This window comes from Nicotiana tomentosiformis, chromosome 7, assembly GCF_000390325.3.
Source record: "Nicotiana tomentosiformis chromosome 7, ASM39032v3, whole genome shotgun sequence".
NCBI classification, from domain to species: domain Eukaryota; kingdom Viridiplantae; phylum Streptophyta; class Magnoliopsida; order Solanales; family Solanaceae; genus Nicotiana; species Nicotiana tomentosiformis.
Window position 1 is genome coordinate 110062221 of NC_090818.1, and position 72089 is coordinate 110134309.

The following is a 72089-nucleotide window of genomic DNA, read 5'->3' on the forward strand; positions in this document are numbered from 1 at the left end:
AGTATAACATGACTTATATACTTGTGTCAACCAAGGTGTATGTAGATCTATTCAAGTTTTTAATGAAGTTGATTGGAAAAATACGAATTTCTCTACAGAGAATTAGAATTTTGATATGCTAGTGGGTTGCCCGGGATTCGAACCCGGAATTAGTCGGATGGAGACATTTTTTTCTTCTCTTAACTCTTAAGTTAAGTAAAAATAATGAAATTGAACTACATATGGTAGAAAACCGTGTGAATCAAATATTTTATTGATGATTCACACGGTCCTCACGTTGGTTCATACAATGCGTCGCCCGCTCTTGTATTTGTAATAACTTGTCTTGAATTCAATTAAATATTGATGGAAAAGAACCATAATTATGTAACCCTATTCCTAATAGATTGACCCCAAAATAGCATATCCAAATTATAAGAAAGCTTATAGACGCTACAATTGCAAAATTTGCATTGAAAAAAAAAAGATAAATAGAACGAGATTTTTTTTACATGATCAAAAATCACCCGTCGATGATGAACCAGAAAAAATCAAAGTTGAATTTCTGAAAGAGTTTTTATAATGTTATACTTCAATTAAAGATCGAGTCAAAGGAGAATTTCGCTTTACAAAACTAAAATCGGAGTTGTAAACTTAAGACCTAAGGATATTTGTTTGACGGGTGATCGGATCTTAGAATCCTCAGGAAAGTATGGATAGTCAATTTAATAGAATGAAATCCGCTATTGTATGCATATTTCATTAACAGTATCATTACCGCTCATTTCTTGAAATCTCTCTTCTGATTCAAAATCATAGTGTAACGTGTATCCTCCCCTGTTCTGGTCATGGAATAGATGAAATAAATCAAAAAATATATTTTTGTTCAAAAATAAAATCTTATTGGAACTGTCCATATCCGGTTCATCCTTCGGAACCATATCACATCCCGGATCTGATGAAATGGGATAAATTGAGATGGTATTTTGTAAATACGTAATTATCTTGAATATATTAACCATTTCTTTATTTTCCGATCGCCTGGAAGGGGCAAAAGAAAGATCTTATTGTTTCTTCAACAATAAATAGTAGACACAGGTAATAAATAAGAGAATACTAAAAATCCGAGCCATAGAATTTCTCAATTCTAACACAAGGTACTTATTAGATCGAATGTATTTATTCGATCTAATAGAATGATTTTGTCGTATCCAGACTAATATCAATCCAAGACATTTCATGAATAAAATATGACCAATTAACCAACTAACAAAACCGATAAGAGAAAGGAAGAAGAATGCCATCATAGAGGGATCAGCGTGTAAACTTGAAAGGTTAGGGAACTCCTTTAGCTCAATAATGAAAGTTAGGATCGATAGAAGGAGGCCTTATCTCTTAGATGACCCAAGCAAGTCATTAAGCTATTGGATGGATCCTCCTAACTGTAGTTACTTAAGGTCGAGTAGTAGACGGATGAGGTCCACAGTTCTAATAGGTTTTCACTTGAGCTTTCCGCAACAAAGCAAGTCTACAAGCCACTGCAGTGAGGTTATATGTCTGATTTCTTTCTCAATATCTTGACGAATCGGTTCCTCAATTTCTCCTTGATTAGAGCTTCCGCATATTATTTTTGATTTGATCTCTAGCCGTGATTAGCTCTCTTTCCGTTCTTGCGCGCTTGAGGATCTTTGACAGGGCTGATTGATTGACTTTCATTCTTTGTTCTTTGATTAATTGATTCTTTTTCCATTTGATGCAAAGTTCAAAATACATAGTTGTTGAGTATGATCTTCTTTCCTTTCATCAACGTCGTTGCTCTCCAAATCTGCATATAATGAGATGTCATTAGTCAAGGCTTCTTTAGATTATTGAATATTAATAAAATTCTAAACTTAACAACTGGCAATGTAAAATTAAGGTAACAAATTAAGTGAGATTGGTCTTCGATCTTCTCCCACGATTTTCTCTTAGTTCCAACTGATTCCACTCTCCAATCATAAAGTAGCATCTCTACTCTTTAAAATGCTACAAACTAGTTATGTCAAAATGAGAATTGAGATAGGAATTAAGTAGCTAGTTAGTACTTAATACATAGGAGTAAAAATATCAATATTCTTAACGGGTTAATGATTTATTAGATAAGGAAATTGAGTAATCCGCTCCCGAATCGATAAACCATAAATATAAAATTTTAATCTGTTCACAAATCGTGAATCCGATAACTCGATAGCAATAAGCAATTTTGCGGTTCCATTAGTTATCGATTACGGTTTGTTTTTGAACAACCTTACTTAAAAAGCCAATTTGGCTACACGAAACTTTCTACAGTAAATACATATTGACAACTAAAAAATAAGGTAACTAATCTATTAAAATTGCAAGAATATAACGATATCAAAATTAAATTGCATTCTGGTTGAGTCAACCAGGAAGCCTTCAATTCCTTGTTTAATTTCAGTGCAACTGAATATTATGTAAGTTGGTAAGAAATTTATAAGCAGGATTTTTTTTTTTCTCTTTTACGCTATGTTATTTTTCTTTGGGAAGTGAAGAATTAGCTGAAAATAAGGGACAATATGGGGAGAAGCAGTTGGTTTAGTTTCAGTACAGTTACTTCAGCACATTCCTCATCAATACTGTAAAAGCGCATTGTGGACCCTTTACGTGTGTGTGCTTCATAAATACAAAACCTTATAACTGCAATAACTTAATATATAGCCCCACAAAATACAATGGTATATATAATATAATATATCAGAATAACAAAAAATCCCAAACCAGAAGTTTGGAAAAAACTAGATCTCTGCTTCTCTATCTATATAAAAACAATGCAAACACAATAAAATCACAAGGCAAACAGCGACTATCCTCGTGTGCTCACGCAATTGGTTACTGCAGTCAAAAACATCAAATATCTGATATAGCATTTACCTCTTTTCATGAGTCTCATCTCCTCATTTTTATTCCTCTTCATCTTACCAACTCCACCCCCCTCTCTATAGTCTATACCCTTCTTTGTTATCTCCATTTCTCCAGTAGGATTTAAGTTATATATACGTGACAGTTTAGTGTAGTTTTATCTGCTGTAATAGAATACTTACAACGTTTTGCACAGGTAAACATTTCATACTTGCTATAGAAAGTTATATATTACTTAATGGATTTTTAAGTGATCTAATAGCAGAGGCGGACCTACCCTTTTGGGTAGGGGGCGGTAACTTCGGAAAAAAAAAATGATATATGTGTATATATCTTAAATAACAAGTATATATATTTTGAGTGGCACTTTAAGATTCAAATCTTAAGCAGATGCATTGGTCGATTTGGATGGCACAACTTGACTTTTAGTACGCTGCCTGGGTTCAATTCCGACTCTAGCACCTGTCTAAAAGGGTACAAACATTTTACCGTGACACTATATAGAAATTAAATTCATTGTAGTATGATTTGCATAGCCAGCCTGTAGTACTGCATAGACTCTTTACTCCACACCAAGAACCTGTTCAAGAATTATAGTAGTATATATTAAAGCTTTCCTTAAGCTTTCTGTGCATGACACAAAACACTAAAAAGGACAAACTAATGAACCCCTTTATAGTTTTGCAGGCTATCATGTAGTGATCATTTGCCTTTGTCCTCGTTTTCAACCATTTCTGGTCTGACATTCAGATATAAGTCTAGTATTTCGCCATTGTTGTTACCATTCTTGGAAGTAAAGATTGTACGTTTTTTCAGTTCAAAAAATGGAGAGTTTGCTATGTGATGAAGTCTGGCTCATGAGTCCTGAAGATCATGACGTGCATGTAAATAATGAAGAAGAAGGAGATACTAGTTTTTTCTACTCAACCAAAGAAGATTGTGAACATGCTTTTGAGATATTATTAGAGAAGGAGATGAGTTACATGCCTAAACCAGATTATGTGAAGCGAATAAAAGAAAATTGTTTTATTGAGAATGCTAGGTTCAAAGCTATTTACTGGCTTATTAAGGTAAAATTAAATTTTATTTTTCTTGCATAACGTTTTTGTTTTAATTTTTATTTCTATCTTTGATTATATTAAAAATACTCTACAGTGTCAAAGGAGGTGGAATTTATCTAATGGAACTATATTTGGTGCTGCAAGTTACCTTGATCGTTTTATCTCTTTAAATAAGTGCCAGGTAAGAATACGTTAAATGAAAGTTTTTTTTTTTATAAAAAATATTCCAAAAAGAAACAAAACATTGAATTGAATTCAGTTGATTAAATTTTATGCTATACCAAATTAAATTTGTAGGGATGGAGATACTGGATGTTCGAGTTACTCTCAATTGCATGTTTGTCTGTTGCCTCCAAATTCCATGAAACAAACCCTCCTCAATTGCTTGAATTACAGGTGAGTAGTCCTCCATCATTTATTATTATTTATTTATTTTGTTTAATCCGGATACTTTCTTTTTTATTCTTTTTTCTAGACGGTTTGTGAAGGGGAACTTGGAGCAACAATAAAGTTGTCTTCATACATGTCACGGGTTTGATCCGTGGAAGCAGCCACTAATGTTTGCATTAGGGTAGGCTGTCTACATCACACCCCTTGGGATGCGGTTCTTTCCCGGACCCTGTGTAACGCGGCATACTTTATGTACCGGGCTGCCCTTCTAAACTGTTTGTATCTTTAGGTTAGATGTTATTTATGTTATCATATTGATAGATTAATTAACAGTTGGTAAGATGATGGCAGATGGAAGGTGTTGAACATGTGTATGAATCAAAAATGATCAAACGTATGGAGTTGACATTGTTGGAGGCTCTAGGGTGGAGATTAAGTTCTACAACACCATATTCGTACATTGAATTGCTTCAATGGAATATCAAGTCCCTCAAATTACCCATCTTTCAAGATTTTACTTCCCGTGTCAAGGAGCTACTTCTTGGAGTTCTTATAGGTATGCAAAAACACTTGGAACCCTTGCTCTCTTTTTTTCCCGATTTAACTTATATGTAATTGATATGAAATCAAACTTCTCTGTAACAACCATCCTTTATAACAGCATTTCAATATAACGACCAAATATTTTTTTGGAACTAATTTTTCATTTTATGTTATAATATATGTTCTCTAGAACAACACATTAATATAATAGCCACAAAATATGAGAACAAACGCGGCTATTATAGAGAGGTTTGAAGGTGCACAGAAGCTAAACTTTGACGAAGAACCAAATTTGATTTGAATATCTGAGTTTTCCTAGCATTAACCACTAAGCCTGTTGACAGATGCTAAATTCTTGGAGTTCAGACCTTGTGTCATTGCACAATCTGCTGTTAACTGCGCTTGTGAAGATTTCTCTCCATTAATAGGTGACTGTTTCAACAATTTTACTAGACTCTTCCCTCAAGATCAAAAGGTAATTAAGTTTAATCACACATAATCTTTTTATTTTTTTCTCAAATAACATAAGAACTTCACTATTCATTTCTCATTAGTTAACTAAAATGATGACTTTTGTTTTGTTTATTCTCATTAGGATGATCTAACCAAGTGTCAAAGAATGATGAATAAACAACTCTTGGTAGAGGAATTTCAAGAAATGGTGACATATGGAGATTTTTATTATGGCCCTTCAAGTCCAGTAACTGTATTGACAATGGAGCAGCATGACTTGTGTGATTGCCAACTTCTTCATCATTGCTATTGCTCTCTCTTCAACATTCCTCAAGGGGATATCAATTTCATATCTAATGTTAAAAAACGTAAAAGGGGTCAACAAGAAGATCCTGATGTCGTCTAAGGTTGTTAGCTACAAAAACTGTAGTAGTAATTTGTATTGTGTTGTACTAATTGATAACTCTTTAAACGCTACTAGCTACAAGTATAGGGAGATTGAGGATCAAGATTAGTATTCGTTCTACTGGCTATTGTGAATCGCATAAACGAGAGAAATCTCTCTGCTAATAGCGAAGCTTTTAGCAAAACTTTTAATATCTCTTACTCCCTCGGTTTCAATTCAGATGACACATTATCGAAAATCAAACTGTGTAAAGTTTGGCCAATATTTTAAAATACTTTTTATCATATTGACATGAAAATAATTAATTAATAACTTACTAGCACTTTTCATATACTTTTTGATTATTTAAATTTACATTTTAAAATACACTACTAGAAATTCAGAAAAAATCGTCCAAAACAAATCGACCAAAGTTGGTCGATAATGGCCAATAACCGTCCAAAACGCGACCATTAACGTGTGGTCGGTATTTTGAAGGTCGAAAGGGCATACCAACCAAAGTTGGTCGGAAATTACCGACCAACTTTGGTTGGTCAATTAAATTCAAAAAACAAAATGCTGAAAAACCCGACCAAAGTTAGTCGGTATTTTAATTATGTAATTAAAAAATGCACCAGCTGGGAATCGAACCGGGGTCTGTACTGTGGCAGGATACTATTCTACCACTAGACCATTGGTGCATTTTATTTTAAGACTGTCTTTTATTTTATTTATACTCTTTAATTGTATTTTCGCACGAAAATAACCGACCAAAGTTGGTCAGTTTTATTAAAAAAAATAAAATTACCAACTGAATTCGGTCGATTTTTTAAAATGACCGGCTGAATTAACCGACCGATTTTGTTCTTTTTTTAAATATTAATTTTAATTTATTTTAAATGAAAAACCGACCAAAGTTGGTCGGTTTCTTGAAAAATAAATTTTACGGGACTCAAAAATAGTTACCCGCATTTTTGTGCCAAAGAAAACCGACCAAAGTTGGTCGGTTTCGTAAAAATAAATTTAAAAAAATATTTTGAAAAACCGACCAACTTTGGTCGGTTTTTTGGCCGATTTTTTGACCGACCAAAATTGGTCGGTCGACCGTGGTCGGTTTTTGCCGAATTTCTAGTAGTGATACTGCATGCATTGAACTAATCCAATTTAGTTTTAAACTTTAGTCAAATTGACTCATATGTCATCTAGATTGGAACATTTGGAGTATTATTTACCAATAAAGAGTTCACTACTAGAAAACTAGCAAAACCCGTCCACAGAATACCGATCGAAATCGGTCGGAAGAAAAAATGACTGAAATCGGTCGAAAAATAGGTAAATTAGTCGCAAAAGTCAAAGAAAATATTTCTCACAAAGATACCGATCACCATCGGTCGGAAATAGTGGTTCCACAACAAAGATACCCGGTCAAGCAAGCCTTTACAATTCTTTCTACCCAAATCATCCATGAATAAAGAGAAGAATACATTTCATTAATAAGTCAGTAAGAAGTCAAGTGAATAACACCAGTCCTTTTTACATTAGTCATGTCATTAACAAGTCTTTGAAACAGAACATAGTACAATCGTAGTTAAAGTGGAACAGATGATACGATTACAACATTTTTAATTTAACCTTCCCAAAAATAGATACAACTCATACTATGTCTACGGAGCCTCTAACAGGAACAAAAGAGTGTGATAACAGTGCCGGCAACAAGGCCACGGCTATACCTCAAAATGCTATGTACAAAAGATAAAAGATACAGGACCCCGAAATGAAGTGGGGCTCACCAAATCAGTAGAGGAGAGGATGTGCTGCTATCACTGATCAATACCACCTGCTATGGAACCACCTGCATCCATTAAAGATGCAGCGCCCCCGGCAAAAGGGATGTTAGTACATATGGAATAGTACTAGTATGTAAAACTAAACACCCTCTCAATAGAACGAGCAACAGTAAACGGAGAATAAAATATGAAATCAATAAGAGACTCATACAGTATCAAGGTGTCAGTTAGGGGAAAGGTGAACTTCAAATAGGTTTCAGTAATTTAAGTTGGGAGATCTTTAGCACCGATACACCACCGTATTTTAGCACGGTGTCCGATCTCATCCCGACCGGCTAAGCTGCCTCACCCCGAGACGTACACTCACAATACCACTATGTGCGCGGCATGGCGTCCGATCTCAGCCCGATCGGCTAAGCCGTCTCACCACAATGCCGTATGGGTCGATATTACATCACATCTCGCTAGCAATAATCTCATACATTTAAGGGAAAACAGTCTCATCACATTAACACGGGGATTTACCCCTCAATCACTCCTACACCGGCACGTGTAGTTTCGGGGTTAGGTGGTTCCGACCTACCCTTTCTCGTTGGCTAAAAGATACTCCCAAGGCATTTATCATTAAAAGTATTTACCACTCAATTCATATTCTTTTACATGTCATTCATCTTATTGGCACCATTGGCCATACGCAATACCATTCTTGGCACGTTGGCCATACATCATAATTCATGCTCACTATTTCACTTTCAATCATCATCATGGATAATCAACAATAAGGCCTTTCAAATTAAGACTTTAAATACATACTTGAGCAGTTTAGGGTCTTAGGCACATGTGACTTCTTACACAATTGACATGATAGCTTTCATAAAAAAAATATGCTTTTAAATCATAACATAACAACACACAACCCATGCTTAAACCACATTCTCAAACATTAACTCAACATAACAAGAATCGTTGGAATACATATTGAACGCATAATTACTTTGACATGAGGCTTATTTGACAAAAAATCAATTCATAAAGAGCATCAAGAGACTTACAAGGACATTGTGGGGTTCAATTCTAAGAGAAGAGTTTAGCCAACATACCTCACCTCGAGCTTTTTAAATTACTACAATATTCCAGAATTCTTAGCCTCGCCGATCTATTTAGAAATATAGCAAAATTGAACACAAGTTAGGAAGGAGTTCATAGTTTCAGCTCACTTGAGCATTTTATCAAACAATATGTGTGCATTAAGGTTTCAAGGTCCTCCTATGGTGGATTCTTTTACCCCACTACCCAAAGTTCATCCAAAAGAGCTCAACAATCTACCCAATACCCTAGATGGTATATTCATGTAAAATAAACAACTCCCACACCCAAGAATTGCTTTACTAATTATCTATTTTTAGTTAAATTCCGAAATTAAGGGTTATGGTGTAGAATCTTACTTTTTGGTTGAAGACCTTGTGAGTTACCCTAGAGAAATATTTAAGGTTTGAATAAAGATTGATGAACAAATGACTTAGAACTTCTCTTCTCACTCTAGACCACATTCCTCTCTCTCTCAAATGTAAGTTTGAACCATATAAAATGACCCTTAATATTATTTTATAAAAATGGGGTCAGATTTATAAAACCAAAAAAATGAAGCTCCAAAACACAATCTGTGGTCGCAGAGTGACCGCAAAACAGATATGCGGTCTGCAAATCGGCCGCACAATTGGCCCTTCGGAACTGGGCAAAGCTGCCCGACTCTGCGACCAGTCTGCAGTCGCATAATGCACCGCAGAACTTCCCTCCGAACATTTTTATGCTGGGTCCGCGATCGATGTGCGGCCCGCGAAATGGTTGTGCGATCGCATAGTTGACCGCACAATAACAGCCAGACTTGCCCAATTTTTTGCTTCACTCTGCGGCCCACAGAGTGATTCTACGGCTGCATAGTGGGCCGCAGAAATGTCTTTTTCTGCCAAAAATTTTTCTTTACTCTCGAGCGCACTATTCAACCCAAAAAGTCTATACCGCGGCCAACACATAAGCTTACTTCGTCACCACGAAAACCCCGGATTTTATTCAAAATTTTACCGGGCCTTACATTATAGAACTATACACTTCATTTTTAAATATATTATAGTAAGTTTTAATCGAATATAATTAAATTTCCAATTGATCTACTGATGAAGTATCCGAGCAAAATACTAATAAAGTGATCGAGAATAAAACATTCAAGACTATGTTGATTGTACGCATCTTTGATCATCTAGTCACTCATTATACCGGAGCATGTAGTCACTTAAACTTCAAGATTTATTTTCCAAATATAATTGATCGAGTTTAATATAATATAATTGATCATCTAATCACTTATTAATATAATTGATCGGGTTTAATTGAAATAGTCGTTATATCCAACATGCTATGATACAGTTAGTGTCGTAGTAAATAGATAATAAAGTGTATTGTTGACAGATAATATATATATATATATATATATATATAGAGAGAGAGAGAGAGAGAGAGAGGGGATATATATAGTCCTCAATTAAAATTAATTTTGACTATTTCACTAAATACTGACCGACTTCGGTCGGTTATTTTAATAAAAAATAATTTAAAAAAATCAGATTTCCGACCGAATTTGACCGGTAAATTTATGGTCAAACGGTCAATTTTTCACTTAAATGTACGGACCGCCATTTCCGACCGAAGTCGGTCAGAAATCTGCAAATTAGAGCCCACTAACGGGCTTTCTTCCCCATTTTTCAATTTTCTATCTCTCATTCTCTCCTCCACCCTCTTCAACCCTAAGGCGATTTCGCCCAAATCCCATCCAAAATCTATTCCTACTTTCATTCTCCCCCAAAATCAAAGTCCAAAGTCATCCTCATTACCTTCTTTGCCCAAATCCCCAATCCCGCTGCCTCACCACCGCTGCCCTCATCCATCACTGCCTCGCCGTTGCTGCCGTCGCTGCTTCTTCCACCACCTTCCTCCCTTCTCACCACTGCTCAATCGCCGCTACTTCTACCACGTGAAGGTTAGTCACCTAGTTTTTTGAAGCTACTTTAATTCTTAAAATTTAAGGTTTAATTTATTGTTCTATTTTTGTTTATTGCTTTTAGAATTTTAGGGTTTATTAATTTAGGGGATAATATTATTTTATTAGTGTTCATTGTTTTTAGAAAATTAGGCTTAACTAATTATGCTATATTAATTGAATGAGTTAGTCTAATTTAATGTGTTAATAAATTATAATCTTCATGAGTTAGTCTAATTACGATTAATGCTAGTGTTTGCTATTTTGTAAGTCTTTCAATTATATTGCCCACTAATGGTCTAATTGAATTTGAAAAGAACTTATTTAGGGATATATGAGAACTTTAAAATTAATATGCACTCAAATTATTTAAATTAACTACTTTGTAACTAAAGTTTATTATGTAACTTAAACTATAAATTAATTTGAATACTCATTTAATATAACATGCAATTTATTTGTTCTTTGTGTAGATGAAATATCGTAGTCGAATGTATAATAGGAATTATCCTAATCATCGATTCTTTAGGGAGGAATTTATAGAAGGGGTTAATGAATTTATAAGGCATGCAATATCACTTGAACCATTTCAAATCGGAGGGATGATTAGGTGTCCTTGTGTGAAGTGCAAGTATTTGTATTTTTTTGGATCGGAGGATGTTAAGACTCATCTTTATAAAAAATAATTTATGGATAATTATTTTGTGTGGCCTATCCATGGAGAGGTTGATGGTAGTGATGGTGTATTTCATAACATAGTTGTTGGTGAAAGTAATAGGTCAGTGGGAAATAACGTTCAACATCCTTGATACCATGAAATGGTTGCGAATGCTTTTGGGATGCACTTCGAATTTGAACCCCATAAAAGTGTTGAACAAGCTCCTAACGAAGAGGAAAAATATTTTTATGAACAGTTAGAGGCCGCTAGTCATCCACTAAGTGAAGGGAGTATGCACTCTCAGTTGTCTGTTGCGGTTAGATTATTAAGTATCAAATCAGATACCAATATTTCTTTAGCGGGAATGGATTCTTTCATTGGCCTTATGAGTGAATTAGTTGACCCAACTTTCAACATACCTGAAGATTTATATAAGGCTAAAAGATATGTTTCTAAGTTAGGACTCTCGTCTATGAGAATCGATTGTTGTGAAGTTGGTTGCATGTTGTATTATAAGGGTGATGCAGATTTAGAAAGTTATAAATTTTGTGAAAAAATTCGTTTTAAGCGGGTTTCCAGCGGGAAGAAGTTTGTTGTAAAGTCGATGCATTATTTACCTCTTATTCCTAGATTAAAGAGGTTGTACGCATCAATGAGTTCTGCTCCTCATATGAGATGGCACTATGAAAATAGAGGTCTCCTAGTGTTATGTGTCATCCTTTAGATGGGGAAGCTTGGAAGCATTTTGATAGAACGTATCCGAATTATGCTAGTGAACCAAGGAATGTTCGGTTGGGTTTGTGTGTTGATGGTTTTACGCCATTTTATGTTTCTACAATACCATATTCATGTTGGCCAGTCTTTATTACGCCGTATAATATTCCGCCTGAAATGTGTATGACTAGTCCATATATTTTCTTAAATTGTGTTATTCCCGGTCCGCGTAATCCAAAGAGTTTGATTGATGTATATTTGCAATATTTGATTGATGAGCTAAAATAGTTGTGGTATGATGGAGTTGAGACATATGACATATCAACTAAGCTCAATTTCAACTTGTGTGCTAATTTAATGTGGATCATTAATGATTTTTCTGCATATGGAATATTGTCTGGGTGGATGACTGCTGGAAAGTTAGCATGTCCTTATAGCATAGAAAATGATAAAGCGTTCACTTTAAGACATGGCCGAAAGCGGTCATGGTTTGATTATCATCGCCAGTTCTTGCCAGTTGATCATGAGTTTAGAAGGATAAAGAATGCATTAAAAAAAAATACAGTTGAACATGATTTGCCACCTCCAATTTTGTCCGATGAGAAAATTTGGGAGAGGGTTCAGAACTTCACTAAAGTTACCGAGGCCCCACCTTCTAGATTTCTTGGATATGGTGTTACTCATAACTGGACAAAACTAAGCATATTTTGGGAGTTTCCATATTGTAAGGATAATATTCTCTGACACAATCTTGATGTCATGCATATTGAGAGAAGCTATTTTGACAATTTGTTCAACACGGTGATGGATGATAAGAATAAGACAAAAGATAATCTGAAGGCTAGACTGGACTTACAAGAATATTGCAGGCGGCCTGAATTACATTTGCAGTATACGAATAATGGTAAGGTGTTCAAGCCCAAGGCCAGCTACACACTCACTTTGGAACAAAGACGACAGATTTGTAAGTGGGTTACAAACCTAAAGATGCCAGAGGACTATGCTTTGAACCTGGGAAAATGTCCCAATATGGTTGAAGGAAAGTTGACTCATATGAAAAGTCATGACTGTCATATCTTCATAGAAACCTTAATCTCTATTGCATTTTGTGGTTTGCCTGAAAATATCTGGAAACCCATCATAGAGATAAGTTTGTTCTTCAAAGACTTATGTTCTACCATATTAAGGGAAGAAAACCTATTTCAAATGAATCAGAAAATTCTTGTAATCGATCATAAGCTAGAAAGGAATTTTCCATGTGGTTTCTTTGATATAATGGAACACCTTCCAATTCACCTTGTACATAAGGCGCTACTTGGAGGGCTGGTTCAATGCATGTGGATGTATCCATTCGAGAGGTAATGATCAAATCTTGATTCATTCTTGTAATTTTATTTAACGTTATCGTCTAATATGACAATGTGCAGGACTATCGGCAAGTGAAAATCATTTGTTAAATAGAGGAATAGGATTGAATGATCCATATATGAAGCCTATCTTGCAAAGGAAACTACCCATTTTTGTTCTTACTACTTCGACAATCATGTGCCATGTGCTAGAAATAGGCCCAATCGGCATAATGTCGTGATTGAGAATGATCCATTATATCCACCAATGTCCATATTCAATCAACCAGACTGAGGTTCTAAAGATCGATCAAAAAGGGGCCTAAGAAGTATGGAGTACAAATCGATTTCAAATTATGTGTTCTAAATTGTTCAGAAGTTCAACCCTTTCTTAAGTAAGTGTTGACGTAAGATTAATTTATATGGACTACTATTTAATTCGGTTGATGCAACTAACAAAATTTTCAATGTGTCGCTCAATGACATCGTGAGTTAATTTGGCCATGATGTTGTATATTCTACATTTGAGGCATGGTTTAAACAGTGTGTAAGTGCATCTTACATACTTTATCACATGTGAATATACATACTTGGTCACTTGTGAATATACTTGCTCACTTGTGATTTATTTAACACTACATGTAGGTCAATAATCTAAACAACAATGTTAATCAATTTTGAAAGATATATCTTGGGAACCTGCACCTACGGTTACAACTATGTCTAAGTATTTTGTGAATGGTTACAAAATTCACACCGAAGAATGCTCCAAGTATAAGAAAAGCAATAACATTGGGGTGTGTGTCAAAGGTGGTTAAGGCAACCAGGATGGGGAAAATGATTATTATGGTATGATCAAAGAGATTCTAGAATTATCATATTCAGGTTGGCCAAATAAGAAGATCATACTTTTCCTATGCAAGTGGCTTGACCCAACACCTAGAAGAGGTACAAATGTACACTCGCAGTACAACATAATTGAGGTTAATAAAAGGAGGGAGTATGATCGCTATGATCCTTTTATAATTGCAGAAAAAGTTAGGCAAGTGTATTATGCTCCATATCCATTGCAGAGGTATAAGGCTGATTGGTTGGTTGTAATTAAAACTAAGCATGTTGGTAGGGTGAAAGTTGATAATGGCTAGATATTGCTTACCAAAATGATACCTCAAGTGTTAACCAAATGGTGAATGATCAGTTAGAAAATGACTAGGAGCATCCTCAGTGCATATTAGAAGAAGTTGATATAGAGGAAATAACAATCATAGAAAATAAGGACGAAGAATCAGCTGATGAAAATGAAATAAGTGAAGAGAAAACAATTTCGGACGAGGAAGGATACTTCGAAGACGACTAGCATGTTAGTTTTTTCAAGCTCTCTCAACTTCTATAGATTTATATTCTCAATTCTGACATTTTCTTTAATTTATGTAGATGACCGGTAGGGGTCGAGGTAGGTCTATAAAGGATAAGAGGCCTATTGATCTGAGGATGGTGCTACACCCTCACTTCCTTCCACTCCACACTTGCATCCCTCTGTTGCTGATGGCCGCCAGAAATCTTCTAGGCACACATATTTTCCATCACATCCATCTACTCATCAGATTACCTACCATTCACCCTCCCAGCAGTATTCTTACCATTCTTCACCATAGGGCTACACCTCGCTTCCTCCACATGATCATGCATATAGTTACATGGGTCTATCGGGTCAGTAGTCACAGGGCCATGTGGTGACATACTCGTCATCTGCTCCATTTGCTTCACTACCAGTTAGATCGCATCCATCTAGATTTCAGCCACCCAAATTGCAGCAGTAGTCTGGATCGCAGCAGGGGTCTAGATCGCATCCATCTTCATCAGCGACCCTGTCTCCCTCTCCACCGAGTCTGTCTCCTAGCATTTCTAGACTTCGCCTTCGGGATGGTAGCGCTGAGCCAGATGCCTCCCCTTCTACGCACGCTTCAGATTCATGGGAGGATGATGATCCAGAGAAAATGCGGTATGATCGTTATCATAGGATGATCATCAGGCCTGAGGGCAATGGGTAAGATTTATTTATTACTTCTTTATTTTTGGTGAATTATAATTGCTAGTCTTGTTTATTTAATGTAATTGCTATGTTGCAGATTCATACCTAGTCATGAGACTACAAAGATAATCACTGAAACTCTTGGCCGGTTGTATGATGCACCCTATGCGATTTGGAGTGAATTTCCACCGGAGCTCGTAGAGCAAATTTTTAACTAATTTAAGGTTTTAATACAATTCTTATCTATTTAAGCATTATATTAATAATAATTTCATCTAACATTACACGCTTCATTTACAGACTAAGTGTGTCTGGGAGGACCGGCATAACAGTGTCATTCTTGCAAATTTTGAGTTCAAACACCGTAAGAGACTATCTGATTCCTTCTGTTCTGCTCGGAAGAAGAGCAAGAAGCCTTCATGGGTTCTACCGCACATGTGGGAGGATCTGCTGAGGCGGTGGACTACTAAGAAATTCGAGAAGAGGAGTGAACATGAAAAGAAGGCTCGAGCATCTGAGAAGGGTGGTTCCTTATACTGTGTGGATGCAAGGAGCATGGGGACTACGAGTAGATTATTGGTAATTTCTTAAAATATTTAATTCTATTTTTATCGAACTATATTTATATATTTTATTTTAGTTAACATGTTTTAATATTTTTGTAGGGAAAAAAATATGCGAGGAAGATAACTCATGATGAGTTCTTCATGGAGACTCACATCCGGAAGAAGAAGGCACCGACAGATCCAACTAGATGGGTCGAGGACTGGGCGGAGATTACATATGTAAGTTTCATAACTACTATAACTTGAAATTAATGTTTATAATATTATATAGTTAATAATTTTCTATCTTCTAAATAAAGGGTCGCTACAAGACTAATATGGAAGAGTACACTCAGAGCTTGCTACCGAATGAGCAAGGCGAGCAACCAACCTTTCAGACGAAAAAGCGTAGCAGATATGGTTGGATATTGTCGGTGGTCAAAATTTTGGCGCTACAGGGCTGGATTGCAAGGTATAGGGACTTCCGCCCAGGGCGAGGTAATTGATAGGTCTACTTTCTCGTCTATGGAGATGAAGATCGCAAAGCTGACAGCAGAGCTTGAAGAGATAAAGACTAGAGAACAAAAGAGAGATAAACAATTTGGTACCCTTCAAGTTCAGCTAGAAAAGAGGGACCAACAATTTAATGTCATTCAAGGTCAACTGGCCAATCTTCTTGCTAGTGGTGTTTTCCCCATTCCCCGGTCTCGTGAGCCTTCCCCAAATATGTCTCCTTCTCGTCGTGATCCTTCGAATCATGCCGACGATGAAGGTTCTAGTAGTGGAGATGGAGATGATGTAGTACAAAACACTCATTGAATGATGTTTGAACTTTTAACTTGTGAAACATTTTGTTGTTGGATATGATATTTTGTTAATATAGTTTAGTTGAGATGGAGATGATGTTTTGTTAATATAGTTTTGATAGTTGTTATTGTTGTTATTGTTCTTGTTATGGTTCTTGTTATTGTTATTGTTATTGGTTGAATGGTGGCAATGTAATACTTCCATTATAGGTGATTGGTTGTTGGCAGGTGGTGCAGCTATAAAACAGTTGTATTCTACCAAAACCTTACCCAGAAAACCGATCACCTGCCGACCGAAGTCGGTCGAAAATGTTCAATTGATTTCCAAGAAATTTAAATTTATCGACCGACTTCGGTCGGAATTTTTTATTTTAAATATTAAATATTTTAATAATATCGACCGACTTCGGTTGAAATTTTTATTTTAAATTTTAAATATTTTAATAATACGGACCGATTTCGGTCGGAATTGAACAATTTTTAAAAAAAATGAATAATTAAAATTCCGACCGAAGTCGGACGCTAATTTTAAAAATTATTTTCAAGAATACCGAACGAATTCGGACGCTAATTTTAAAAATTATTTTCAAGAATACCAACCGAATTATGTCGGTAAGTTTATTTTGTGTTAGAATATTTGGTCAAAGTACGTTGAAAATTACCGACCAACTTCATTCGGAAATATCGACCGTCTGCGGTCGATAGCTGTTAGCGAACATTGTTTTTTCGAAGAATTGAAAACTTTCGAAAATCGGTCGGTTTTTGTTCGATTCCGACCGATTTCGGTCGATTTTTCTGGACGCTTTTTGACAGTTTTTTAGCCGTGGTTCTTCAATTTCATAATGCGATCATTCTATTTAATTACACAGGCCGCATAGAAACTTATGTATTTTAAAAAGTTCTAGTGAAATATATGTTGGTGACATTTGTTTGAAAACCAAACCAAACAATCATCTAAATTTTTTCTACCAAAATTAGTATTTCTAACATATAATCTGAGCATTACCTCAACATTTGAACCCTTCATTTTCCAATATTTGACATTAAGAGCAAGAATTTGTCATCTTCCGTTTTGGTCATTATTTGTTATAATCAGAGCATAAAGGTTAATGACTTTAGATCGAGTCAACTGAAAAATGAACTCAAATGAAATAAAGATTTGTTTTTAGAAGAATAAACTCATATAGCCGCCCACCTAATTTCTTAAACTATAAATAGCCGGTGAATATGTAATATATATACAATTCATATATAATATACGTATAATTACATATAATCAATATATAAAATATATATATCGACAAGAAAAAATAAATATTAAGTCTGCCGGGCTATTTGTGTAACGTTCCCCTTTTTTTATATCTTAAAAAGATCACTCAAAGACATACATACAGGTATGCTAGAATTAGTTGCATGAGATAATGGCAACGTGAACTTTTATAGCAATTGCAGTTGTAGAAGTGGGCCAAATGGCTACGTGGCCCCCTGGAGTAGAGGTTACGTGGTTCATTCTTGTCTTCTTAAATTCAACCGTTGAAATTTTAATCTTTATTTGTTTTTCTTAATTTGCCAATGAAGAACAAAAATATCAAGAGGAAAACAGAAGAAAAGATGAGCAAATTTGTTTATTTTTCAAGGGTAATAAGGTTGAATTATGAACAAAATTTACTCTGCATAGTTAGATCTTTTCCTTTCTTGGTTAACTTATATTCCATCAGTCCACGTTTAAATGGTGACATTTTCTTGTTAGAAATTTCTCAAAATATTTGATATAATTATGTTTAATACTCCATATTTTATGTAATTCATACAAGTTTTTAAGGTTGTTGTTAGAACAATTCTGATGTAAATAAAGAGTCCACCAAATTGTATAAAGAATATGATTTCTCACAGAATACACACACAACAGTAAGTAAATGATACAACAGTATTTTACGTGGAAAACTTCCAACTCACGGGATTAAAAACCACGGCCTACACTCGTAGGATTTCAACTTCACTAACCGAGTAACTTTAGATTACAACTTATTGTAACCTAAAAATTAAACTATTAATCCCTCACCTACTTGCAATAACTCTATTGCAATCCTCTTTGTAATAACTTTATTACAAAGTTCACCACTTTGACTAACTCTAGCCAAACACAAATACACGGTTTATGATTTACAAAAGATATCTTATAAGGTGCTTCTAACTAAGCCGAGTAGGAATTACAAGTGAATAACATTAACAAAGATACAATAATACTAAGGACATACGATGAACTCAGTGTTGAGATCTAGTCCTTTGTTATGTTGCTACATTTGTTCTTCAAGCCTTGGAGTCAATGAAGGCGGCAACACACTTTAGAGACACTTAATGATTTAGGTTTTGCAAGAATGTGTTTTCCCTTGCCTCATGTTGCTAATATATAAATGAGGTCATTGAGATGATATAAGTAAATATCTGGTACACAGCATGCTCCATAAAGTGACTGTTGCACTGTTGCGGGTATAGTGTAATAATGTAGCAGCTCTAACAACTGTAAGAGGTTGACCTGTACTGTGACCGGAGGAACTGATAGCCATATGTTCTCTATGCCGGTTCTTTGACTTATATTATTGGAACTTGTGTAAGACATGTGACTTGTTGTTCTGAGCATTTTGAGGTTGTGTATCAGGTTCCCTATCTGGTTCTCATATGAAGTTTGTTAAATCATCAAAATATAAAGGCACATAACTTATCAAATACAATATTGGTCTATTTGGGGTTAATATTCTCAATGGTAAATCGATCATTCGATATCCTTTTCCTTATAGGATGGAATGGAAAAAAAATAATGAAACATGCGATGTGACTACTGAATAACCTCTTTTTACTTTCTCAATAATAAATCACCCCCTTTATGGCTGGACCTTCTTTTTAAAGGATCAAATCGCATCCCTCGCCTCATTCAAGAATTATTTTTTATCCAATTTTTAGGATTCAATAGAAAAGGCATAATACACCAGATTCGACTCGTATTAATACAGTGAGTAGATCTGTCATTTCTTAAAATCTAGCTTCTAGAAATTTAATTAAACTTAAATTATCATGTGATATTTTCTCATCCAAAACTATTACTCTTAGTCTTAGATAGTACTGTCTATAGTAAAAGAAAAGTCGCATATAATTGGACAGTTTCTTTTATTTTTCAAGTTATTATTGTGTTTCTAAAACAAAAAGAAGGGAGCCAATAATGTTTGAGAAAAGAATATGAGGTGCCAAGCGAGACACCTACGTGGGTGTAGGACCCAAACGGCAATTCCACTTATCAGAATTTGGAGACCACAAAATTGTTGATAAGGTAACAGAAAACAAGAACACAATGGTATGTACGTGCATTTTCTTGCAACTTTTCTGAAACAATGGCAGCTGCAACTTCGCCTGCACTCTCATCTTCCTTCCTCTCAACAGCAATCCCTGCAACTCATTCTCAGAATCAGCTATTCTTTCTCCCCCTTAATCCCAACTTGAAAATCACTAAAAGGGCCTCTTTCAAGATTCAGGCTGCAAAACTTCCTACCGGAGTATGTTCTTTACTATCTATATAGTTCCTTTCATTTTATATGATATTATTTTCTTAATTTGTACACAAAAAATGACACATTTTTATTATCCTAATTTTTTTCTTTTTCATTCTTACTCATAATGACATGAGCGTACGTATAACAATAGAAATATCATCGTTCGATTAAGACCACCAATTAAACATGTCCCTAGCTCTACTAACTACCAGAGGCGAATGCAGTTCAATCGAATTCAGCATTTTTGACAGGTAGTTATAGGTATATAAAGCTACTAAAATTTTAGCAAGTATATTAAATTCTTAACCCAGAATACTAAAGGTACAAAATATTTAGAAAATTTTAAGAAAATTGATGTTCTTGTTCTCTCTTTGGGTTCTAGTGTACAGAGGGAACCTTCAGAATTGTTTGTATATATAACTTGTAACTTGCATTATGTGGCGTAGGTGGAGTTGCCAAAGGAAGTACCAAAATTGAGCAGACCATTTCTGGGTTTTACAAGGACAGCCGAGATATGGAACTCTAGAGCTTGTATGATTGGTCTTATTGGAACATTCATTGTGGAACTGGTAAGTACATATCTTTATTAGTATGTGATTTTAGTTACTCTTCTAAGTACTGTATTATGATCTTTGTGGGTTTTTTTCCTTTTCCTGTTTTCAGATTTTCAACAAAGGAATTCTTCAAATGATTGGCGTAGATATTGGGAAAGGCCTTGATATTCCACTATAATCGTTTTATATGTTTACTTTCTTCATACACAGACTCCAATTCTATTGACTATGTATTCAGTAATGTACGAGTGTGATACATTCATAATTCAAGAAAATTTTGAAACCCCTTCTGAAATTGATGTGGAAAAGCAATTCAGATTCAACCTAGAGAACATTAAAATCATTCCATATCACAAAAAAATTCTGATGGACCCACAAAATTTTAGACGATTCGGAGTCAGTCGAACGTATTCAAAGGTGTACTACCTAGAAGCTTACATAATTATCAACTTTTAATATTGCAACTCATAAAGAGCATATTATATCGACAGAAGTATATAGATACATGTTAGTTGTGACCATAATACATCTCAACTTTCCGAAGAAAACATGTAAGAAAGGAAACTACAGGACCCGGCTGATTCGAGTATCTATGACAGCCACCTTGGGTGATGACTCGAATGGCTCTAGTGCCTCGGCAAGTGACAATCTGCGATTTGTCCAAGCCTTTTCAGCCCACTGCTTCATTTTTTCACCTTCTGCTTTTCTATTTTGTTGCACGATAAGCGTCTCTGCATACCCACCTGCACAACAACCAAGCAACTTGATCCCGGCACTAGTATGGAATTGCCATATAATTTATATACATGAACTAAATTTCACTTTCTGTATAGCCAGAGTACATCAACAAGTCATTCCATGATACTTATCAAAGTAGGCAGCAGTCTTGTATAAGAACAGCAGCATGCGGAAGGAAAGTGGATAAATGAAAGCTTTCAATCTTATCGACAGTCGACACCACAGATGTGCCTCTTTAAACAGAACCATTTTGAAGAAGAGGCTATCAAACTGTTAAACCTAAGATCAACCATTCAAGTACAAACAAAACTTCCACTGATCGCTGCAGCGGAATTCTTGATGCATCTGTTACTTTGCTCAAAGCACAACGTTCTGGGAACATGCTAACCCCTACAATCTATAGCTTGTCTCTTTCAATGAAGACTCGGAAACTAGGCTGCCAGAGGGAAGCAGGGGTTGAGGAAAGAGAGACACTTTACCGTAAACGGTAAAGACACAGTGTTTGCTACTACTATAAACTTTTTGTCCAGAAGAAAGTCTTGTAATTTGGTATAAAAGAAGACTTTCTTGAAGAGTCAAACAGCTCCACAAAAGATGCAGATAAAAAGTAAATAAGATCCACTATATTTCAGAAGCAATGACTACCTCTTGCAAGGGCAAGTATGTCCCTTCTGGACAGTTTTGTTTCAACACCTGTAAAAAGATATCAAATGGTCATTATCGACTTCCGCATGATGAAAAGGAAAATTTTAATTATTCCTCATACCTTCTATTTCCAAGGGTGGAGCTTTGAGCACTTCAATTGCTCTTCTATAGAGTCCCTGCATTCAAAGAAACCTTTTGAGAGAGATATTCTCACATTCAACTATTAGAATTCTAATACTTGGGTCATTCATTAAATCTTTGGATTCAGGTCACTTGAAGCAAACTGTTTCTTGGCGATATATTTTGAAAGAGCTCTTCAAAATCATTAAAAAAAATCCTAAACAAACACCGCCTTAATCATATAGGAAATAAACCCAAATTCTGTCCATTGAACCATGTGTCTTAAATATTTGGAAATTCATCCCAAAATCTTCTCCAACGTTCTGCGATTTGTCCAAGCCTGAAGTTGCATAGGTGTTGCAAAGGTAAAAGAGACGGTAAAGGTACATGGTGTATAGATATTTATAATGGATTTGAGCATAGACTCAGACCTCTTGAATCAAAAGAGAGCTTGACCGTTCCATGGCTGCTTTATGCCGATACATGAGAGCTATGCAGGTCAAAATAGCACCTACCTTTGGATGATAATTACCTGCATCACATAAATAAAATAAAAAATCAATAAGAATACAAATTATTTTGTCGCTCATGCAGAGAAATTGATGTATCAAACCAAAACGCTCTTCAGCTTTCTTCAGCGCTGCAGTCAGTATTTCCTCAGCATCATCAAAATTCCTACAACCAGAAAAATCAGTGCATGAGGGAAAATTAGAGAATTATATGCATTTAAGAGGGAAAGCTACATATTAAGAGATAGGCTCACCCCAAATGAGCCTCAAGCTGCCCTAAAGCACAAGTAGCTCCTAACAAAGTCTCCTCCAAATTCATGTTGCAAGCTGATAAGGATTGTGGGTTGGTAAAATCTTTACATTCTGATACATCCTGCATTGCCTTTTGATATAACTCCCTCGCCATTTGGAAATCCCGCTTACAATGAAGGAATTCACCATAAGATAGTGCAACGTTGCCTATACATCACGATATCAATAAATTGTGGAACTATGTCATCCGTGATGTCTCACAAGGCAAATCCTTACCAAAGCAACCTTTATCACCCTGAGCTCCTTCAAAGAATGACTGGGCTGAAATGAACCAGCTCAAATTTAAATACCTTAAAAATAAAGGATAACACAGAAAGCAGAGGAAAAAGCTCAACCACTATAGATATCTCACCTGATTCAACGTTACCACGGACCAACTCCACCAGCCCCTTTAATGCCTTTGCACGAGCTTCCAAAAACTCAGATCCGCCACCACCAATCTCTAGCCTTATGGTTTCCAGCAGTTGCAAGCATATCTCTGAAGTTGCTGATGAAGCATCATCCTAAAATGGGAGAAAATTTTGCTTATTTTCCTTAATATATAAAACTTTAAACCTAAGTCAGTTCATGCAGACATCAGAAGTTCAATAGCTCTTACTTGATGCGATTCTAGATAAAGCCCAGCAAGTGCTTCAGAGGCGGCAACTGCAATCATATGCCTAATCGTTACCATGGGAACTCCAAACTATGATTTTTATCAAAAGTTTCCACAAGTTTTTACCTTTAACAGCTAAAGATGACAAGCCTAAATCTTGAATTTTCTGGAGCTTCTCAACGGCTTCACCAAAATTTCCTCTAAAATTCCACCCAGAAAGGAGAATAAAAAAATTTAACTTCAACTTACAAGTCGGTCAAAACTGTAAGCAAATAACCATAGAATTAAGAGTATGAATAGAATTAAGAGTATGAAACCTTTCGGAAAATAAGGTTGACATGGCGAGCAAAACCAATCCTTTAGCACTCTCATCCAGCTGAGCTGAGTGGCACTGCTCAAGTACCAATTGAGCTTGCGCATATGATTCATCTACGAACCCCGCATGGAAGATCAAAGAAAACTCACAATTACAACAGAGAACCAAACTTAAGACGCAAACTTGATGAGTTGGAAAGTAAAGACACCTGATTTTATAGAAGGCCATTTGTGACCCACACGGGAACCAAAGCAGATTCTTATTTAAAACAGAGAATCAAACTCAAGACATGAACTTGATGACTTGGGAAAAGTGAAAGACCTGATTTTTGGAATGAACATCCACCACCATTTGGAAAATTAAAGCAAATTCACATTAACAATTATTATATATGGTCGACCGCCCCCAGAGCTTAGCTCAAGTGGAAAAGGTTGAGGGATTTATGACTTAGGTCACAGGTTCGAGCTCTGCATCATGTGAACTAAGCCTGGTATTTAAGTGGAGAATGGTAGAGTAGCGGGTCCATTATCCCCGAATTTCAAAAGCTGTGGTTCGTCATAAGGGTTGGCCGCAGACGGATTTCTCGGTCTCATATATGGTAGGTTACAAATTTCAAAACCGCTTCGTCTCTTTCCGAAAAGACACGTTCATTTATGAAAGGGTATCACTTGAAAAATTCTGACTGTTGTTTCCATTAGAAAGCAATTCTTCCTAAAGAAATGAATTGATGCCTTTATTAGTCTATACCTATAATAAGTAAGACTAACCAATTACTCGCGAAATGTGTTAATAAGTTGTTAGATTAGAGTGAATTTCCAAAACTTAAAAAAGAGAGAACTAGGAATTCATAAGACTTGGTTTTATCCTAGCAGAGTCTTTCCATTAAATAACTTTGTGCAGGAGAAAATAACTAATCTGAACAGAGCGTTTAGCATTAATCTTCATTTGCTTCTGTCACCTTTCTTTCAACAAACATTACAAAACACAGAATCAGACTCAAGAATTGAAAACAGGCAACTAAGACTAACATGTAAAATCAAAGGAAATTCACATTTACAACAACAAAACAAACTCAAGACACAAATTCATCAGATGGGTATAGTGAAAAAAGACCTGATTTTTGGGAACGGGCAAGGGAAAGAGCGTAATTGATCATCTGAAGAGCAACTGGGTTGGTCTTGAAACTAGTGTTAACATTATTGTTGATAGAGAAGAATCTCGGGGGTGGCAGTTGTGATGACCCGAAAACAGAGCCACCAATTCTTGCAGTTCTAAAGAGCTTAGCTCCGATTCTAAGCATAGTAGCTGCTTCTCCTAAACCCTAAGTTATTCGAAGGGTTTATCAGATGAAGAGAGACTATTTTTCAGTCTGAATTTGGGGTTGTGACCATTTTAGGCGGATTTGTCCTTCTCAGTATGTGCTAGTAATTCTTTTTCCCCTTCAGGTCCACATTATATTTGGAAGAGTAAAGAATTTTAAAACATCATGGCATTATTATCCTCTCTCTTGAAAAAAAATGTTTTGTATTACAGTCAAAACATAGCAGCCTCGTTTTTTTATTGTTATAGCAGAGTGTAGTATTATACGGAATATATATTATAACATAGCATATAAATTTATTACAAAAGGAACTTAACTTTTATAGAGAATGATTGTTATATAACGATGCGGTTATAGAGATGATTGTACGTGGATTAAAATATAAAATGTTTTGTGTGTTTCTAATATTGAGATCTCAAATTTTTAAGTCATACAAATATTATGATATATTTAAGTTAAAAATTAGTTCTTTTTCTTAAATTCAATGCCTATTTATGTTCATATGAAGTGTGAAATAAGGAAAATGCTAGCTACTAACTAACTGTCATGTCTCAATTTTTACTACTTGTTGTCTTCTAGAGTATTGTTTTTTGGGAAAATATATAAGTACCCCTTAATTTATAGTCGGATTTTTAACTACACATTTTATTTTTGCGGGAGTCCTATTATTCCTCTGAAATATTTTTAAATGGTATTAGTATCACCCTGAAATTCCATTATGTCACGACCCCAAATTCCCTTCGTAGGAGGTCGTGATGGCATCTAGTCTCTAAGATTAGGTAAGCCTATCAATGCGGAATAATTATAAATATCTGAAATAAATAAATTATAATTCAAATAATTACAACTCCCAAAACCCAGTAGAAATAAGTCACAAGCTTCTAAAAATTTATTCTCAATGTTTCTATGCATCAAGGTCTAAAGAAGAAAAATAAGGAAGCAACATAAAATGATAGAAGGAGACTCCGGAGTGTGCGGACGCTGGCAGATATACCTCGAAGTTTCCGTGCGCATGTAACTCACTGACGTCTAGACTGGAAAGATATACCTGGATCGGCACAAAAAGATGTGCAGAAGCGTAGTATGAGTACACCACAGCGGTACCCAATAAGTGCCAAGCCTAACCTCGGTAGAGTAGTGACGAGGTCAGGTCGACGTACTATAGAATAGATAATGACATAGAAAAATATTTAAATAATTAAATAAGATAAAATGACTATGAAAATTAATCAAATAGTATGTCACATTTAATGACACCAAATAATTGTAAATAATATCTCGTGGAATCAAAACAGATTTCTTTTCAACTTTATGAAAATCACAACAATTAATCGAAGGCAACTATGGTCATAAATCAATATCAACAAGGGCACTACCGAGTTACCGCCCCGTAGTCCCAAATCATAAATAAATTCACAATATCTCATTTCCTTATCTCACCGCGGGGCCTACACAATTTATTTTTAAGAAAATATTTTTTCGAAATAGAATCCCGCGTTTTAGCCATCCTTATCACACCGCATGACTTCTAGTAGCTCCCCCTACTAGCCATGCGTATCAAGCCACCCTTATCTCACCGCATGCATTTCAATACTCAGACCTTATACCACCGCATGCGTATCAATATCACAATTTGCACTTCAAGTGCCCAAATATTTTAATTTGCCAAAATAAATTAACAATATTTTTTCACAATAAAGAGTTCACGGCTCATGCCAACATAAATCATCAATAATATTTTTCCACAATAAAGAGCTCACGGCTCCATCACAATGAGTACAAAAATCTTACAAAAATATTCAGGAATAAATAATTTAGCAAAATAATATTTTAAGATCTTTAATACGTTGCTTCAATACCAAATTTAAAATGTCAAATACTTCATATTAATAATATTTAATTTAAAAAAAATTAATTTCAAATAATGCACAGAATAAAAGAAACCAAGTTTCAACCAAACAGGTAAAATAATTAGCAGAAAAAGGTCAAGCAAATTTAAAGTATACAAATTAAATCAATGATGGAGAATATAACAAGATTTAATAAATTAATTAATACGCAACAGTGATTTTCACAATTTAAGAACATAACCCTTCACATTTAGTCCGTGTACACACTCGTCACCTTGTATACACGACTTTCATCACATTACAATTAATACCAATGCTAGGAAAAATTTCTCCCACACAAGGTTAGACATGTCACTTACCTCGACTTGCTCCAATTTAACCAAGTAGTATGCTTTTTCCTCGATTTCGATTCCGATCGACTCGTATCTAGTCATAATTAATTCGATACAGTCAACAAATTTTATAGAAATAATTCTATAAGAAAATACTACATTTTTCAATAAAATTCGAAATTAACTCAAAAATGACCCGTGGGACCCACGTCTCGGAACTCGACAAAAGTTATAAAATCCAAAATCCCATTCAAACACGAGTCTAACCATACCAATTTTATCAAAATCCGACCCCAACTCGACCCTCAAAGCTTCAAATCTTATTTTCAAATCCCTAAGTTCCAACCCCTGATTTACACTTCAAAAATATGTAATCTAGTCAGATTATTTGATGATAATTCAATATTATGGAGTAGAAATGATCACAAGGGACTTACTTCAAGTTTTCTCGTAAAAACCTTGCTCAAAATCGTCCAACCCGAGCTTGAAATGCCCAAAAAATAGCAAAAACTCGAAACCACTCTGTTTTTGTACTGTCCAGGGATTTTCGCATATGTGGCAACTTGGCCGCTTCTGCGCCAACCGCATGTGCGGAAAAAGTCCCGCATCTGCGCCTTTGCCCGCATCTGCGTGCCTGTTTGCGCTCCTGCACAGGCCGCTTCTGCGCGCGTCCCTCCGCATCTGCGCTCACGCAGGTGCGGAATTTCCCTCGCACCTACGACCATTGCCCCATAGTCCATTTGCGCATCTACGCTTGCCAGGCTCGCTTCTACGAGCTCGCACCTGCGATAGAATTTTCGCAGGTGCGAATGCAGTAGAGGGTAGAAACTTCAGTTATTTCTTCTAAGTCCGAATTTGATCCGTTAACCATTTGAAACTCACCCGAGGCCCCCCGGGACCTCAACCAAATGTACCAACAAGTCCTAAAACATCATACGAACTTAGTCGAGCCTTCAAATTACATCCAACAACACTAAAACACGAATCACACATAGATTCAAGCCTAATGAACTTTTAAATTTTTAATTTCTACAAATGACTCCGGAACCTATCAAATCATGTCCGATTTACCTCGAATTTTGCGCACAAGTCATAAATGACATCACTGAGGTATTCAAAGTTTCATAATCATATTTCGACCCCGATATCAAAAAGTCAACCCTTCGGTCAAACTTTCCCAAAAATTCAACTTTCGGCATTTCAAGCCTAATTCCACTACAGACTTCTAAATAAAATTCAGATCACGCTCCTAAGTCCAAAATCACCATACGGAGCTGTTGGAATCATCAAAATTCTATTCCCGGATCCTTTGCACATAATTCGACATCCGGTCACTATTTGAACTTAAACTTTTATTTTTTCATCAAAATTTCATATCTCGGGTTAGGGACCTCGAAATTTGATTCCAGGCATACGCCCAAGTCCCAATTCACAATACGGACCTACCGAAACTGTCAAAATATTAATTTGAGTCCGTTTGCTCAAAATGTTGACCAAAGTCAACACAGTTGAGTTTTAAAGCTCTAATTCATATTTTAATCCATTTTTCACATAAAAACTTTCCAGAAAATTTTACGGATTACGCACACAAGTCGAGGAATGATAAATAATATTTTTCGAGGTCTTAGAATACAAAATTAATTATTAAATTTAAAGATAATATTTTGGGTTATCACACATTACCACATATATTTTTTGTGGTGAAATACACGCCCCTGACACATGTATTTCTCACTAAAATCATTTTTTCTTGTTTTTTTCCATCTACTTCTTTTCCCAATTCACTTTTTATATTTTTTGAATATTCTTTTTTTCCTTTTCACATATCCCACCTTCTTTCTTCTCCAAACCCACAAGTGAAGCAACAAACCTTTTTGGTTGAAGAAGGACATCGAAAAATAGTGAGCTCCTAAAAACAATTTTGACAATCAAAAATCAACAACTAAATCCTTCTTCCATGTTCTCTCTTTTATGTAAATTTAATTAATTAAAAAAATAGGACCCCCTCCCTCCTCCCACCTCACTACCTGAAGTAGTGAAAGGTCAAAGTCCCAATTGGGAACGACGTGCATGGCGAGAATATTTTTTGCAACTAACAATCTAAGCCCTTCCTCTTGTTCAATCTTTTGTGGGCTTCTTCTGGGTTTAATCGGAAATTGATCTTGAGGCATGACTTATTCATTCGAGAAGAAACCGCAATTGAAAGTTTAAAAGTAGTGAGTGAAGAGATTACAAATAATAGTAATCCTCTATAAAGTGTAGTGAAATATGGAGAGGAAAGAATAAAATTTTCAACTCGATCTCGCCGGAAAATATGGAGAATGCCGGAGCTAATTTCCGGCCAATCTACAAGTAACAAAGTTGGAGGAAAAAAAGGAAAAGAAAAAAAAAACAAGAGAAACGAAAAGATAGAAAATAGTATATTTTATAAAAATGTTATAAAAATAAAATTTCCGCATTCTCTCTCTTTCTCACTCTCCCGAGGAGGGTGGCATACACTCTCTTCTGTCACATCAGTACGAAAGGTGTACTAATTCCACTTAAAAATAGTTCTGGGGTAATAAGATCCCCGCAAAGATAAAATGTGTAGTTGGAAATCCGACTATAAATCAGAGGTACTTATGCATTTTCCTTTTTTTTCCCTATTCTTTCTCGTCATGACATGAATATATGCAAATAAAAGATTATAACTTATTATTCTATCGATTGTAAAACGGATGGTAAAATTGAGAAAATAAAGCATTTCTAGTTTGATCGAACTTGCGCCTATTGTCCTTGGTTCGAAAATTACATAAGTACGCATATTTGAAAAGTTCTTAAAGAAAATTAGCATTCATTGTCACGAAGGAATAATACAAATGGTTTGAAACATCCAACAACAAGAACATATTTAGTGTGTTCCTACAAGTAGAGTTTAGAGAGGTTGGGGTTTATGTAGAACTTACCCCTACCTTGTGTGAGGTAGGAAGACTATTTCTAGTAGACCCTTGGCTTCAGAAACGGATTACCCTTTGAGTACGGGGATCACCGTCCCCTGTAATATATATATATATATAGTTTTAGACAGTTGGATTAGTCGATTTAGGAGGGCCCAACTTGATTTTTAGTGTGATGCATCGGTTTGACTCCGCTAATATTATAATTAAGTGGAATTGGATATTTTCTCAAATACTCTTTTGCTAATATGTACACAATTAAGTTATGTTGAGTTAGATTTGAGGGAATCATTCTAATCTTTGCCATGAAGTTAAGCGATCGCTTAACACTTAATGCAGCTAAAAAATTCTCCCTTATATTAAAGAATATTGATTCTTAATTAATAGTATAGGACAGTTTCTCGTTTACGAATCTAGTTTTTCGGATTTTGTCAAGTAGAGATATCAATATTGGCGCAGTGTGTCACAATTCCTGATCTTCTTTGCATGGCTCCGAAGATTGCTTGTACATCTCAATCCACTTTTGTTTATTCTCTGCTCATTTTTATCCCTTAAAAGTACGTACTATATGTAAGATACTATAAAAACAATCATTTTTCTTTTATTCAGAATCTGTTGGTAACAAAATAAAGATGAAAATAATAACGAGGAAATTAACCAACACATAATATATGAGAGAGTCTGAAGATCAAGTTAACTAATTCCAAAAACTGGACCAGATAAGTAAATTTATCTTTTGAATCTTAAGATTCAGAAATTATACGAATAAAACAATACTATATATTATACTCCTTCCATCCCTTTTTAATTAGCTGTCATATTTCTCTTTTCGGTAGTTAATTTGACATTTGGAGCTAAGTTGAATTAGATCAACCAATATTTTAAATATAAATTTAGTTATTCAAAAAAATATGCAAAATGTGCTACGAGTTATAATTCTTCTCATGTCAATATGATGAGAAAAAAAATATTCTAAAATATTAATAACAATTCACATAGTTTGAATTTAGAAACTAAAAAGTAACGTATAAGTTGTGAAGGAAGGAGTAAGTTTCTTCATATTGAATGATGCTATATTATATTGGTTTAATACATATATTATATTATATTCTCGCCACCAGACGGTGAAAATACTTTTTAAAAAATATACATATATTTTAGCCCCCTAAGTTGCAAGACATCTCTTTTACACATTAAGGGATGTAATAGGAGTTTGTCCGAAGAGAAAATGTGTATTCTCATTCGTCAAGTAAAAAAACAAATGCTCCGTCCGTTTTAGTTTATATGACATAATTTGACTCGATATAGAAATTACGGAAAAATAAAAACTTTTGACATTTATGGTCTTAAAAAGAGTAAAATTCACTTTACTCCTTAACCTTTAATGGTTGGGAAATGATAGCTCCATCACCTTTTGAATGGAAAAGGGACTCCCCTTGTGCAATAGCTTTTTAGTAATTTTTTTTTTAATAAAAATCTTTCTTTTTTGAATAAATACATTTTTGAATAACCAAGTTCGCTCAGTATAGCCAAAAGCTCTACATATAACAACAATTAGGATCTATATTTGGAGTGCCCCTTTAGCCTCTTCCTGCATAGTTTAAGTTCTGATGTGTTGCAAAAACGCCTCCATAATGAATTTTCAGACCTTGAGTCAATTATAATTTCTGTTTAATAAAGAAGTTTTCAAAATAAGTAAAATCAATAATTGCTTTAGCATAATAATTTTAATATACAAAAAAATACATAACTAAATTATTACTCATAGCAACAATTCTTTCATAATTGTCAGAGAATTGACTAATTCAAAATATGTTTTCCCTTCTAATTGAAAAAAATGCTAAAGCATCTTGAGTGAATGTGCGTTCACCATATTTCTTGAATTTCATATGCAATTTTTTTTTATTGCAAAAATTTTAACAATGACCTCAATATAATAGAAAAATATTTTAAATTTTGCAAGCAAGAAAGACGAAACTCAAGTATTTGTTTGGATGAAAAATATTATACTTCACCTTTGAAAGTATAAAGAGGGAGAAAAATTCTTTAGTCAAAAAAAGAAATTCTCACCGGAAAATAATTACATAAGGGGGTTTACTTTCCCATTCAAAACATGAAGGGGTATTGTTTCCCAACCCTTAAAGGTTAAGGGGGTAAAGTGAATTTTGCTCTCTTAAAAACTCGAAGGATAAAAGATTTGTGAAACTATAACACTTGTGTAGCTATCAAAGCTTCTCATTAAGTGTTAAATGGTTCAATTGAAAAGTTTAACTATTTTCCAATATAAAAGTGGGTCAATTCTTTTTGGAATGAACTAATAAGAAAAACATGTACCATAAATTGAAACAGATGGAGTATGTGTTAATTAAGCCTATTATATTTAGACATTTTAGCCATATGTGTTTGGTGTGTGCGGACTCATTGTCTAACTATGTGATAAAAATGATGGATGCAACATGCATCATATAGGTTCATATGGACCCAGTAACTTTAGACAAACTATAAATGTGTATTACGAAATCCACAAAAAAATTGACTATAAACTCAATACTATTGAATATTAATTTGAGATTGTGGTAGGAACCCGTAAATATCAAATTACACATACACCTCTGCATTAATCTCAAAATTTTAGCGCGATAGTTCTATCCGTATACACAAGGCAAAATTTGCATGTTCCATTACATATTTACATCTTAAGCTCTAGTGAGGTACAAGCCCTCCACTTGAAGCAATGCATATATGCCTTTGCTCTCAAAAGAAATGTAATAAATACCATTGGTTATAATATAATAAATTAAAAGTAAACTCTTAAAACAGAATGTTCAGTTTGTACTTTAAAAAGCAGACTCTCCAGAATTAAAGAAGCTAGCTCTATCACTCCCCACTACTCAGTATTACTGAGCTTCACTCTCAAAGTATCAAAATGCTGATTTTATCTCATGAACTCTGTGTAGCATTCTGCGTATTCCTTTTTCTTGCCAGCACAAGTAATTCTTGACTCTCAATCCATTGATTTCCTTACTTCCTTGTTTGTATGCAAAATGTTTTCTTAACTTGTTTCACTTTTTGTCATGTGACTGCAGATGGGACACAACTTATTCTAGTGAACAACTGCAGAAGAAGCCTATGGCCTGGAATTCTTGGCAATACAGGGAAGATGACTCCTAAGGATGGTGGCTTTCATATGAAAAGTGGTGAGGAAGTAGTCTTTGATGTGCCTAAGAAGTGGTCGGGTAGGATATGGGCCAGACAGAATTGCCACTTTGATAAGACTGGCAAAGGCTCGTGTGACACTGGCGACTGTGATGGCCAGTTAAAATGTCGGGGGCTAGGAGGTAAGCCCCCGGCTACAGTTGTGGAAATGACACTAGGCTCATCGACTTCCCCCTTGCATTTCTACGATGTGAGCTTAGTCGATGGCTTCAACGTGCCAGTTTCAATGAGAGCTGTGGGTGGAGGAATAGGTTGTGGCGTGGCGGAGTGTGATGTTGATTTGAATATATGTTGTCCATCAACACTGGAAGTGAAGGTTGGTGGGAAAGTGGTAGGGTGCAAGAGTGCTTGCTTAGCTATACAATCAGCCAAGTATTGTTGCACAGGACAGTTTGCAAATCCCAAAACTTGCAAACCAACTATTTTTGCTCATCTTTTTAAGGTCATCTGCCCCAAGGCTTATAGTTATGCATTTGATGAGTCTTCTAGCCTAAACAAATGTAGAGCTTCAAGGTATGTCATTATTTTTTGCCCTCCAAAATGAGGAATTTGAAAATCTATATACAAGTTTTTGTGCCTTAGGAGTGGATGGAAGCAGATATCCATCTAAAGGAACTTTCTTGTCCAAACTTATGTAATTGTCAGTCCCAATAAAAAATTAGTTGAAGGCCAATGAATAGCAATACTAGTACTGGTTGAAATTCCCACATGGTGATAAAACTCACATCCAACAATTGATGTTCTAAATATGCTGACAACAAAAAAAATACAGCATTACATGCAGAAGATTTTAGTAAAACAGCAAATCAAAAAAAAAAAAAAATTGAAAAGGTCAACACCACGAGAGGGAAGGACGATAAATTATCCCGAAAACACTAGGCATCTAACATGTAATATCACAGATATGTTCAGACATAGAACCTGGTATTTCCTAAACACCGTACATCATGCAGAAGCATCTCTATTTTCTTCCCCAGCCATGGCTCCACTGGAGCTATTTTAGGCGGGAGGATCCTGTGCAGGTGGACCTAGGCCTAGCAATAATGGGGCCTGGTTCTTTTCACTACTCGGCTTCGTATCCTCATTCCTATTTGCAGCCCAAGCTCTCAGAGGTGGTTCAAAATGCTTACTAGCAACATCAGGCGGTAATGCATCATTCTCTCCGGGGAGAACAACTAGGCCTTGCTCTCTAAGAGAAGAAGGCTCATTGTAGCAGGTATTCCAGAGGGAATCTACAAGCTGCCGCTCTTCTTTAGCAGCACCAAGATCTTCAGGTGACATAGCAGAAATCCCCTTAATTCGGTCCTGGAGTATTTGCTTGAGCTTTTCATCATCTTCACTTGAAGAGCCATCTACTGCCTGTGCTGCTGTCCTGTCTCGGCCAAGATCAAGAAGGCCTCGCAGGGCACCCTCTCGCACCTCTCCATCCTCACTGGAGGCAAGATGCATAAAAATTCGAGGAAATCCTAGCTCAGTCACTACAGCGCAGTCTGAACGATTCTCATGCAGTAAATAGTGGATCAAGTTAAGGGCTTTCCTGGGAAAAAAAGAAGAAAAGAAACAATACCTATTAGAAAGAGAATACAAAAGAGGAAGCATTACCAAAAAGTAAACCGCGACTTTATCCAATCCTGGCTGATCAGGAACATGACCTGTGCAAAATCATACCTTTGAAATCTCACACTCTCAGAACCCAAAGCATCTCTTAAAGCTGCATAACCATTTGCAAGACGAAATGCAGCAATGCCAGGCTTGTTGTGCCTGATTAAAGCTGGAATGAAGGGGAAAATATAATGCTAATTGGTAAGTGCTACTGGAACACAAATGACATGTCAACTAAAATTAAAGGACTCAATTTACTAATGAATCATTCATCACCAGGAGAAGTACCCACATGAGATTGCACCAAGAGCTTTAGTGCGGGCAGTAACATCAGGATCTGAGGTGAAATTTGAGAGAAGAGGTTCTAGGCCATTAGCTTCCATTACCAGTTGTTGGCTCTTTGGATTGTTCTGAACAATTGTACTTACGACTTCTGCCGCTTTGGCTCTAATGTTAGCATGGGAGTTCTTTAAGTAACCAAGAAGAGGCACCAATCCACCAATTGAGTGCAGATCTGCCAAATTAACAATAAAAGGAGAGAGCATGAGATTAAAACTTCTAATAATGGAAGAGTATTAACTATTGAAATCTCCAAAAGAAAATGTCAACATAGTCAAGCGAGTTAAGGGAGCAATATCCCCAAGAAATGGGGAAGAGAGGAGCGCGGGGGAGGCAAGGAGGCAAAGAGCGTCTATTCCAAGAGTGAATAGTAAAGAGATAGCTATAAACCAGTAACATTAACAGCGTACCGCTTCCCAGGTCCCTCTGTTTGTCTTCCTTTTTCTAGTTTCCACATTAGTAACCCAAGGAATACTGCCTCCCAGGTTCAACTGGCTCTTGAGAACCTGACACAGCTTAGTCATAGGCTTTCTAGTTTACACTAATGATGTAAAAGGTGAGAGCTTGAGTGCTAAAGTGGGTTCTTTACTTCATACTCTTCAAGCCCTTCTCCTATAAGTGTTTCATTTTATCGTAGGAAGAAAAACAGTTACCAAGCTCTTAAAGAGGCACCAGAGTCAAAAACAACTTAAATTGTAATTTCAACTCTCTTTATGCCCATGCAAAGCCCTTGACTGCAGTCATACCAAAGCATCTAAGATACCTCTTTTTTGTCTTTTCGTTTTGTTTAATGTCCTTTTTTCTTCCAGGTTGAATAGAAGTCTCAAGCACCTGATACCGTAGGGCACAATGACACTGAGAATATATCTCTATGAAATACATATAAAAGAATATTGCAACTACAACAAATAACAACAAACCCAATGTAATCTCACAAGCGGGGAGGATAGTCTATAGGCAGACCTTACCCCTACCTTTAAGAAGGTAGAGAGGTTGTTTGCAGTAGACCCTCAGGTTAGGATAAAAGAATATTGCAACTGCTTATATAAACTATCAGAACTAAGCTTACAACGCAAAACAGCGGGACAGAGGATCTTGAGTGATGTATGGTACTGACTATGTAATAGTGTCAGCTTAATGGATCTTGAGTGAGGTATGGTACTGACTACATAATAGTGTCAGCTTGGTCCATTAAGGTTCATTATTCTGCTTTCCAACAAGTACTACAGTGTAGAATGGATAATATCTGGACATCACCAATAACAACCCCTAGAAACCAGGGATAAACAGAAGGAAATCAGGTGCGATATCCAAGAGGATTACGTGAACTCAGGTTTTTATTTGTTTTGGTTATGTGATTAAGCACAAAGATCTTCAACAGAGATGTACATGAAGTTACATAACTTTACTGAATACTTGGTCACATGCATGTTTTCCTTACGATGAGCAGATGAATGTCCTTGAACTAGTCAGAAGTAAAAGATCAAAGCAACATCATTACTGCTATTTTAAGAGACTTCATCAGTCTAAGAAAAAACCAAAGTAGAATGAAAGGTTTAAACAGGCCCATCATGCATACTGGTAAGTAGCTACACTACAGAAATACATGATGCTTGTCAGGCCATATTTCAGAAAACAGAAAAAATTTACAGGCTTGGGTCCTAGATGAACATATGATATGCACCACCTTCGTGTATCAGCAAAGCAACAGGTCAGCAAAAGAATGGACTCATATAACCAATAAAGTTACTCCTTGATTAGGCAGTTTTTTTGTTTTTTGTTTTTTGATTACCGATAGCCAGTGCTGCACGGTTCTAACTCGGTAATAATGGGTACGCCAATCTACCATTCTCTACTTAAATAGCAGGATTTTGTATGCCGTAGAGTTCAAACATATGGCGTGCAACATTAAAAACTTCGATTAGACCTTCACGATATTATTAAGAAATGAACCTTGTGCCTAACTCAACTCTGAAAAATAGTTCATAAGGCAAGAATTGCGCAAGACCATACAAGAAAACAAGAGCCAATTCTCTCACCCGATGTGGGACACGCTAACATGGAGCATGAACATGCTAGACACATGGAGCATGAACAATATAACATGGATGCCTAACCAAGAATCTTACTGGTAAAGCTCTGACACCGCATTAAGAAAATTGACCTTGGGATATCAAGGCCAAAAGCTAGCCCACCAGATGAGAATTGACCCAAACCATATAAGGAGACAACGACTTATTGCCTAAACTGATGTAGGACATCTTAACAAATATCTCATCAGATTAACTCTTCCACATATCAATCAACTAGGTCTCAATCCCTAGTTAGATTTTTAGAATTATGCAATACTTAATAAATATCGAATCGTGAAATGCAACATGTTGCTGAAGATCAAAGAACTCACCGTTAGCCATATCAATCGATTCAACATGTTCTTGTAGCTCATCCAGCATATCTGAAAAAATCACCAGACCAGCAAATAAGACCAAATAACCAAAGGTCACAAAATAGGATTACACATTAACCAGAAAACTACAAACAAAGGCCTCAAAACCAAGTACCTTCAATATCTTGGGAAGTCACCCCCTGTGATTCCAGGACCTGCTCTGGAGTTTGCATGACAAGAGTAATCTCCTTCATTCTCTTTATTACATCTACAGTTTGAGCTTGCATAGCCTCCATGAACCACCTCCTATCCTCCTCACTGGTAAGCCAATAAACCCATCAGCGACAAACTTCAATCCGAAACACAAACTCCCACATAAAAGAACAACGAACAACAGAAACTGCATTTAAATTACAACACCAATCAGCCACGCCTCAATCCCAAAACTAATTTGTCAACTATATGAATCCTCTTTTATCCATTCTACTCATATTTAAACTACTTTTAGCTGGTCCTCAAACTACAACCACCTCCCTCTTTTATCTAGGCATAAAACCGGCTTGGCTTTCCTAACATACGTGGAGCTATTATTCAAATAACTACCCTTCTCCGCTTAAATACCAGGTTTTTGAATACAGCACGGGTTCGAACCTAATCATATAGGTGGAGCTATTATTCAAATAACTACGACCAAAGAAAAATGAAATTAAATAAGAAAATACCAAACAAATCAAAGCTCCAATCTTTTAACTTTTCAGTCCCATTACACAATACATCAAATCACTGAATACAAGATTCAAATTTTCCATTACCTCTTGAGATAAATTCGACCAACTTCAAGAAACCACATAAACATAAACATAAATTTAAGAAAAAGAAAGATTATATAAAAAGAGGTTACCTCAAATTGCGAGAAGGATTAGTACCATCAGCATGAGACAGACTCCACTTTAGTAGACCATCCCAATTAGGTCCCTCTTTTGCCATTTTTGGTTCTTGTTTTTTAATGAACAGAAAAAATTTCTCAAAAACCTTATAGCTTAGCGTTGGAGAACAAGGGGTATGTATGTATATATAGAGGTGGGTATGCAGACACGAAGAGATAGTAGATGATGAAGGTTCAAGGATTTTTTGGGAGGGGTTTGAAAGACTTTCGCGAATGTACGCGAACTGTCTAGACAAAAAGAATGGACCTTTTTCGAATATAAAATGGGCCTTCCTTAGTGGATAGACTATCAAAAATTTATGTTCCACTTTGGGCCAGTTTCCTTTTATTTAGGGGAACTTTCATTAGTATCACGTTTTAAAAGAATATATACAAAATCCTAGCACCATTAAGTATATTTCAATGGTGGCAGTGTATTATTTACATAAGTAGTAGAAACCTAAAAATAAGTTGGTCTCCCTTTAATGTTCAAGAATATTGCAATTTCCTATCCTAAAAATCTCTCCAAAAAATTAGGACTTCAATTTTATGTCCTTAATTCTTGCCATCATCTCCTAATCATATTCATTGCAAACACATCATTCTCCTCCCCTCATAAATTATTTTTAATTTCTCCCATATTCTTTTACAAATCAACCTCTCAATAAATGGTACTATATATATATATATATATATATATATATATATATATATATATATATATATATATATATATATATATATCCTTCTATTATATATACATATGTACTCTCATGCCTTCCATTTCACATCCAAACCTAAGTAGTATATCTAATCAAGTAAATTTTAATCAAGTATAAAGTACATACCATTTTTATACCTAAACAAATTAAATAAACAAAAATATATCATGTATTTTGAATAGGGGTGGCATGTGGGCCGGGCCCGGTCCTAAGTGGGATTCGCGGGCCCGGTCCTAAGCGGTCCCGGGCTTCGGGGCTTCTCGTTGAAATCGGTCCGGGACCGGGACCACGAACTAGCGGTCCCGTGTTAAGTGGGCCGGTCCCGGGCCTAAGTGGGCCCAAACGGTCCTAAGCGGGCCCAAGTAGGCCCAACGGAAACTTTTTACTTTTTAAATTATTTTTATACAAGTTAGAGAAAAAAATGGTAATAAAAATATCTAAGGCAATTCCTAGTAAATTATATTATAGAATTGTCACCTAAATATTTTAATTCAAATTTAAAGACAAAAATGTTGTAAAGAAATATTCAAAGCAATGCGTTATAATATATATACTATACTATACTATATATACATTTTAAGATATATAAGCTATATTCGATTTACTATATATACATCTTAAGATTTATACATTACTATTCTATTTATATACTATATATACATCTTAAGATATATATATATATATATATATATATATATACTAAATATACATCTTACTATATTAAGATGTGTAAGTGAGTTGAAAGAGAAAAGGGGTACCTTATTACAACCATTCAAAGTGATCATGGAGGAGAATTCCAAAGCAAACATTTGAAGATTTATGCAATGATCAAGGATATACTCACAACTTCTTAGCTCCAAGATCACCTCAATAAAATGAAGTAGTTGAGCAAAAACATAGAACTTTACAAGATATGGCCAGAACAATGATATTGAAACATTCCCTGCCAAACTATTTTTGGGCAGAAGTAGAAAGCACAGCATGTCATATTCTCATCAGATGTCTTATAAGACCTATCTTGAAGAAAACTCCATATAAATTATGTAAAGGTAAACAGCCCAACATAAGTTATTTCCATCATTTTGGAAGCATGTATTTTATCCACAACAACGGTAAGGACAATCTTGGAAAATTTGATCCAAGAAGTGATGAAGGTATTTTTTTGGGTTATTCCATAAACATTAGATCTATCAGAGTTTATAATAAATGCATTTTATCTGTAGAAGAATTAGTACATGTCATATTTAATGAAAATAATACTACGGTCGAGAAAGGAATTATTCCATGTGATGAAGATATCAGCCAAGAAACATCACAGTCAAGCAAATCTCAAAAGTCGACTGATAAGATAGACGGTGTTATAGAATCGACTAATGAACCTGTCAACAGTCAACCAGAATCACAGAAGGAGTCAACTACTCATACAATTGCAACACGTCTAAATGAGTAGAGAAGTGAATCGGAATATCCTCAGAAGTTTATCATATGAGATCCAAGTGAAGGAATGAAAATTAGGGGAGCTCTCAAGAAAAAGGAAAATGTAGCATTCATCTCTCATATTGAACCAAAAAAGGTTGAGGAAGCCTTAAAAGACTCCCACTGGGTATAAGCAATGTAGGAGAAACTTGATCAATTTGATAAAAATCAAGTCTAGGAACTGCTACCTAAGTCTGCTAATGCTACTGTAGTTGGAACAAAATGGGTTTTCAGAAATAAGCTTAACGATGATGGAAAGGTTGTGAAAAATAAAACCAGATTAGTAGCCCAAGGCTACTCACAGCAGGAAGGAGTCGACTACGATGAAACCTTTGCACCAGTAGCTCGACTAGAGTCTATACGGATTATTCTTGCATATATATCCTTCAAATGATTTAGACTTTTCCAGATGGATATCAAAAGTGCTTTTATAAATGGATTTATTGATGAGGAGGAATATGTAAAACAACCTCCTGGTTTTGAAGATTCAAAATTCCCTTACCATGCATATAAGTTGACTAAAGCTCTTTATGGACTCAAACAAGCTCCACGAGCCTGGTACGAAAGGTTTAGCTCATTTCTACTTGACCATGGCTTTACAAGAGGTAAAGTAGATACTACATTATTTATCAAAATATCATCAGGAGGTAATATTATTATCCAAGTTTATGTTGATGATATTATCTTTGGAAGTGCTAACCCTCTTTTGTGCAAGGAATTCGCTGGTCTTATGCAAAGTGAGTTTGAAATGAGCATCATGGGAGAGCTTACATTTTTCCTTGGACTTCAAATTCAACAATTTGAAGAAGGAACTTTTGTGTACCATACAAAATATACAAAATTAATTCATTCAAAAGTTTGGCAAGAGGAGTGCTAAAGCAATTGGTATACCAATGAGCCGGTCAACAAGTCTCGACAAGGACGAAAAATAAAATCCAGTTGATAAAACTAAATATCGTGGAATGATTGGATCTTTGCTTTACTTGACTGCTAGTCGATTAGATATTATGTTTACTGTGTGCAAATGTGCCAGGTTTAAGTCAGCTCTTAAGGAATCGCATCTGACTGCAGTAAAGAGAATAATTTGTTATCTCATCAGAACTATTTCTTATGGACTATGGTACCCACGTTCTAATAATTTTAAGCTGGAAGGTTTTTCATATGCTGATCTTGCAGGTGATAAGGAAGACAGAAAAGTACCATCGGAACATGTCAATTACTGGGAAAGGCATTAATATCATAGAACAATAAGAAATAAGGCTTAGTTGCATTATCCATAATGGAGGCAGAATATATTTCCATTGGGCAATGTTGTGCACAGTTACTATGGATGTCTCATCAACTGGGTGACTATGAACTATTTTTTAAACCTATTCAAATATTTTGTGATAACGCTAGTGCTATATGTCTCTCAAAGAATCTTGTGCATCTTTCTAGGGCTAAGCATATAGGCATTAAACATCATTTCATTAGAGATCATGTCCTTAAGGGAGATATAGAATTATCATTTGTTGGCACCACTGATCAATTAGCAGATATTTTTACTAATCCTTTACTTGAAGATAGATTTTGCTCCCTAAAAGAACTACTTGGCATAATTTTGCTTGATCATAAAAATTAGGACATGTGTGTTAGTTTTAATTCTTGCATGTCTAATGTTTTTAGTTTTATATTCTCTATATGTATGCATTATTTAAGCGCCTACGATTTTCCTCTATTTTCCCATCAGTTGTAGCTTTCAAAAAAGGAAAATCAATCATCATGACCCTTCACTGACGCCCTTTCCTTTCCTGCACTCAACCGTCAATATCACTTATTTTTAATCCTCTGAACCATTCTCCCTTGTCTTCATTGTTCCTATCGCTCGGAAACCCTTCTCCAAAATCCTTCATACCCTTCTTCAAAATCCTTCAATGTCTAAACATTCCAAGAATCCGTCTACCTCCACTAGAAAAAGTACTCGTTCCAAGGGAAAACCCTCTTCTCAATCTCCGGAACAAGTAGACCTAGGGTCTGATCACTCAGAAGGGTTTGCCTCTTCTTAGGCAGGACCATCTGACCACTCTCACCGAATAGGAGAAAAAGCTATTGGCAAAAGGCCCATGGAAGACCCCCCTTGAATATTTTACCCCTAATAAATCCAAAGTAAACATCTCGAATTCTTTAGAGTCCGACCTCAATTCCTGGGATACCCCAAATAGGGATTTCTTTGTTGCGCTGAAAGAAAATCCCATTGCTCACGGCAGAGTATTCGACCTTGATGACATGGAGGCCCTCAATTGTAAGGTAAAGGATCTGTTTGTTTTTCAAGGATGGTCTAAATTCCTCTTTGTACCCCCTCCCAAAGTCTATGAACCTTTAGTGAGAATTTTTCATGCCAATCTTCGCTCTTGCAAGCCTAATAAGTTAGAATCCCTAGTTCTAGGAAAATGCATTGTCCTTGATTGTGCCATGTTTGACTCAATTTTTTAGTGTAAGTGCTCTGGTTTTCCTATGCTTTTCAAAAATACTTGGCCTGATGATTTTGAAATTTATTTTGATCAAGCAAACGTTGTATTGCTAAGTGTCTATCTGATTTCCTTCCTAACTAGTTAGGTCCCAGTGATGTTAGTTTCAAAACCCGAGTTCTGGCCCACATTGTTGCAACTACTCTTCTTCCTCGTACTAGCTTATTCTCCACCTTCTCTCAAGGAGACACCATTCTTGTCTACTGTCTTGTGACCAAACTTAAGGTTACACTATCCTCATGGTGATAAACATACTAATGTGCCACATTTAAGGGGAGGTGTTGTGGTGCATGTTATTTACAGATGATATTGTATTAATTGACGAGACGCGAGACGGTGTGAATGCAAAATTAGAGGTATGGAGGAAGACCCTGGAATCTAAAGATTTCAAGTTCAGTAGCACCAAGACACAATACTTGGTAAGTTCAGTGGCGAGACTCAAGGAGGGGAAGGGGAGGTGAGGTTGGACTCACAGGTCATCCCTAGAAGATGGAGTTTTAAGTACCTTGGGTCTATTATTCAAGGGGATGGGGAGATTGATGAAGATGTCACACATCGTATTGGGGCAAGATGGATAAAATGGAGACTCACTTCCGGTGTTTTGTGTGACAAGAAGGTGCCACCAAAACCTAAGGGTAATTTCTACAGAGTGATGGTCAGACTAACGATGTTGTATGGGGCTGAGTGTTGGCCAATCAAGATCGATCATGTCCAGAAGATGAAGGTAGCAGAGATGAGGATGTTGAGATGGATGTGCAGGCACACCAGGTTAGATAGGATCAAAAATGAGGTTATTCGCGACAAGGTGGGTGTGGCCCCTATTGAGGACAAGATGCGGGAAGCGCAACTTAGGTGGTTTGGTCATGTGAGGAGGAGGATCACAGACGCCCCAGTGAGGAGGTGTGAGAGGTTGACATTGGAGGGCCTACGGAGAGGTAGAGGTAGGCCAAAGAAGAGGTGGAGAAAGGTAATTAGGCAAGACATGGCGCAGCTTCAGTTGACCGAGGGCATGACCCTTGATAGGAAGGTATGGAGGTCGAGGATTAGGGTAGTAGAGTAGGTAGTTTAGAGTGTTCATAATAGTAGTATTGGCACGCAGTCTCGCTTTCTTTTGGTAGTAGGTTTTATGACTAACCATTATTTTCTTTCATTGTTGATCACCTTACTGTCTTATTATTTTTATTCTGCTTTAATATGGCTTTTTGGTACTGTCCCTTCTTGTCTATATTTTCATTAATATGGTGCTTATGCTTTTCTGAGTCAAGGGCCTATTGGAAACAACATCTCTATCCTCACAAGGTAGGGGTAAGGTCTTCGTACACACTACCCTCCCCAGGCCTCACGGTGTGGGATAATACTAGGTATGTTGTTTTTCTTGTTGTTGTTATCCTCATGGGTCATAAACTTTATGATTGAGAGTGCTGATGATCCCACCAGTCTACCCTATGGTATGGCTATCACCCACATCTTGGAAGCCCACAACATATCTATCTCAGAATACCCCTTTGTCTCTGTTTCAAAGTCCTACAACTCTAGAGCCTTTGCCAGTATGGGGTATGTATATACTAAGGGTTCATGGGTGAAGAAACATGAAGGTGAAGTCAAGAATGTTCAGGTTGATTCTAAGATCAAAGCCTTTGTTTCCCATCATAGTGTAGGTGATCCTGATCTTGTACAGAAATTGACTGCTATTGACAACAAGTTGACCATCATCAAGGACCTTCTTGCTGCAACTCAATCCATTGATGGGGACATCCATGAAATCTCCAAAGAGACTAGGTCCGAAGTTTCAAAGATGAGGGTCAGAATTCTCAAACTTGCAGAAAACGCAGTCAAAACCTTCAAGGAAGTACATGACAAGATTGATGGAGTGACAGTTTCAGCTAATGCCAGTTTTGAGTGTCTGAAGGAGGCGATTTGCAACACTCTCACTTATTTCTTGTGTCATTAGTTGTGGATGTTTCAAACAATATTTTTGCTATTTTGCTGTTTTGGACTGGATAACCAGTCGCTGGATATTTTTCTTTACTTTTGCTAAACTCTGCATGCCCATGATTTGCAAATATTTGCCAATGATGTGCATGTTTGTACTTAATTTCAACTGTATATATGCATATCCCCTCTTTGCTGATGTCCAAAAGGGGGAGAAAAGAAGTCATACATTGCAGAACAAACAGCAGCACTTGTTGAGGGGGAGTCGACTGAAGTATATGCAGCACATGTTAAGGGGGAGTCGACTACAGCGGAGTAGGCCAACAGGGAAGTAAACTGCTGTTTATATATTATTTTTGTCATCATCAAAAAGGGGAAGATTGTTAAATAAGAGTTTCAATGATGAAAAATAATATATCGCATTTGGTGCAGGATCACAAGGGATTAAATAAAGGAATCAAGAAGCCCTATCAATCAAGTATATATTAAGGAAACAATCGATTAATGGGAGCTTTAGAAGCAAAGCAAAGGAAAAGAATCAATGATTAGAGATGAAAAAGGAAGAAGTAGCAGAGATCCAGAAGAAGAATCAATCAATGATGTGATTGATGATTGACGGAAGCTATTATATGAAGGTCCCAAATCAAAGGGAAACAGAATTGCAAAGTGCTGCACTGGAGATCATTGAAGCCATAAATCAAGGGATCTATCGCTGATCACTCAAGTAACGGAAAAGATATGCCTAGAGGATGAAAATCATGTCAAGACCACAAATCAAGGAAGATCAACGAAACCTTGACTTTATTCTTGGAAAGAATCAATTTATGATTCCTTTCAAGGATCAACTCCCTTGGGTATGTAATCTCTCAAGATTCACGTCAATCAAGAGTCAAGAAGTACTCACGAAGTATATATATATATATATATATGTTCCAGACTTAAAGAAGACATACTTTGAACGAACCATTATCACTCTTTTTGTTCTACTCCAAACAAGCATTGTACTTCTCCTTAGATCTGCTGTGTAATTAGTGAGAGAAGAAAGAGAGATAAACACTGGTGAGGCATTGTATCAAGAAGAGAAAAGTGACATAGAAACTGAGTCGTTGGTGTAAATATACATCAACCATCTTGTACTCGAGATACTTCAAATACTAAAAGAGATCACCCTCGCAACCCAAGGGAACTGGACGTAGGATTCACATTGAATCCGAACAAATATAAAAATCCTGGTGTCTTTATGTCACGACCCAAAATCCTAACCTGTCGTGATGGCACCTATCTCAGTACTAGGCAAGCCGACAACATCAATAACCCATGATTTCCTTTAAATTTAAAAACGTAACGTTTAATACAATACCAAAGATCAAGCAATTTCCGATACAACACTCCCAAAACCTGGTGTCACTGAGTACATGAGCATCTAATGTGAGTACAAGTCTGGAAAATACGGTCTATAATAGTCTGAAACTAAATACAGTAAACAAGGAGATAGAGAAGGAGAGACAAGGTCTGCGAAACACGGCAGCTACCTCAAAATCTCCTGAAAGTCAACTGCGCGAAATGATCAACACCCGCTATGTTCAGGAATACCTGGATCTGCACACGAAGTGCAGGGTGTAGTATGAGTATAACCAACTCAGCAAGTAACAATAATAACTAAGGAACTGAAGATAATGACGAGCTACACAGTCATAGTTCACTTTTAGTAGTTCCAGTAGAGAATAGACATGCTTTCAAATCCGGCAGTTTAAGTCAAATCAATTTTATACAGTTCAATTCCAAGTAATATGGATATAAATTCTTTCAGAGATTTTACAACAATGACAGATAACAACCAAGTGCAACAACAAATGTAAAGCAAGTACAGCCTCTCAGGCAACAGTCACTCAACTTATCACAACAGCTCAACCACTCGGCTCTCAGCCCTCAGCACTCACATTCAATGGGTACCCGCGCTCACTGGGGTGTGTACAGACTCCGGAGGGGCTCCTACAGCCCAAGCGCCATAATCTGCACGGACAACTCACGTGCTGCACGGACAACTCACATGCTATAATATCTTGCACGGACAACTCATGTGCCATAATATCCTTACCTCGCCGCCAGGCCCTCGGCCTTACTCAGTCCTCAACCTCTCAAGTCTCTCGAGCTCTCAGAAATTACAAAGATCAGCCCAAACAAAGATAACATAGTATATCAACAAATATCCAGAAAGACTGAGGTATAATATGCAAGAAAAATCATGACTGAGTACAAGACATCAATTAGCAAATAATTCAACAAGTACGCGACCTCTACGGGTCTCAACAGTACTATAACATAGCCTAAGCATGATTTCTAACATGATTTATAGTCAAATTTCTTCAACACATAGAGATCATATAGCTAACAATAAATTATTTAACTTTACAGTTTCCCGGGACGGACCAAGTCACAATTCCCTCGGTGCACGCTCACACGCCCGTCACCTAGCATGTGCGCCACCTCCAAAATAATCACATGATACCAAAATCCAGGGTTTCATACCCTCAGGACCAGATTTATAATTGTTACTTACCTCAACCCGTGTAATTATTTATTCCGCTATGCCCTTGCCACGAGAATTGGTCTCCAAAAGCCTCGTATCCAGACTCAATTAATTCGAATCAGTCAATACAAATTATTGTAATTAATTCCATAAGGAAATACTAATTTTTTTCCAATAAAATTCGAAATTAACTCAAAAATCGCTTGTAGGGCGCACATCTCGAAACCCGATAAAAATTATAGAATATGAACGCCCATCCAACCACGAGTCCAACCATATAAATTTCACCAAAATCCGACATGAACTCGACCCTCAAATCTTTAATTAAAGTCTATGAAGATTTCTACCATTTTCAACTCAATCCTTACCCATTTGAACTTAACAATCTTTCCACAACCTTATTGGTATGTATATATGATACTCTACACCCAAGAATCATACTATTAATCATCCATCTTTACTTCAAATCCGAAATTGAAGAATTAGGGAAAGAAATTCTTACCTCTTTGAAGCCCTAGCAAGATCCTTGTAAAATCTTCAAACCTGAACAAGAATTGATAGATAAATCACTAAGTCTTAACTTTCTCTCTCTAAAATGCTCTCACCTCTCTCTAAAATATCAGATTTTTAGCTCAAAAATAAGCTTCAAGGGCTATAAATCGAAGTTGGGTCGGGTCAAAAATTAGAAAGAATGGAAGCTCCGACGCAGTTATGCGATCGCATAACAGGTATGAGGTCCGCATACCAGCCGCATAATTTGGCTTCCAAAGCTGGGCATTACTGACCTGGTCTGCGGTCATTATGCGGCCCGCATGCTTGTTCTGCGGTCGCATAATGCACCATAAAATAGGTCTGCGGTCGCAAAGTGCACCGTAGAGTTTCCTCAATCTGGCTCCTCTCCTAATCCACTTTGCGACCATTATGCGGTCTGCAAAGTAATTCTGCGACTGCATAGTGGTCACACAAATGACCAATTTCCGACAATTGACTAATTTCCGACACCGTAGAGAAATTTCAATAATCTTTGTACTAATTGATCTACCTCGGCACCACCAAACCTTAATTTCCTTAGCAAAATTTCTCCGGGGTCGTTACACATAAGTTAACATCCGGTCAACTTTTTCAACTTAAATTCTAAACCTTGAAACTAAGCGCTCCAAATCATTTCAAAACCTCACCGAACCCAAACTAATTACCCCGGCAAACCAAATAACAATTGTAATTCACAATTTGAGCAGTAAATGGGAGAACAGGATTGCAATAGTCAAAACGACCGGCCGGGTCGTTACATTTTATTTTCTGCTTTTCATTTTTGCTTTTTATTTCTGCATTATTATTATTCTATTTTTATCTCTAGTTGACTAATTGGCAAACTAGTCAACTACTTAGAATACTGAAAATAAAAATCGTCAATTCATCCCCCCCTCCCCCCCCTCCTTTTGTACTTTCAGACAAAAGCCAAAAGATTACCTGCTTTGTTTTCAAAGGATGCCAGCTTTCTTATGACCTACTTGTTTGCAATCTCAACACTTGATTTCTTTGTTAATTACAGTTTGAAGACCAATGGAATTATGAGATTGACCTTGTTTCCACCAGAATTATTAATATGAACATTATAACCACCTGGATGATGAGACTGACCATGTTTCTTTTTATAAAATTTGGATCCACCTTTTCTTTTATAAGAGAGATAATCAGCTGATCTAGACGAACTAACAAGGTTCACTACGTCCTTACTTTTCTTCTTTCGGATCCTCCCTTCCTCTACCGCACAAACACAAACAATGATAAGCTCATCAACACTCCACTTATCCTTTTATGCATTATAAGTTATCTTAAGCTGGTCAAACTGCTCAGGAGGGGACCTTCGGGATTAATGAACAAGAAAATCATTGGTAATGGTTACACTTAAATTATTCAGTTTGGTAGCAATGTTACCTAATTCCATAATGTGATCGCGGACACTACCTACAAAATCATACTTTATGGTAGACAGAGAATCAATCAGGCTACTTATCTCAGCTTTATCAGATTTTAGAAATTTCTATCCAATGGCACTCAAGAAATTATTTGCATTTCCATTATCCTTAATTGTACCTTTTATGTGATCAGAAATGGATCTCTTCATAACCATAAGGCTTAATTTATTAACCTTCATCCATTTCTCATACTTAGCCGTTTCATCAGCAGTGCTAGTAGTTGTAGGTTCAGCAGGTTTATGTTCAATCAATGCAAAGTCCAAGTCCATCAGACCTAACATTATTTCAATATCCTATTTTTACTTCTTGTAGTTGAAACTAGTTAGAGTTTCAATGGAATTCAGCTGAGTAGTCATGTTGTTAATAGTTATATAAGCAAACAACACAAAAGTTAGAGAAAATTATGGGCATGAATATATAATTCCAAAGAGTCAAAGACATCTATTGCACCTCCCATTTGGGTGAAAGATGCAATTGTCTCCCCTTTAAAACCAAAGAGTCCAAGGCATTCATTGTATCTTCACCTTTAGGCAAGAGATGCAAAACCTCCTCCCCATATCATCCAAGAGTACAAGGCATATATTGTGTCCTTCCTTTAGGTAAGAAATACAAAACCTTCTCTGACAACAAATTATGTCCTTATATTTTATATACATGAGAATCCAAGACACTAAGGGGTCGTTTAGTAGGATGCATTAGCTTTGTGTATTAATAATACTTTGTTTGGTACACTTTCTGAACCTAGGCATTAGTTATGCAAGCACTAGTTATACATCTTATTTGGTATTATTCTATGCATAATTAATGCATATGAAATCATGATGTTAAAAATGCAATGGGTTTTAATGCATGCATTAGTTTAGTTAGAGATAAAATTATCCTTCAAAATTTATGCTTGATTAAAAAATGCTATTATATTAATGCAAGTTCGATACTAAAATTGTTCCCACTATTTATACCTATAATCCGCCAATTTCTTCATCGTAAATTTATAAATATTTACTCTACTACTATGTACTAGAATGCACTTGTAATCAACTCATTTTTCTTTTATTTTTTAATTCAAACTTTCTTTGCCTACTAATCCAAGAAAGTAAAAAATAAAATTATAGATAAATAAATACTTAGAATATTTTATTTTTTATGAATAAATATTTGGTTCTATACTACAATATAGGTAGACAAATCAAATAATTTTTTAAAACCTTTTTCATATAAAAATATTCCTCAACATATATTTCTTTTAAAAAGATAAAGTGATGGAGTGGTTATGAGGGTATTTTTGTAAACAAATAACTCTTTTAGAAATTGTGCAATGCTTTAATGGATCAAACTAAATAATGGAAAAGAAATATGTTAGCATAACTAATGTCATCGTATTAATGCAAGCATAACTAATACCAGCATTACTAATACACCATATTCAGCATTATTCTTATACACCCTACCAAACGACCCCTAAGTTTCATCCTTTGGGCGAAAACACAATATCTCATCTCATAAATTAATTTAGCATCACAAGTATCATAAAGGTAAACCTTCAACACTAGCATACCCTTATTAAGAACACTTTAGGTATGGTGTATTGAGAATATTTCAATGATTCAATTAAACAGACCACTTTGATGACAACTACTAATAAATCATAATTCCCAATTCATGTATTGAATAATCTCACGTGTATGTAATATTAAAAATATTTCGGTGACTTCAAATAAATAGACCACTTTGGCGATACTATTTATTAATCTTAGTTATACACCCCAAATGTTTAGACTCTCTAATCTCTCTCTCTCTCTATATATATATATATATATATATAAAAAGTTGGAAATTGGCAAGGTGATTTGGCACCTCCCAATGCCCAGCAATTGTATTTATCTATTATCTCCTTTTTTTGGTATTTTAATTTCCTTTACTCTTCTTATTAATTATTAAAGAATACAGAATAGCGTTAACCCAAAATAGCCAATAAATAAATTCCTAATGAGTAAATAGCTGTTTGCTTTGTCTAATAAAAGCCCAAATAGCCGCTGAAGAAGCTCAAAAGTTTCTTAACACTCAAAAGTTCTATTATTTATTACCTACAGAACCTTGTGTTTTTGTAACAACAATTTTCATGGTAGGTATTAACTCGGGAATGAATGGTAATTATGAACATTAATAACTATTCTATCAATATTTTCTCATAAGTCATAGCTCTCATTAGGAAATGACAATATTCTTCTTGAAATTACTGAAGCAAAAATTGGTCTCACAACCCAGATGAACAAGATCTGGACGAGAGCTTAACAATTGCAGCAAATCAAATTTTAGGTAAAGGATAAGAGATCTCAAAATGATAAAATCATTGCGGAGATTTAACAACGGTGTATTCTCCTCACAATATTCTTGGTGTTGTTACATGTGATCAGTAATAAGATTGTACAATATCGTGTCTCGTAAGAAAATCTTTTCATTCTGTACTCTGCTATTCTACCCTCTCTTTAGTCTTTCAGTTGAATTTTCAGACTATACTATATGGTTACTGTACTTTTCTTTGTTAAGGGTTTTATATGGAAGAAGGTGGTAAATATTGCAAATAATAAAAAATCTGAGACGACGGAGTATTATTAGGATATTTGGAAGAAGAGGATATTTGCCTATATTTAAAGTTGTTATTTCAAATTTATCCAAATTAGTGGCGGGTGATAAAGAGGAAAAAGAAAGAAAGTAAAGAAATATTAAGGAAATTAAAAAAAATATCTCTAATTAGTAGAGTAAATATTATCATGCATTTGTTGTATCTTACCTTTTTATTAATTTATGTATCTTACTTGTGAATGGATACTTAAATAAGTGTAAGATCTACAATCTAGAATTACCAGAAAATCTTATTCTACACACGTTGTTAGTGCATTGAAACAAGAAAAATGAAAGGGTATGAAATAGGCTTCCTGTTAGGATCGGGAATCCGGGTAGTGCGAAATTTAGCCAAACAATGGTATAATGGCAATAACAAAAACAATGGAAGTTGATAACAACGATAATTAAAGAAGATAAAGAAGACACAAATTTAACGTGGTTCGGTCAAGGTAACCTACGTCCACAAACGGAGAGGAGCAATTTCACTATACCAACAGGAGTACAAAAGAGAGTACAAAATTAGAGTAAACACTCTAATTAATCCCAAATACCCTAAGAGAATAACCTCACAAGATCACTCAAAAGAAAGGGTTCACACAAGTGCTTCCCAATACTAAACTCTCATACAAAACACTCTTAATAAAAAGGAGGAAAGGAAGAAACAAGAAATGAAAACTCAAGTCTTATTGGTGTGTCTAAAATGAACTAATTGTCTTCCCTTTTATAGGCAAAAAAGTCTTGGCCTCTTAGGTGTAAAAGAAGAGATACAACTTGTGCAAATGATGTATACCACATAATGCAATATTTTTGGGTCCCAAAGAATATTGCCAATAAAGTCTACACTTTTCAAAGATGCTTATGCTTATGTGAGATGGACTACATTAGCCAAAATATTGGCCATAATTATAAATCTCCACCTTAGCCTAATTTTGGCTGATATAGTAAATTTGCTCTACCTTCTCCGCAAAAGCCCCAATGGGCATATGTCAAAATTTAATGCCATCAAAATCAGACAAGTTGTCTGATATCGAAACTATAGTAGGGCCTATAACAGTGGAGCCCAATAAAGTATACGACGAACCAGATCTGTGTGCTTTCATGATCACAAGAGCATCTTGAAAAACTTTTAAAACTCCACTTTCAATAGTGAATTTGCACCCAAGGGATTCTAAAGTGCTCAAAGATATGAGATTTTTCTTCAACTCACGAACATATCTAACATCGGTGAGAGTTCTCACCATACCATCGTGCATTCTGATCCGAATTGTACATTTTTCAATAACGTTACAAGTAACATTGTTACCCAGTTGGACAACTCCACCTGCAACTGAATCATGTATAGAAAACAAGTCCCTGCTAGGACACATATGATATGAACAATCGAAATCTAAAATCCACTCATTGTCTAATCTGAAACTAGTTTCAATTGCTAAAAATACAGTTCCCTCAATCTCATCAGTTGCTACACTAGCTTCGGCGGTGTCAGTATTTTTGTGCTCATTTTTTCTTTCTTTATGCTTTTCTTTATTTTTCAGTTTATAGCATTCAGAGATAATGTGACCTTTCTTATGACAATAGGGACACTCTAAATTATTGTATTGGATTTGCCCCTAACAAACAAGCCAACTTCCGCTTGAGTTCCACTAGCTTCCCCAGTAATATCACTTTCTATCTATTCTTTTGATTTTAAGATAGATTTAATATCCTTATAAGAGATATTATCCTTTGCATAAAGCATAGTATCTCTTATATGCTTAAAAGATGGGGTAGAGAACAAAGCAGTAACACGGCTTGATCCTCATCTTTAATTTCAACATCTATATTACTCAAATCCATAAGAATGGAATCAAAGGTGTCAAGATGAGAGAGAATAGAGGTACCTTCACCCATACAAATTGTATAAATCTTCTCCTTCAAGTAAAGTCTATTTTTCACCGTCCTTTTTATATATAAGGTTTTCAATTTTTCCCACAACCTTTGGCTGTAGTTTCTACAGAAACTTCACGTAAAACCTCATTTGAAAGATTTAAAATGATACCTGCTTTTGTCTTTTTGTCTATGACGGCAAACTCCTCATCCGTCATTTTATTTGGTTTCTTCTCCTTTCCTTGCAACGCCAAGTCTAAGCCATCCTGAATTAGTATAGCTTTCATCTTTAATTGCCACATTCTGAAGTTTGTACTTCGGTCAAATTTCTCAACATACGTCTTTGTTAGAGTCATTTTAGCTATTGAAACTAACCCGGTTAGATCCGGCTCTGATACTAATTTGTTAGGATCGAAAACTCGGGTAGTGCAAAATTTAGCCAAATAACGGTATAATGGCAATAACAAAGACAATGGAAGTTGATAACAACGACAATTAAAGAAGATAAAGAAGACACAAATTTAACGTGGTTCGGTCAAGGTGACCTACGTCCACAAGCGGAGAGGAGCAATTTCACTATACCAACAGGAGTACAAAAGAGAGTACAAAATTAGAGTAAACACTCTAATTAATCCCAAATACCCTAAGAGAATAACCTCACAAGATCACTCAAAAGAAAGGGTTCACACAAGTGCTTCCCAACACTAAACTCTCATACAAAACACTCTTAATAAAAAGGAGGAAAGGAAGAAACAAGAAATAAAAACTCAAGTCTTGTTGGTGTGTCTAAAATGAACTAATTGCCTTCCCTTTTATAGGCAAAAAAGTCTTGGCCTCTTAGGTGTAAAAGAAAAGATACAACTTGTGCAAATGATGTCCACCACATAATGCAATATTTTTGGGTCCCAAAGAATATTGCCAACAAAGTCTACACTTTGCAAAGATACTTATACTTATTTGAGATGGACTACATTAGCCAAAATATTAGCCATAATTATACTTCCCATGTTTCATTTTAGTTTCTTCTGATTTTAGCCTATGCAATTAATCTTTAGGTTTTTATTTTTAGAAAAGGAGTAATCTTATTAATCAATCATGAGTATAATTTGGTTTGTTCCCTTGATCTTTTCTAATTTATTCTCCATAAGAAGTATCTGACTGCATTTTACTTGATCCCGAGAAGACATCTCTTGATCAATTCGGCTTTAAGAAAGACATTGTTTTATGCTTTGATCATTTTGTGAATATTTCAAATTTATGAAATTTTTGAGATGATTTTTTATGAATATCCCAAAAGTTTATTGGATTTTCGAGATCAATTATTTTTAGTGGTTATGATTAGAATTGAATTGCAAATACCAAATAGAGTAGTTCATATTATTACAACTTTCTAAATTGTTTATTCATGAAAAAGAAAAAAAGAAGTAAATGGGGTTTGGAACTTTCTTATATTTTATATAGATTGTTTGTTTTCTTGTGTTTAATGTTATTATATAAATTGAATTGGAATTTCTAACAGATCGAATTGGCTAGATAAGGCACACTTAATTAAATTAATTATTTTAAAAAACTTTCAAGAAAAAAGTAATAAGTTATATGCATATTTATATCAAAGAATATTATTTATGTAAATATATGTCCACAATTACACTTATATAAGTATTAAAAATATAATCAAATATATATAAAATAAAGATGGTGTTCCAAAAATTATGTCAAAGTTTGGAAGCAAAGGAACACTTTTTCCTTTTCACACAAAACAAAAGTCAACGGTAAATTGACAAATCAACGGCTCAAAAGGAATTTTCTTTATAAATAATTAAGTACATTAAAAATATATAATTGAACTTATGGCTATTTATAGTGTTCAGATATTAAAATATTAATTTTATTATTACTATGAAAGTTTTTAATAATCGCGCGCGGATATTTTCCCTAGTATATTTATTAATTCTATTCATTGACCAAAGAGCTAGAGCACGGATAAAATCCCATTAAACCGAAGCAGTATCGTGACCAACAATGAGTTTTGGCCGTTTACTTGACAGCAAATTAATATATTATATACATTAGGAGAGAATCACTCCTAAATAGAAAGGTAAAGCCAAAGACCTTTTGTAAGCTAATTAATTATTAATTTATTATTATTATTATGTGTTTGCTCCTTACCACAATTCACAAAATATAAGTTACTATTAATTCCCATTCTGTCAAACCATTATACTGTCACCGTCAAATTGTAATCAAATCCTCCTTTTTTTTGGTATTAGGATTTCATCGTTTTACAGCCGCCGCAAAATTTCAGCGACAAATAGGTTAACAATAGAGGTTGCAATTTAAAAATCAGAACAGTGGGGCAATTTCGAATTTTTTTCTGTGCCGCCGTCCATAGGAAAAGGATCGACGACTTTTCAACTCCTTTTTGATGGAAACTTAAGATTAATTTTTTGATCTTAAACTCTAATTATGGTGGCTCTAATACTAACGGTAAGTTAATTAATTTGTACCAATAGCTGAAATTAAAACACAATCATAATCTTGAGTTAGAATTTAAGTAAGTGTACCGTTCAACTCCATTGACATAGTAACAATAATAATCGACGTTTAAATATGAGATCAACTTTCACGATCTACTAGCTACACACTCTCACAGTTCGAGGAACTTCACTGATGAGACGTCTAATGTAACCACGTATTCAAGAGGCAAAATACGCTAGAATTTTCTAATGGAAAAATGACATTGTATAACCGCTCTAAAAATAATAGCCGAAAAATATATATTTTTTTTTGTATATTTTTTGTATATATATACATTCTGTATGTTATATACCGAAATTATATAAATTTTATACACATTTCCGGCTACCGAATTTAAATAATTTCTGGTGCGGGCTAAAAGTGAAAAAAGCCCTTTTCTAACAGCTAGGGAAGGAGGAGGGGGGTTGGCCGCTATTTATAAAGAGTGTCTACCCATCACATGTCCACTGTTATTGAGCCTCACTTATCCACACATATAGTATCTAATATTAGGCATTTTATTTATCCACCACTTGGGTCACGTCACTATATTTTCAGTTTATAACCAAAAGTCCAAATTCCAACAAAAAGTAGTTGTAAATTTTATGCACCATACTCTCATTTGTGCGTTAAAGGACAAAAATACCAATTATTTGAATGCAAGAAATATAAAGATGATTATTGATTCCAAATTTCATAGAATTTTGAACTTACAAAATTCTCGACTCTCTCACACATGTAATCAATAAAAAGAAAAGAAAATTATAAGAAACGAAGGGAAAATACATATAATAATCCACCAGCTACATAAGCAAAATGAGGAAAGATCAACGATCAAGCAAAAATATTAGAGGTACAAAAATTGAACGAAAATTCTCAACACTTGGGGAGGTCTTTTGGGGGAGGAGGTAGCTTCTGATTAGGAAGTTTTCCATCTAGAACCAACCATGCCATTTTCAATCCCCAACTTGTGTGAACTTCCAGGTGACAATGCATAAACCATACTCCTGATTGTAACACAAACAACATTATATCGGATTTATACTTAGACTTATAATTGAATGAATGATATTACTAGACTTTTTAATTGCAAAACTTTTAAATTACCTGGATTGTCTGCTAGAAATCGAATTGCAACCCAACCACCAGAAGGAACACCCACAGTGTTCCTCTCAATAGGGTCAATAAGGTTGAAATTTGCTGGATCCTTATTGCCGTCAAAATTCCCAAAGCCTTGGCCAACGACAAAGAAGTTAAATCCATGAAGATGAAGAGGGTGACTCTCAGCACCAAGAATACTTGTGTCTTGCATCACTAACTCCACGCTCGTGTTAAATGGCAAAACCATAAGTTTTGTATCATTCTTAACTAAGGTGTTATTTGGAGGGTTCCCAGTGTAGTTAAACCAATTTAAAGGACTATAAGGAAAATCAGGCTTGTATATACCCTTGGATTGTCCAAAGAAATGAGATTGGAGAAGTGCAGTTGTAGGTTGTATAAAAGATACATTATTAACTGAAGCTGAGAATTTTGTGCCATTTGGTCCTTGGCAAGTTTTATTATGATCACAAGGACTTGTTCCAAGACCTACTGTGAAAAATAAATGTCTATCGACGTTTAGAGGTACATTAGCAGGGAATTGAGGAGTAGCAAGACTTCTTAATCTACTCGTAAAATTGGTGACAAAAGTGGTGTCATTGAGAGCAGGAAGTAATGGCTTAAAAAATGGTAGGTTTTTCAAATGGGGTTTTGATTTTGATTCATACTCTAAAATTCCAGCAACAGTAGAGTTGTCAAATGTGCCAGGACCCGTCACATATGGCCGAGCAGTCATGTAAAATGTGGCATTAGGAAAATGAGGTTTAGTTTTGAGAAGAACATTGTGAGTTTGTCCTGGTGTAATAATAAGGGTATCTGTCTCAAAGGGTTTAACATAAACGCCATCAGCATCGATAACTCGAAGAGTATGATTCGCGATGCTGAAGAAAAGCTCGTCATTAAGTGCAGCATTGATCAATCGAAGAAGATAAGTCTTTCCAGGTTTCATCTTCAGCTTAAAAGTATCTGTATAAAGCACGTTCAAATGTGTCAATACTTTTTGCTACAATGACTATAAGAATAATTAAACAATCTTTCATAGTGATATTTGAAATTATATGAAATTTATTTGAATGTTACCTATATTAAATGACAATATCTGATCGATGACAAATTTTATTTTCGAATAATAAATTAGAACTATGTAAGTATATACTCCAAGTTGTGTCATTCATTTTGGAAAGAATTGCAAAATATATTTAACAATAGCATGGTAACTATATAATATAAAGTTTACTACCTTTGGCTGAACAATTATACAAAGGGCCAGGAAGTCCATTGATAGTATAAGCATCAGAAACATTAGGACCTCCACCTGTTTGTAAAGCTTGGGCAATTATAGCCTCAGTGTCTGCATTGAACCATTCGCCTGTGACATTGCATTCATCAGTTCATCATTAGTATATTAATAACTTCCTATAGACAAATTAATTAATGATCACTTATTACCAAAGATGATGGGAACTTCTTTGTAGGGTTTGGCAAATGGATAAGGAGTATTTTTCTTTGGAAGAATAATTATAGGACCATAAACAGTTGATCTCAACCATGAAATATGTGCATGCCACCAAAATGTTCCTCTTTGGCCAATTATAGTGAAGTTATAGACATAACTCTGGCCAGTTTGAATGGGACATTGTGTTATATATGCTGGTCCATCTGCCCATCCACTACGAAGCTGTCTAATTCCATGCCTATTGTAGGAACAAGAATATCATTAAGCTTTGGAGAGTTTTTCAAGTTAATTTGTAAGAAGAAAATCTTACCTTTCTTACTTTGTAAACTTCCTTTTCTGCTGTTGTTCTATAAGTGCATGGAAGTCATGTATATATAGATGTTTGCCGGTGATTTGGTGAAATAAAAAATAAAGGGATAATATTGAAGAGAAAGGTGAAGAAGAGAATAGCTTGATTCTAAGTTATCTTTGGTTAGACCAACTGTAGTTGTAGAACAAACTTTGGAGTGGTGTCAAAGAATACAGATATTGTATAGCATATTAGTATATTTTGACATGCAAAACCTTCATATCCTAGGGTGAGTTGAAGTTAATTAGTTCACTCATCGTAATAAAATTTAGTATGAAGTTTTAAAAGCAATAAGACTACCACGATTTTAGAATTTTGGTGGTGCTAAAGAAAACATTTTTGAAACAAAAACTGTATGAGTGAAGATTAGTTTAACTCATTAAACTAAATCCATCTAAATCAGAACTTGATAAAATTAAAAGAGAGTGCATGATGTTTCTTTCGGAGCGGTTTAGTCATTAACTTCATTGAAAATTGACAAGTCAAGCATAGCACCATATTATCGACGATTTTAAAGATGCTTTAATTTCAAGGAATTAGGAAAACTAAGCATGTTGGATAGCTTGTCGACTAATACATTGTGCATGTGGCCATATTTTAGGTAATCACATGGTCAAATTATAATAGTTTTTTTATACCTTTTCAATGTATATATAATGCTATTAAAAGATACTTGCTTTTCACCGCCAAGGTAACTATTAGTGTTACTGTTTGCCCATAAAACGGTACAGTTGAATTTATACGTGATTTCTAGACAAGTGAATTAATTCAATCCTGAAATAATAAAATAATTGAAGAAATACGCAATACTTAGCCTTGAAGTAAAGATAAAAATCGCGGAAAGAGTAATTCCGGGAGCAGAGCTTCCGGGCAGAATAGCAATGAAATCAAGGAATAAGTAGATAAAATTGTATAAAGTTTTGAATCGATTATAGCGTAAGCTTGCCAGAAAAATCCTGTCCCTTACAATGATAACAGAGCTCATTATTTATAGTTGCACCTAGGGAACAAGGTGCTAGGATCATGCTCTTCTTTAATGTCAATTATGAGGGCCATTGAAGAAGGTGTAACAGTGAGCATAAATGACAAATTCTCTGTAACGGGCATTGCACTAAATGTTATGGAATATTCTCCATTAAATGCTAGCGGGCGGAGGGTATTTATTGCATATTTACGAGTATCATTATTTCCGGTGACAAATGGAAAAACTGCCTTCGGTTTTAACTATCCCCTCCTTAGGCTCCACGTGTCACTCTCTTAAGCGGCCACTTGGCATAGCATATTTTACCCTATACAGATAGTCCCCTGCTTTTCGGTGATATAACTTTGTGTCACCGGAAAGTTGGTAGAAACATTCTTTTTGGCAAAAATTACTATGATTCCTTTTGAAAAGCTTCTGACGGTTGATTTAGATACACGTCTCTCCACATTTAATGCCCCGAATATGCGTCATCCCACGATTCAGCATAACTTTTGCTGGTTATCGAGGTAATCATGGCCACGAATTAAGCCGCCTAAAACTTTACTTATACGCATCAACCTCCTTCATTCATGCTCCATAACTCTCCAAACTCTCTAAAACTCTCTTTATTCAACTTGTATCTTGTTTTTCAAACTTTCTTTAACTTTCTTCAAACGAAAAAGTTTTTTCTTCTTCCATAATATATAATGGCTTCTTCTTCAAAGAATACCAGTTCCTTAAAGAATAAGAACAAAGCCAAGGACGCTACTCATCCAACAGTGAGTATCATCATCCGTAGAAGTCTTGTTACAACAAAAGACTTCGAAGCCGTTAGCAGGTATCCTTCTTCCATCCGTCCTTCCAGTATTCCTGCTGTGAAGGAAGACTGTCATTGCCAGGACCTAGACATTATTGCTCTCGACCTGGCGGAGCGGGTAACCTTACCCAGGATGGGTTTTACGTACTTCTATATGTATCCCTTCACTTTAGGGATATTTTCTCTGAGTGGAGAGCTTGACTCTGTCATTGAGGAGTTTTGCCTCCGCTATCAAGTATGTTAGGCATAGGTGATTCCCGCCGTGTGGAGGACGATTGCTTGCCCTCGGCGCCTGTGTCAGGAAACGAGGGAGGAGCTAACTTTAGCTCATGTGATGAACCTTTATTCCCCCAAGATCTTCCGTGGGGGGATGATCAACTTCAGCAAGCGGGGCCACCATGAATTGATATCTAGCATGGATAATGATAACGATCGTGGGTGGATGGAACGGTATGTTTTAGTTGCCACCAGTGACATCATCCCGGCCTCGGCTCCTTCCTTCCTCGAACTGTGGAACCATACTCGTAAGTATACAATCTGTTTCTTTCCTTGTTAAAGATCATTTCCTCGTCATTATTAAATTTTCTTCCTTTTCCTGCCTCAGCGGCTTGGTGGGTTCCCCTCTAGGGTTGAGGGCCTGGACCAATAGGTTCAGAAGATTTTGGACGTTACCACGCCCGAAACCCGCTCGTGGAAAGAGCTGTCCCTGAAATACAGGTGGAAGGCCAAAAATCATGGTAAGTCTAACTCATCATGTCATTACATTTTCTTATGAGAAAGTTATCTGACTCCTTCCCCCATTTGAATATAGGTCTACCCCAGGCTCAGTTGTTGTCCCAATGAGGATATTTTAGTTGATCCTACTGATGCGGAGAGGCTGCTGCAGAAAGCATTTTCACAGACAGGCATCTCCGGGCCTGTTTCTGGTGCAAGTGCTTCTTCTCGGAGTCCCCACACGGAAAACAAGCAACCAAAAAGAAGGTGTTCCTCTGTGGCCGGGGGAAAGAATAAGAGGGAGAAGAATGCTGCCCCTGAGTCATCTCTGGAAGTCGTGGTGACGAGCCCTCCACCCGAGTCGGCCATAGATACTGTGATTATTGACGATGATGGAGAAGCTAGCGAGGAAGGAGCTTCTCTACATAGAAGACGACGACCTTCCTCAACTCAACAGACCCCTCAATTTGTTGAGCTAGTTACACCAACCGAGGATGATATCTGGGCGCTTTGGGGAGTATGAAATGGTGGAAAATGCCAACTCCCGCTTCTGGGTCCTAGTCGATGTGCCCGGTATTTTGGAGTTGAGTACCGGGTCCCTTCTGTACTTGGTAGACGAGTAACCAACAACCAGTACTGCGTTTGTCGCAGCTGCTTCTCACCCTTCAACACCATCAACTTCATCTCCATCTTCACCAACACCAGCAACTGCTACATCATTTCCACCTTCGTCAACTCTTCCACTAGCAACTGCAACATCTCCACCGGATGCATCGGCTCGCGAAGAGGGTGTCCTTCTCCCCCAGTCCCCAGTTCACGGGAATTTAGGGGAAAACTATGCTCCCCCTCAGAAGATCCGCAAAGGAGGAGGAGCGTTACTCTTTCGGTCTCCACCGGATGCAATTTGCTATTCTGACTGGTGGAACTTGCTAACTATCTGAAGCCTTTGGCTTCAAAGAAAGATTGGGAAAAGATACAGGCTCTCTTGGGAGAGTGCTTGTTGAACAATGCCATGCACAACGCCACAGAGGTACATTCTTTACTTCCTTTGTTATTTTTTCTGTTTTTACCTGAAAATATCCTAATTTTTTCTTTCTTGTTTTGTAGGCCAACTGTCTTGCTTCCGAGGGCCTCCAAAGGCTGATTCGAGAAAAGGAAGAACTTACCTCCGTACGGGATCAACTTTTGGCCGAGCAAGAGCAAATTGTTGCTCGCCTCTCAAAATTGGAAGCCAAAGCTGCTAAGGCTGTTATATTGGAGACTCGTTTGCAGCAAAGTGAGCAAGAAGTGGTAACCCTTAGCCAAGAGATTGGCCCGCTGAGGGTTAAATTTGACGAAGCCAGGGCCAAATGGGCTGAAGTTCATAATGTCGTTCTTGCTGCAACCGACTGCGAGGGTGCCTCCGCTGAAAGATTGACCAACTTAGAGGTTGCCTTGAACTCCAAAATTGAAGAGCTTGCTACTGTGGGGGTGAAGCATGCCTAGTTAGAGGAGAACTATAGGAAGACTATTGAGCATAATAGGCTCTTTAGCTCAACTGTCTGTGACCTCTATGTTAGCCTCAAATTCGCTAGATCCGCCCGGAAAAACCTTTCTGTCGAGGTAACCCAACTCAAAGAAGAACTTAAGCGCTGAGCGGCTTCCCTTATTGTTGAGGAAACTTATGTTATGTATAGCATGAGGAGAAAAACCTTGGAAGAGGCTAAAGCGGGTATCATTCACTTTGATGCTAAAATCGCTAAGGCCCGTAAGTTTGAGTTAGCTGCTAAAAGGGGTCTCCCGGCAGAGCCTGATGCTTCCGGTTCTTTCGGTTCCAGTTCCGAACTTCGGGAACTAAAGAGGAAATGGAAGGCGAAGATGTTAGTTGAAGGCCAAACTAATGAGGGTCAAGATGTTGAGCCATCGACGGATCTACCCACTTCCCCTGGGGACGCGGGCACTTCTCTTATTCCGGGCTCCGAAGATGTAGCAGTTTAGCTTTTCTTTTATTTTTCCAACTTTTGTATTTGTGCCACTTTAGCAAGTTATTGTAAATAAAGACATCTTTTAGCTCAAGTATTGCATGATTCTTTCTTTCGTTTGAACATATATGCAAGTTTTAATTTTTTCCTTCCTTTTTTGCTTAAGTGTTTTGCGCAAGTTTTACTATTTGTGTCTTATTATGTAAAGCCTTGAGTGTATTTTTCCCCTAAAGCATTTGGATTTCTGGAACAAATTATTCCAAAATCAACCCTTTATTTTAAGGGTTTTTATAAGAGATGGCCCTCTTATGTTTACGGTGTTCTTGAAGAGGACGTCTCATGTTTATTACGGCAATAGGTTCTTCATCCAGATTCAAAAAGGAGCGGGATGCCCGAAGCAATGATCCCAGTACACAAGCAAGAATATGGGATTATAGCTTTAACATTATCACCTCCGAATTAGTGGCTGGTTTAAGAGGTATGGGAGATAAGGTGTGATGGCCAAAAGAAATGATATCAGGTCCGAACAAAAGAAACCCAAATTTTTGGTGCGAGTTTCATAATGATCATGACCATAGAATAGCAGATTGCAGGCTTTTGCAAGGAGAGGTCTAACATTTATTGAAGCAAAGTTATCTTACTGATATGTTTAGTGAAAAAGAGAGATAATCATATATGAAGAACAAACAAGAACCCCCAAAACCTCCATCACCAAAGAGAACAGTCAACGTCATAACCGGAGGAGATGAGGTTAATAGAGTAACATACACAACCACGAAAAAGACTTCATAAGTTACTGTCACTCATGGAAAGCGAGTCCGCCAAGTTTTGGAGGGCGACAATATAACATTTGACAATGAAGACGCGGACAACTTGATGATTCTTCACAACGATGCACTAGTAATATCTCTATTTGTACATGATACTAATGTAAAATGACTTTTGATTGATCCAGGTTGCTCAATGAACATCATTTTACTGAGGGTGGTAAATGAAATGCAAGCTAATGATAAGGTCATACCAAAAGCACGGTCCTTGTCTGGGTTTCATAATTCAAGCGTTGTTATGAAAGGGGAAGTTGTACTTACCACATTTGCAGAAGGGGCCATCAAGGATACAAAGTTCCAGGTGATAGACGCGGACATGGCCTATAATATAATTTTGGGAAGACCATGGATTCATGATATGGATGATGTCCCATCCACATTGTATCAAGTTATCAAATTCCCTTCATAATGGGGAATCTGACGATTCCGCGAAGATCAACAGCTTCACAAAGTATTAACTCGATGGTGATTGCAAGCACGGTAGCCAATAATGCAGATGCGAAATAGCAATTATAGAATTCAATTGAGGATACCGTTGTTCAAACCTCAACTAAAAACACACAAGGGCAGACTGATGTGGACTCAAGACCTGATGTGATTCAAGAGGCAGAAGAAAATGAGAACATTAAAACAACCACCAACGAGCTCGAAGCCGTAATACTATTTGTCCATTGTCCAGATAGAAAAGTTTACATCGTAGCAAATTTGAGCCCAGAGATGAAAGGTAAGTTAATTGAATTATTACGTGTTAATGTAGATTGCTTTGCTTGGTCGCATTCAGATATGACAGATATACCACCGGAGGTGATGACTCATAAGCTGAATGAGGATCCATTATACCCATATGTCAAGCAAAAGAAAAGGACTCAAGGGTCTTTCAAAAATCAAGTGATCCAGGATGAGGTACAAAAGCTTTTGAAAATTGGTTCAATACGAGAGGTAAATTACCCTGACTGGTTAGCTAATATCATTGTGATTCCAAAAAAGAATGAAAAATGGCGAGTTTGTGTAGACTATACTGATTTAAATAGGGCTTGTCCTAAAGATTCATTTCCTTTACCGCATATAGATCAGTTAATTGATTCTATTGCAGGTCATGAGCTTTTAAGGTTTTTAGATGCATATTAAGGTTAAAACCAGATAAAAATGGACCCTCTATATGAAGAAAAAACTTCTTTTATCATAGACAGGGGGACATACTGTTATAAAGTCATATCATTTGTCCTGAAAAATGTTGGAGCTACGTATCAGTAATTGTTAAGTAAAATGTTTCAAGAACACAACTGGAAAAAAACATGGAAGTCTACATAGACTATATGTTGGTGAAGTCAACACAGGCGGGGGATCATTTTCAACATTTGTATGAGACCTTTGAAAATCTCCGCAAGTACAACATGAAGTTAAACCCGGAAAAGTGCGCTTTTGGCGTGGCTTCAGGTAAGTTTTTATGTTTTCTTGTTTCTAACAGAGGTATTGAAGTAAATCTAGCACAGATCAAAGCTATTGAGGAAATACCATATATACTCACGAGCAAGAAAGAAGTGCAGAGATTAACAGGCAGGAAAGCAGCTCTGGGAATATTTATATTAAAATCATCAGAAAAAAGTTTTAAATTCTTTTCAGTGTTGAAACAACTAAATCTATTTAAATGGACTGACGAGTGCCAACAAGCTCTGAGGGACCTAAAGTCATATCTATCGAATCCACCTCTATTAGCTAAACCAAAAGACTGAGAAAGATTGCTCATTTATCTCGTTGTATCAGAAGTAGCGGTAAGTGCGGCATTGGTACGTGAAGATAAAGGTAAACAATCTTCATTTTTTTACGTTAGTAAGTCTTTACTAGATGCTGAGACACGGTATCCACACCTAGAAAAGTTACGACCTTACTTTCAGTGTCATCCTATTTCTATTAAAACTGCTTTCCCACTAAGGAACATATTGCATAAACAGGAATTAATTGGTAGATTAACTAAATGGGAAATAGAACTCAGCGAATATGATATCATATATCAACCTAGAACTACAATAAAATTGCAGGTATTAGCATATTTTATAGTGGATTTTAGAACGAACCTAGTTCTTAAAGAAAAAAAGAACAATAAGAGTTTACCGGAGCTAATCCAGGGACTTGGATCCTATTTACTGACGATTCCTCAATTGTAAAAGGAGCAGGTTTGAGTATTATTTTAATTCCTCCCTCAAGTGAAGTCATAAGACATGCAATAAAATGTTATCCAATCACTAACAATGACGCAGAGTATGAAGCTGTGATTGCAGGCTTAGAACTAGCACGAGAACTCGGTATCGAACAAATTGTGATCAAAAGTGACTTGCAGCTGGTGGTTAATCAAATGCAGGGGACTTACATGGCGAAAGAGACACGAATGCAGCAATACCGAGAAAAGGTATGAGAATTGCTTAAACAATTTCAGACATGGAAAGTCGTGCAAATACCCAAGGAGGAAATTGCAGAAGCGGATGCGTTGGCAAATCTCACATCTCTCAGAGATGCAATAAATACATAAAATGTCGTTGTGGTACATTTGTTTCATTCAGCACTCGATCAAACCATGAGTTAGGTAAATTTCAATAATTTAACCTGGATTGGAGAAATGAATTTGTGAACTTTTTGCAGTATGGTATCTTGCCCAAGGATAAGAAGAAATCCCAAGTATTATGGTTGAAAGCTACTCGGTATTGCTTAATTCACGGAAATTTATATCGCAAAATATTTGGTGAACCTTTAGCACGGTGCCTCGGACCATCACAAACGAAATATATGATGACAGAAGTACATGAGGGCCATTGTGGCAATCACGCTGGGGGGAGATCGTTGGTGAAGACATTAATAAGGGCAAGATATTATTGGCCAAAAATGGAAGAGGAAGCAGAAAACTTCGTAGCCAGGTGTGATAAATGTCAACGATATGCCAATAACATGCATCGACCAGCAGAACTATTGCATTCAATTATATCACCATGGCCCATCAGTAAATGGGACATGGACATTGTAGGACCTTTGCCTCAAGCTAAAGGAAAGGTACGATTTCTGTTGATTTTAACGGATTATTTTTCAAAATGGGTAAAAGCAGTGCCTTCAAGCAGATGCGAGAAAAGGAAGTTACGGATTTCATTTAGAGAAATATTATATGTCGATTTGGAGTTCTTATAACGTCCAAATGCACACCTCAAAAGAGGTATGAAACGGTCGCTTGCAGTAATCGAAACCCAACTAAGAGTCGGTGTTGAATCCACATGGAGCTAAGATAGGAGTTAGGGGTATATATTTCAATGTGAATGATTGGATTATCTAGTTTGCACTTCCACAATAAGATTTATTTTCTATTTCTAATTTTACTCTAAAGATTGCAAAATAAAGAAAGAAGACTAGAGATAATTGTTTTTGAGGTTTTTTTCAAATTGATAAAATGCCTAGGGATGTGACCATTACCTAGGTGTTTGCCTAATGGGATAAAGACTTTAATGCTTGTTTTGTTGATTAGGGTGTATTATAGCTATCAAATCTAAATTACCCACTCAATACCTCTCGGTCAGAGAGTGGTTTTGCCTAATTTGGCTTTCTCAAAACCAAATGAGTATCACACAAAACAGTTGATAAAAGCTCAAGTCGGATTATTACTATCTCTAGGTTGAACCCTTTAATTGGGTTAATCAGTCTCGCTATGTTATCCTAGATTAGGTCTCTCTTTCTCAAGAAGAGACTAAGTCAAATAGGCATGAACTAATATTTGCAACCATTAATCCCACAATTAAAGTATGAACTAAGCTAAATAATAAACACTCAATCATAAACAAGCACTAAATTAGATACCCATAAGGTTTACACACTACGGTTGGGTCACAACCCTAGTAAAAATCTAGCTACTCATACTTGGGTTTGAAGAAAATAGAAAAGAAAGACTAATTAAACTCATAATGAAAGCTTAAAATGATTAAATCTATTATAAATATACCAAGACAAAGTAAAACTTCCAAAAATGGAAAAAAAGAATGGCTACAGTAATTACAGAGGTTCAAACTTGACCTAATTTTATGAAACTCGTCTATTTATATAAGGCTGAAAATCTCAGACAAAAATACCCCTCAGGAGGTTCTGCGGCCGCACAATTTCATGTGCGGTCCGCAGATTTCTTCATCTGGCAGGAGCTAGAGTTCTGCGGCCGCACAATTCTGAATTGCGGCCTCGAGGCAACTTTTCTGCGGGGCACTCTTTTGTAGTCCGCAATATTAGGATTGCGGCTGCAAGGCAATCTTCTGCGGCCGCACAAATCTTGTGCGGTCCGCAATTCACTGAGGCTTTGGACTTGGTCTTTTTGCATTCTCTCTGATCTTGACCCTTAGCCCATCTTTTGTGGCCGCACAATTCATGTGTGATCTGCAATTTGACCAAATTCCTACAGATTTTTCCTTCTTTGTTTTCGGCCGCAGATAGAATTCTGCGGTCTGCAATTTCTTCTGCGGACCACACATAGTGTGCTTCTGTTCTCTTTATTGCCTTGTGCTTAGACTGCTCCGTTTTTAGCCGAATTTCATCTCGGGAGCCCAACTTCTAGCATTTCTACAATTTTGCACAATTTTATTAGTTTCGGAAACACCATTTAATGCTTTTAGACTAAAACAAAAGCTAAAAGGCGCTAATAAGTAGTCAAAATCCTCACTTATCAACTCTCCCAAACTTAAGTCTTTGCTTGTCCTCAAGCAAATAAATTAGTTCCCACCTGCAAAAGTTAAGGGTCATTTTAGCGAGTCGAAGGTGATCCATCCACACATCAGTTGGGACCAACAATTACCCACACTACCTATGTATTATCAACAAGGCAACAAGTTAAACATTTATGCACATATAGTTCTAAAGTGACATTTGAGCATCAAAAGTTGACTTTACTCATCAAGGACTCTTGCTCTATCATGTAGGTCATGGTAGATTCCAAACTCTTCCTCTTCTACTTTCCGGTTGCCTGGCTCACTTAAGAATTTTAGCACTCAATCCAAAGATTTATGAAAGGTTCACTCATCTCTCTCAAGAGAATGTCGCAAGTAGGGCTTCAAGTACCATAGTCTTGCCCCTCATGTAGATCGCTACTAATGTAAGCTCACTCGGTTTGAAATCAAATAGGACTTCTTTTGGGATGTAATGAAGGCTTTTGGATTAGGGTTGTATACAATATGGGTGAGTGGTTACACTTTTTCTTAAGCACTCCATTTTTCATTTCTCGACTCACACTTTTCCAATTCCTTGAGGCACTTTCTTTTCCTTGGGAAACTAGAGAGACTTAACATCACTCTTTCTTGATCATTACATTCAATTTCTCTCTCTTTGATTTCTTCATGTTTGGGATCATTACCTCTATTTGAATCCTTTCAACTCTTCCACTTATTCATTATTTTGCTTTTTTTTTTCTTGCCTTTTTTTATTATTATTTCTTTTCTCTTTTTGTGCCCTGATACCTTTTTCAAGTTCATCGTCTCTCCCCCAATCTAATGTTTTTAGCCATTTGTTTCACAAGAGTGTTAAGGAAAGCTCGGGTTCCAAGAGAGGGTCACGATAAAACGGGTAAAGGCTTGTAACATGGTTGTCAAATGAGAAAGGCTCGAGGCTCAACGGGGTTGACTAGGGATCACAACATTGGTAGGAAATAGAAAACTCAAATGGACCAAGGAAAGCCTACAATCACTTCTCAAGCCAAGCAAAACTTAGGATTTCGCCTTGAAACACATTTGGGGCAAGTTCTAGACCTTTCGTACGGGTACTTGGACTAGCAACAAAGCATCTCACCTCTCACGCAATCGGATTGTTAATGAGGACAGATTCGAGGGCTCACAATGACAACATTCAAGTTTAAAAATCACGATGGTTCAATTAAACCACTCGATGGTTGCCAAAGTCAACTCAAGAGTCACAAAGTCACTAACTAGAGCTATTTCTTTCCAACCTTGTTTTTAGCCATAAGCACGTAGTTAAGTGTGGTGATACCAATTGAAGCACGTTTGACTCTTCGAGCATTACTCAATTAGGTCTTTTTATTCATTACTACTACTATTATTACCTAAACACCAAAAACGGACTCATTCCCTTAAGAAGGTTGTCACGCCATATATCGTTTGGGACGAGTCACCCAGTTCACACAACAACTACCTTTGGAAAGAAACATGGCATTAAGAAAATCAAAGGTTTATTATCTACTAAAACATAAAAATAAGCTACTAAAACAAACAAAGAAGCTGCTAATTCAAACTAAGAACTCACAAAGGAAGAAAAATAAAGAAGCTCTACTAAATACACATAATGAGATAAAAAGATAGAATATATACAGAATAAGAAAGAGAAAGAAAATAATATCAAGTTATTACAGGCCAATTGTCTCAGAATGTACCAAGTAAGATCAAATAAACTCCACCCCCACCCCGGAATAAAGATAAGTATTATCTCTGATGCTTAACAAAATAAGAGTTAAAGAGGGGAAAGAGTGAAGAAAACTCCCTATGGCTCCTTGGACATCTCTGTGTCCACAGTAATGTCACCGCCCTCATTCTCATCCAATTAGATCTCATCATCCTCAACTTTGGGAGTGACTTGGTTGGTGAACATCTGACGCACTGTCCCGGCAGTGGCGGCAGCAGAGTCTAGCTCCTCAGACTGGCCAACTGGTGCCACCGGTGCTGATGGTGCTGCAGAATCTGGGCCTGAAGGGTGTGGGTCAATCAACATGTCGAAAGGGACATCTCCTGCTGCAGCAAGCTTTGTAACCTGTCTCTGGAGCTTGTCTACTGACTTCTTGGAGGCCTGGAATTTTCTCATCTTCTTTAATTCTTTTCCCAGCTTTTCGATCACTGAC

The 72089-nt window shown here is 36.2% G+C and overlaps 6 protein-coding genes across 9 annotated transcripts; 3 read left to right on the forward strand and 3 right to left on the reverse strand.

The window, feature by feature from the left end:
* Window positions 1–2749: 2749 nt before the first annotated feature.
* LOC104091503 (putative cyclin-D7-1) lies at window positions 2750–5944 on the forward strand. Of its 2 annotated transcripts, XM_070181832.1 has the most exons (7): window positions 2750–3094; window positions 3715–3968; window positions 4054–4140; window positions 4257–4355; window positions 4701–4905; window positions 5237–5367; window positions 5488–5944. In XM_070181832.1, the coding sequence occupies exons 2-7, from the start codon at window positions 3723–3725 to the stop codon at window positions 5749–5751; spliced, it is 1032 nt and encodes a 343-aa protein (XP_070037933.1). In that variant the 5' UTR covers window positions 2750–3094; window positions 3715–3722; the 3' UTR covers window positions 5752–5944. The 2 variants fall into 2 exon arrangements, with proteins under 2 accessions (XP_070037933.1, XP_009595154.1); XM_009596859.3 differs by lacking the exon at window positions 2750–3094 and having other exon boundaries at window positions 3343–3968.
* A 14032-nt stretch (window positions 5945–19976) lies between these two features.
* Window positions 19977–21046, forward strand: LOC104091504 (light-harvesting complex-like protein OHP1, chloroplastic). The gene is made up of 3 exons (XM_009596861.4): window positions 19977–20200; window positions 20644–20766; window positions 20861–21046. Exons 1-3 carry the CDS (start codon window positions 20039–20041, stop codon window positions 20927–20929), a joined length of 354 nt encoding a protein of 117 aa, XP_009595156.1. The 5' UTR covers window positions 19977–20038; the 3' UTR covers window positions 20930–21046.
* A 139-nt stretch (window positions 21047–21185) lies between these two features.
* On the reverse strand, window positions 21186–25415 carry LOC104091505 (uncharacterized). 2 transcript variants are annotated; one of them, XM_009596862.4, is made up of 12 exons: window positions 25100–25414; window positions 23988–24099; window positions 23797–23870; window positions 23674–23720; window positions 23428–23578; window positions 23292–23336; window positions 23018–23222; window positions 22868–22929; window positions 22686–22786; window positions 22256–22310; window positions 22135–22182; window positions 21186–21494 (listed from the first exon to the last, which is right to left on the reverse strand). In XM_009596862.4, the coding sequence occupies exons 1-12, from the start codon at window positions 25284–25286 to the stop codon at window positions 21316–21318; spliced, it is 1266 nt and encodes a 421-aa protein (XP_009595157.1). In that variant the 5' UTR covers window positions 25287–25414; the 3' UTR covers window positions 21186–21315. The 2 variants fall into 2 exon arrangements, with proteins under 2 accessions (XP_009595157.1, XP_009595158.1); XM_009596863.4 differs by lacking the exons at window positions 21186–21494; window positions 22135–22182; window positions 22256–22310 and adding an exon at window positions 22431–22594 and having other exon boundaries at window positions 25100–25415.
* A 7910-nt stretch (window positions 25416–33325) lies between these two features.
* LOC104091508 (thaumatin-like protein) lies at window positions 33326–34185 on the forward strand. The gene is made up of 2 exons (XM_009596865.4): window positions 33326–33415; window positions 33512–34185. The coding sequence occupies exons 1-2, from the start codon at window positions 33352–33354 to the stop codon at window positions 34183–34185; spliced, it is 738 nt and encodes a 245-aa protein (XP_009595160.1). The 5' UTR covers window positions 33326–33351.
* Window positions 34186–34316: 131 nt separating this feature from the next.
* On the reverse strand, window positions 34317–39083 carry LOC104091507 (hsp70 nucleotide exchange factor FES1). 2 transcript variants are annotated; one of them, XM_009596864.4, is made up of 6 exons: window positions 38870–39083; window positions 38144–38286; window positions 37987–38037; window positions 35536–35757; window positions 35310–35412; window positions 34317–35178 (listed from the first exon to the last, which is right to left on the reverse strand). In XM_009596864.4, exons 1-6 carry the CDS (start codon window positions 38953–38955, stop codon window positions 34641–34643), a joined length of 1143 nt encoding a protein of 380 aa, XP_009595159.1. In that variant the 5' UTR covers window positions 38956–39083; the 3' UTR covers window positions 34317–34640. The 2 variants fall into 2 exon arrangements, with proteins under 2 accessions (XP_009595159.1, XP_018624747.1); XM_018769231.3 differs by having other exon boundaries at window positions 38144–38368; window positions 38870–39028.
* An 18628-nt stretch (window positions 39084–57711) lies between these two features.
* Window positions 57712–59847, reverse strand: LOC104091511 (laccase-17-like; the record flags this gene model as incomplete). Its single annotated transcript, XM_070180984.1, has 4 exons — window positions 57712–58054; window positions 58155–59111; window positions 59386–59514; window positions 59595–59847. Coding segments are annotated over 4 exons (1470 nt in total), but the record flags the coding sequence as incomplete, so codon positions are not given.
* Between the last annotated feature and the right edge of the window lie 12242 nt (window positions 59848–72089).

Coding starts and splice junctions, on each gene's coding strand:
- LOC104091503 (XM_070181832.1), top strand. CDS start 3,723: ATGGAGAGTTTGCTATGTGATGAAGTCTGGCTCATGAGTCCTGAAGAT. Junction 3,969..4,053: donor CTATTTACTGGCTTATTAAG/GTAAAATTAAAT, acceptor AATACTCTACAG/TGTCAAAGGAGGTGGAATTT. Junction 5,368..5,487: donor TCTTCCCTCAAGATCAAAAG/GTAATTAAGTTT, acceptor TATTCTCATTAG/GATGATCTAACCAAGTGTCA.
- LOC104091504 (XM_009596861.4), top strand. CDS start 20,039: ATGGCAGCTGCAACTTCGCCTGCACTCTCATCTTCCTTCCTCTCAACA. Junction 20,201..20,643: donor CTGCAAAACTTCCTACCGGA/GTATGTTCTTTA, acceptor TATGTGGCGTAG/GTGGAGTTGCCAAAGGAAGT. Junction 20,767..20,860: donor GAACATTCATTGTGGAACTG/GTAAGTACATAT, acceptor TCCTGTTTTCAG/ATTTTCAACAAAGGAATTCT.
- LOC104091505 (XM_009596862.4), bottom strand. CDS start 25,286: ATGCTTAGAATCGGAGCTAAGCTCTTTAGAACTGCAAGAATTGGTGGC. Junction 23,579..23,673: donor TTTATCTAGAATCGCATCAA/GTAAGAGCTATT, acceptor CTCCCATTTTAG/GATGATGCTTCATCAGCAAC. Junction 22,311..22,685: donor GCTCTCTTTTGATTCAAGAG/GTCTGAGTCTAT, acceptor CTTTGAATGCAG/GGACTCTATAGAAGAGCAAT.
- LOC104091508 (XM_009596865.4), top strand. CDS start 33,352: ATGCTGATTTTATCTCATGAACTCTGTGTAGCATTCTGCGTATTCCTT. Junction 33,416..33,511: donor CCTTTTTCTTGCCAGCACAA/GTAATTCTTGAC, acceptor ATGTGACTGCAG/ATGGGACACAACTTATTCTA.
- LOC104091507 (XM_009596864.4), bottom strand. CDS start 38,955: ATGGCAAAAGAGGGACCTAATTGGGATGGTCTACTAAAGTGGAGTCTG. Junction 35,758..37,986: donor ATCGATTGATATGGCTAACG/GTGAGTTCTTTG, acceptor TTAATTTGGCAG/ATCTGCACTCAATTGGTGGA. Junction 35,179..35,309: donor GAGAGTGTGAGATTTCAAAG/GTATGATTTTGC, acceptor TTTTTTTCCCAG/GAAAGCCCTTAACTTGATCC.